This window comes from Triturus cristatus, chromosome 2_1, assembly GCF_964204655.1.
Source record: "Triturus cristatus chromosome 2_1, aTriCri1.1, whole genome shotgun sequence".
Classification (NCBI taxonomy): Eukaryota; Metazoa; Chordata; class Amphibia; order Caudata; family Salamandridae; genus Triturus; species Triturus cristatus.
Window position 1 is genome coordinate 536,379,251 of NC_140581.1, and position 72,089 is coordinate 536,451,339.

Consider the following 72,089-nt stretch of genomic DNA (forward strand, 5'->3'; position numbering starts at 1 on the left):
TATGTTTGAATTTCCGGTGCTAACTTTGCTCAAAAATACTACCTTTTTGACTGTGCCACTTTCTCTGTCGCAGCTGTATATGTATAGAAAGCATCAAGGGTTAGTTTAAGTAGGTGTATTTTTAGTTTTTTTAAGTGCCAGTGTCTATGGTTAGCATTTGGGGACAAATGTACACCTGTTTTTAGCGGTCGCAAACAGGAAATCGGGCTGTTTGAGACTGCTAAAAAGGTTTGTAGCATGTACCATATCTATTTTGCGAATTGGTAATCTGTTGCTGGCTCACAAAATACATTTTGGGAGTCGGTATTAGAAAGTGCCAAGGGATTTAAGATTGTTTCGCGACCGGAAATGGGGTTGTAAATCAATTGCAGTTTCAGCCAATTTCAAATTAATGGTAAGTCAGTTGCAAATGGGAAGGGATCCCAGGGTACCCCTTCCCCTTAGTGATTGCCAGCAAAATTGTGGGACCACTGCCTGCTCTTAAAAAATGAAACTGAAACATTTCACTTTATTTTTTAAATGAATCCCATTTTCCTTATTTAAAAAGCAGTCACAGACACAGGGGCAGATTTATGAGCTCCTTGCGCCTCATTTACGCCGCTGTTGCGTCACTTTTGTGACGCAGCGGCTGCGCAAATCCTGCGCCATGCTGCGGGGTATTTACAACGTGACGCATCTGGGAGATGCATCACGTTGTAAAGCCCTGCGCCAGCAGTAGGCGTACCTGTGCAGGGGGGGGGGGGGGCGTTCCGTCGCAGGAACGCCTCCTAAAAGTGGCTGAGTGAAATCTACAAGATTTCACTCAGTCACTTTTGAGCCCATGCTGCGTCAAAACCCTGCGCCTGCATGAAGCAGGCGTAAGGATTGACGCAGCATTGTAATGATAGGGCACCCCCGAGCCTTGCTGAAGCTGCGTCGCGCTTGCGACGCAACTCCATCAATGCGCCGCCCTTCCGCCATCAGATGCGTCACGCATCTGTTTATCCTTGCGCCACGATGCGCTGCATTGTAAATGCGGCGCATCTATTTTGGCGCAAGGGTAAACTTTCGTGAAGCATCTTTCTTGGCGCATCCCTGCTGATTTGCAGGGATGCGCCAGGAAACATAAATCTGCCCCACAGTGTTCTGCTGACCCTAGCAGGCCACCATCCCTGTGAGTGCTGGTAGTTCCCAATGGGTAGAAAAATGTGACCTGCATCAAGATAATTGTTGCAGCAGGTCCTTTGCAAGCCATTTGGAAATCGCAAACTGTGTCTCAGATACTTTTGTACATCATTGTTTGCTACTTTCTCTTTGCGAGTCACAAAAAAATGCAAATTGTCAGTGGCAAACAATGAGGGTTGTACACCTGGACCTTACTTGCAGCTAAAAGTATATTTTAGGTCTGTTGTCTATTTTCTTGATTTCTGTTAAGTTGTGAATTCAATGTTTTCCAACAATTCTTATGGTGGATGGTCTCGGATTTATTTTAGTGTAGATAGTGTATTCAGCAGTTCCTGGGCTGCCTGCACAACGTGTCCTTTGATTTCTAGACGGAAAGACTAAAGGGGCAATTTATACCTATGTAAATAAAAAATATGAGAAATCAGGATGTGCACCCTTTTTTGAGAAGTACTCATTATTGTTAAATGCACTTACTTCAGATTTTCGAACAAACATTTGCCACGAGCAAAGAGCTGGTGGCAATTGTCCATGCAACATCACGTGCTCCCCAGTACTTAACACGTGTCATAAGCAGGGGCATAAACATAACAGATACTGAGGGCTAAGTTATTAAACATTTGTTGTTTTCACTCATTTCTAGTTCATATTCAGAACTGTAAACATTTAGGGGTTTATTATAAGGCTGTTTGCAACGCTCTTGCACCACACAATGTGGTGCAAGAGCGACACAAACCTTAAGACAGATTTTTGAAGCCACGCAAAGCCACTTTGAGTGTCTCTGAGTGACTCCAAAAATCAAAAGTAATGCAACTCAATGCAAATTGCTGCATTGCATTACTCTGCCCTGGGAAAGCATTCCGTGGGTGTTGTGTGGGTATTCCTATGCAATTCCAATGGATTTTGCGGCATCCCCAGATTTACAAGAATTTTAAATCTGTGGATGTGCCAACATCTTACACTTTCCAGGAAAGACGTAACGAGGAAAAATATCTCTATTTCACCTTGTTACTTCTTTTTTCTATGTGTGCTGCGTTCTGCAGCGCACAAAGAAAGAGGAAAATGCCTCTCAGGATTGTTTTTGTGCATGAAGGTGTCCTTTCCTGCACACAAACAATCTGTTATTCAATGCAGGCACAATGGCACAAGGGGCCTGCATTGGCCCTAGGATGCCAAAAGGGTGCCAGCACAGTGAAAAGGTCAAGAATGCACCATATTGCTTTAAATGCAGTGCATTCCTACCCTTTCTGTCACGAAGTACAGCCAAGCAAGGTGACTTGCTGCACTGCACTGTGTGACTTTCCCATAAATGAGCCCCTTAGTGACGGATTTTTGTGACTATGCTCAATACGTCACCTCCATCTTTTTTATTATTGTGATTTAACAATTGATATATTTGAAATCTAGAAGCCTATTTTCAAACACTCTGCTGCTTATGTTCCCATAATAAGACATCTTTTAATGCACTCTCATGTGTGCACTGCGAGTAGAGTTACCCTTTGCTCGTTCAGGACCAACGTGTTTGAAGCCCATATGAAAAGAGATATGAAACAATTTAAACAAAATGTAACTGACAATTTCAAGGTTAATATACGCCACATAGGTGTGTTATTGGTGTTACATATATTCAAGTACTTTTATTTCTGAGAACACTGATTGTTTTTTCTGCCTCTTCTGGCTCTATAATGAACACCTTGGCACTGTACATAGTGTGTGAGGGATCTCGTTAATCACAAAAACATGTAAATAAATCCTATGGAGGTGATACATGGAATAATTATCAAAGGCGTTATATAAACTGAAGAGTCGTATTCAGGTGTGGCTTAGGTGAAAATTATCACTTAGTGAAAGAAGGTGTTTGTGTAGCATGCTCGGATAAGCTGTACTACCATTACACTTAACCATTCTGTTTAAGGGAAAATATCTTCGACAGGAGAAAAAATTACAAACAGTGCACGACTTTTTATGGGGTACAGATATACAAGTCTGTATACCAGCAAAGAATCAGATGCTGGTTGGAGTTTTGCTTAGCCTAAGAAAATATCCAACAGTCATCTCTGGTCTTGCAGGGAAACACACACGTGTGTCACCATCATATGTATTTACAGCATGTGTTTTTTCTGAATTTCAAAAAATCTAGATACAACAATTGTTTTGAAATTTTGTTTCACTGGGTACTGATAATGCATAACTTGATAATCAAAACTCTAAATAATACAACTTGGGGGTGGAAAAAAGCTATGTATTTTTTTAGTTGTCCTGGGGAATCTGAGTTTGAGTATAAGATGTCATTTGAACCTTACCAAATTCTTGATTACCCATAATGCTAGGTAATTCCGAGAATCGTTTTTGGAAAAGTGTTTTAGCAGACACTAGCTTATAAAAGAAAGCCAGAAACATAAGGAGATTCAATTGGTAATACCAAATTATAAACCATCTTGCATTTCTACACATTTCCTGATTACAATGACAATCTACACATGTGGGTAAGCCTATTGTCTGGCACAGGAAAAGTTCAAAAATGCCACCATGAGAAGTACATTTAATTAAATTGACTTTTGCCGTATAGGTAGCTGTGGTATTTGATCCTGGGGTTGACTGTTATCTAGGGAAACCTCAAACCTGTAACAATGAATGTAGACAAGAGACATGGCCTACTCATGTAAATGCACGTCTCAGCAGAAAGACGTGTAGAAATGTACATGGTAAAAAAAACATAGGCCCAAGCTCTTTACAATAGTAGAATAGAGGGCAGGAATAGTAAACACAGCATAAATAGAAAGTCACATGCACACATTGCAAGGACACGTCTCTGAGAAAATATGCAGATAAGGTGGACATAGAGGAGTGAGATCAGAGGAAGGTTGGGCCGTGAATGCAGTAGATGCGTAGGGAGGAAAGGTGCTGGTAGACTTCAAAGCATGAGACAGACAAGAACAACCGGTAGTGCCATGAGCACGACAATGTATCAGTAACACTTTGCCATGAGTTGCAGTCCATAAATGTGTTTTTAGACGTTTTTGCAGAAACTGTTACTTTTCAGAAATGTTAAAAGGTAATAATGTGATTGAAGCAAGTGCTTTTTTGATACGCTAATGTATGACATATTTGTGGTTTTATAAATTAACAACAGGAGAGGTAGGGAGTTTTTTGGAGCCACTCTTAGTCCCCCAGGGCTGGTATAGATCAACAACAGAAGAGTGTGTCCATCAGGTATGAACAAGTTCAGAAGGATGTAAAAACGTGAATCACTATGTTTTTAAAAGAACCCTCACTCACCAACCTAGTTGGTGACATGCTTCATCATTGGGTTCCCACCGAAGAGACCGAATGTCTCCCCGGTGTGCTGCGACGCCTTAATTACAGCGGAGCTGGTTTTTTGTGTGTGGATGCAGTGCAAAGGGTGATAGTGTAAGTTAAAATATGTCACAGTTTCAACCAATAAGGAATTTTAATAGTGGTAAACCGGACACAATTAAAAACAACGTGGTGGACATTAAAAAACTGGTGATAATTGGGCCAGCTACGTCCTAAATCTGGTGCAAAGTGATTAAAGTGGTCGACATGTTTCTGCTTCTGGCGTTAATACATGAAGCATTCTTCAGGACCTAGTGTGAGACCACCACGGCGGTATACGCGCGCTAAGGCGTACCCTAACCTGTGGGGTCTAGTACCGCTTTAGACTTACGGTCAAGATAACCCTTCAGGAATTTCTGAGAGCTTTAGTTCTGTTGAGGCAAAATAGAAAAACGACACAGAACAAACAAACAGTGATTCACACAATACATATATAATTTCACAGGAAACAGGCTTTGGCTAATAACACAAATATTGTGAATGTATTTCATGCACACACATGGTGGAACTTTCCCATTACTCTGAACCTACGGGAAAAATCACTCGTATCAACCCGTGTTCATAAAGGAAAAATCATGTGGTGCTCGTTAGCGCTATAACTAATCGTGCCGGAAAAGTGCTACGGCAAAGCAGCCTGAGTATATCGCCTTCACACTGATGGTCAGCACTACACTCTGGCTGACTTCTGGGAGGCGGAAAAAGATTAAATAATGCTTGGTTTGTGATGGAGATTCGAGGGATTATCGTATGGGTTGGTGAACATCAAGAAAACCGTTAACGGTGCTTACGTGATGTTCAAATCAGTTTCACTACATGAGTCCGGGTGGGAGGCGGGACTTATAGTCACACTCTGGACAGGGAGTGAAGAGAATAAAAAGAGATCAAAAACTTACATGGTTGGAGTAAAGGTATGGAAATCCGTACGGCAGAACCTCTACTTACTACTCCAAAGTCACCAGCCCTCTGCAAACCTACTTGGCCCTCCTGCGGACTCGGATGTTAACGTCCGGGCCAGCCGAGAAGTAAAAGTAGTATGCGTCTTCCAATTGGGAGGCGTAACGTCATCACGTCTGTCACGTGAGACGCTAACGCGGAAGGGAACAACTAGACTGCTGACTGTTAGAGGCCTGGGTAAACTTTCCAAGGCTTCCGGGAGAATCGTCAGACTCCGAGAGGTTTGGATTGGTGCCAAAGGAATCTCAATGTCACGGAGGAAAAAAGGCTTTGCACATAATGCTGGTTATGCGTACTTGAGAGGACGCATAGAATTATAAGCAGGTGCGCGAGATTGTTTTAGCGGAAAAAGCCCCTTCCTAATGGGTTTTATTAGGTTGTGTTTAGACTATTGGATGGTATTTACAACGCTACAATGTTTGTGAACGAGGCATTGATAAAAGTGAATGCCACTGCCTAATGGGTGTTCAGGACAGATGAAAAAAATTGAAGACCTGTTGTTAACATTGAAAGGCATCTGCAGCAAACTCACTTAAACAGCAGTGTAGTGATGTCTTAAAAAGTAGGTAGTATACCACAGAGTGACTGATTAGATGTTTTCCTTTTCAACATTTATCTTTTTAACACTGTGCCCCATGGGATATTATCGTTGAAACCCATAGTATGACTAGACAGGCGATAGATCCAACGCTGTTCTTTTTCGAACAGAATGTTGGTTGCCCTAATCCCTGGACTGATTTGTTCAATTATAGTCCAGGTCAGATCGTCAGGGGTGTGTTTAAGGGCTACATAGTGTTCTGTCATTTTGGTGATACTTCTCCCACAACGGATTGTGTTTCTATGTTCGACAATACGTTGTTTGATTTTGCGTGTGGTCATTCCAACGTATCTGATCCCACACGGGCATGTCAGTAGATAGATGACGTTGGATGAGTTACAGTTCGTGTGTGTACGTTGACTCCACACTTTGTCTTGTTCGAGATTCAGTGTCTTGCTTGCTTTCGTGAGGTGGCACACACTGCACTGCCCACATGGAAAATGCCCTGTCACTTTGGGAAGTCCCCAGGATTGTAGAACAGACGAGATATTGTCAGGTGATGATGTTCGTGGTCTCGTGTGTACAAGGGCATCTTTTATGCTTCTAGCCTTCCTGAAAGAAAACAGGGGTTTTTCCCATTTTAAGTTGTTACTCACAAGGATTCCCCAATGTTTCTGAATAGATTTAGTAACAGCATTAGAAGCCATGCTGTAAGTCGTCACACATGTCAGAGGGATATCTTCCACTGCTTTTACTGAATCCTCCAGTAAAGCTTCTCTGTGTTGATTTTTAGCCCTCTTGTAGCTGCGTTTTAGAATTTTCTCTGGGTAACCCCTTCTTTTCAGTTTGGTGGATAGGCTATCGGATTGAATGCGATAGTCTTCCATGCGACTACAGTTGCGTCTGATGCGCAGAAATTGACCAAAAGGGAGGTTTTCTCTAAGCGGTCGTGGATGGAAGCTAGAGAAGGCTAAGAGATTATTTTTTGAGGTCGGTTTGTAGTAGGTTTTAGTAAGTAGCTTGCCTTCCCGTTTGGTAATAGTCAGATCCAGAAAGATTATTTCATTCTGGTCATACGTGTTGGTGAATTTCAGGCTGGGGTCGCAGGTGTTAATCCATTCAAAAAACTTTACAAGTTGGATTTCAGGTCCTTTCCAGATCACCAAGATGTCGTCTATATATCTTTTCCAAAAAGATATATAGGGCGAGAAAGGATTGTTGGAGGTCAATATGTACTTTCGCTCGAAATCATACACGTAAAGGCCTGCCACACTGGGAGCAAAGGTACTCCCCATGGAAGTACCGGTGGATTGGAGAAAGAGGGTCCCTTTATATTCAAAGAAATTCTTTTCTAGGGCTAGAGTGGCGCAATCAACAATGAACTGTTTCGAGGTCTGGAAGTCCCAGGGGTTCACCTCCAAAGTCTCACTGATGACCCTGATGGTATCTTCCTGAGGTATGCTGGTATATAGACTTTCTATGTCTAGAGATACCAGGAAGGTTGGATCATCTGTCAAGGTTACATCTTGTAAAAGAACCAGCAGGCTCTTGGTGTCTTTCAAGTAGGTTGATGTGCTCTGGATCAAAGGTTTTAAGAAAAAGTCGCAGTATATGGAAAGAGGCTCCAGGAGAGAACCAATGCCGGAAACAATTGGACGGCCAGGTGGTGGAGACTTATTCTTATGAGTTTTTGGTAACGTATAAAAGTAGGGAATAGTCCCCTCACTTTTAGTTAAGAAATCAGCCTCATGTCTGCTTATATGTCCATTGGACTCAGCCTCTTCCACTAGGTTGATAATCATTGTTTTCAGCTCAGGGGAAGGGTCAATGGTTAGTGGGGTGTAACTGACCCTATCCGCGAGAAGGCGTCTGCATTCAGTGTCATAGGCTGTTGAGTCTTGGATTACAACAAGACCCCCACCCTTGTCAGCTGGTTTAATGACAATGGAAGAATTTGACTGGAGGGTTTTCAATGCCAGAAACTCGGCGGCATTCATGTTCTTGAAGGTGCCGGTGTCTTCATATGCCTCAATGTCATTGAATACTGCCTGCTCAAAAGCAATAAGTTCTGCCGGGACAGTATGAGGCGGTGGTGTGAAGGTGGATTTTGGCCGTAATCCTGTGTCACTCTCTGGCGAGGAGGGACTGCTAGCTTGGTGTTTTTCGAAAAAATGTTTGAGTTTAAGCTTTCTAAAGAAGTCAGCCAGTTCACAGTGTAGGCGAAAACGGTCAAAGCGAGCAGTTGGAACAAAACCTAACCCCTTCTCTAAGACTTGTTTTTCAGTGTCTGTGAGTACAAGGGAAGACAGGTTGGTGACTAGGGTCTCTGGTTGCTCGGTCCTGCTTGTTGAGCCCCCGACTTGCTCCTCGTGTTGATCCCTGTCTCTTCGTCTGGTCCCCAGTATACCTGATTTCTTCTCCTTCCCCTGCCTCTTCGGCCTCTCCCTAAAAAAGGGGGGCGGTACATATTGGGTGGGTAAGGGGGAATCGGCATGAAAGCTGGGTTCCAACCCATCATAGGGAATTGTGGGGGTTGATGGTATTGGTTGGGGAGGTTGGTGCCTTGATTCGGAAAAACAGGCCAATGTTGTTGATAATGTTGGTACCTACCCTTACCCCGACCCCTCTGTCTGCTCTTGAAACTACCACTACTTGAACCACTGGTGGTGGATGTGTCATCCTCAGATGTATTGTCTGAGTAGTTGGGATTCCGTTGGGGTGGTGTATAGTTTGGTTCAGCATAAGGGTATACCTTGGTGAATGCAAAGCGTTTAAGGTCTTTCTGGAATTTTTGTGCCTTGGATTGTGTCAGGTTATCCTTATACTCATTGATTTCTTTATTTAGTTCCTCAAGCTTTTTCTTATACCCTGTCAGGGTCGTTCTGAAATGGGTTTCAGTAAGTTGGATCTCGACCATTAATGCTTCGGACAGCCTAAGGGCCGTCTTAATGATCAGGACCAACCAATCGCGGGTACAGTGCCATGCTATTTGTGCCCACTCCTTCCTGAAGACAGAGTCTTCCAGAAAGATGCGCGGGCATTGGTCACCAATAAACCTCTAGGAGCTATGTTGTTACGTAAGTATTCAGTCAGAATAGTGCCGTGTAAGATGGTACGAATGCGGTCACGTTTTTGCTCAGATAACTTATCCCATTCGGTGGTTTGTGAGATAGTCTGGGCAATGGAAGGGTCTGAGAAGAGGGAAGGGTCAGCCAGTAGGGCGTCGACCTCCTCATCAGTGTAAGATAAACCAGGATTCTCCATGTTGAAAACCAAGCATAAGGACAGAAAATTTTTATTTTAAACACCAAACTATGGGTAAAAATTTTTTTTGTCCAAGAGAGAAATATTCAAAGAAAAACTCTTGCAGCTGTGCGCTGCCGAAATATAAATTAACAACAGGAGAGGGAGGGAGTTTTTTGGAGCCACTCTTAGTCCCCCAGGGCTGGTATAGATCAACAACAGAAGAGTGTGTCCATCAGGTATGAACAAGTGCAGAAGGATGTAAAAACGGGAATCACTATGTTTTTAAAAGAACCCTGACTCACCAACCTAGGTGCCAATTCCGATCCGGTAAAAAAATTCCCCGTCCGACTCGTATCCGGATTTTTTTCCGTCCGAATCGTCAAAGTAGCGTACAAACTGCCAAGTACGATTCGAACGGAAAAAAGTCCATACGAATCGCATTGGGAAGATTTCCCCACACGTCCTCGGGTCGGGAAAAGTCACCGACACGTCCCCGGGCGAGAAACCCACCGTGCGGAAAAATAAAGTCCGACTGCGCAAGTACGATCCCTCCCGTCCTCCCCATTTCACAACCGTACGCAAAAAACACCGTCCGAACCGAACTCCCATAGCAACCATGGAGACATGTGCCCGCATACGCGCCGAACACCCCACCACCCCCCGCCCGCGTATGTACGCCCCGAACCCCCACCCGTGTATGTACGCACCGAACCACCAGCCGTGTATGTACGCACCAAACCCCCCCCCCAGCCCTGTATGTACGCACCGAACCACCAGCCGTGTATGTACGCCCCCGAACCCCCCCCAGCCGTGTATGTACGGACCGAACCACCAGCCGTGTATGTACGCACCAAACACCCACCCGTGTATGTACGCCCCCGAACCCCCCCCAGCCGTGTATGTACGCACCGAACCACCAGCCGTGTATGTACGCACCAAACACCCACCCGTGTATGTACGCCCCCGAACCCCCCCCCAGCCGTGTATGTACGCACCGAACCACCAGCCGTGTATGTACGCCCCCGAACCCCCCCCCAGCCGTGTATGTACGCACCGAACCACCAGCCGTGTATGTACGCACCAAACCCCCACCCCAGCCGTGTATGTACGCACCGAACCACCAGCCGTGTATGTACGCACCAAACACCCACCCATGTATGTACGCCCCCGAACCCCCCCCCCAGCCGTGTATGTACGCACCGAACCACCAGCCGTGTATGTACGCCCCCGAACCCCCCCCCAGCCGTGTATGTACGCACCGAACCACCAGCCGTGTATGTACGCACCAAACACCCACCCGTGTATGTACGCCCCCGAACCCCCCCCCAGCCGTGTATGTACGCACCGAACCACCAGCCGTGTATGTACGCACCAAACACCCACCCGTGTATGTACGCCCCCGAACCCCCCCCCAGCCGTGTATGTACGCACCGAACCACCAGCCGTGTATGTACGCACCGAACCACCAGCCGTGTATGTACGCCCCCGAACCCCCCCCAGCCGTGTATGTACGCACCGAACCACCAGCCGTGTATGTACGCACCAAACCCCCACCCCAGCCGTGTATGTACGCACCGAACCACCAGCCGTGTATGTACGCACCAAACACCCACCCATGTATGTACGCCCCCGAACCCCCCCCCCAGCCGTGTATGTACGCACCGAACCACCAGCCGTGTATGTACGCCCCCGAACCCCCCCCCAGCCGTGTATGTACGCACCGAACCACCAGCCGTGTATGTACGCACCAAACACCCACCCGTGTATGTACGCCCCCGAACCCCCCCCCAGCCGTGTATGTACGCACCGAACCACCAGCCGTGTATGTACGCCCCCGAACCCCCCCCAGCCGTGTATGTACGCACCGAACCACCAGCCGTGTATGTACGCACCAAACCCCCACCCCAGCCGTGTATGTACGCACCGAACCACCAGCCGTGTATGTACGCACCAAACACCCACCCGTGTATGTACGCCCCCGAACCCCCCCCAGCCGTGTATGTACGCACCGAACCACCAGCCGTGTATGTACGCCCCCGAACCCCCCCCCAGCCGTGTATGTACGCACCAAACACCCACCCATGTATGTACGCCCCCGAACCCCCCCCCCAGCCGTGTATGTACGCACCGAACCACCAGCCGTGTATGTACGCCCCCGAACCCCCCCCCAGCCGTGTATGTACGCACCGAACCACCAGCCGTGTATGTACGCACCAAACACCCACCCGTGTATGTACGCCCCCGAACCCCCCCCCAGCCGTGTATGTACGCACCGAACCACCAGCCGTGTATGTACGCACCAAACACCCACCCGTGTATGTACGCCCCCGAACCCCCCCCCAGCCGTGTATGTACGCACCGAACCACCAGCCGTGTATGTACGCACCGAACCACCAGCCGTGTATGTACGCCCCCGAACCCCCCCCAGCCGTGTATGTACGCACCGAACCACCAGCCGTGTATGTACGCACCAAACCCCCACCCCAGCCGTGTATGTACGCACCGAACCACCAGCCGTGTATGTACGCACCAAACCCCCACCCCAGCCGTGTATGTACGCACCGAACCACCAGCCGTGTATGTACGCACCGAACCACCAGCCGTGTATGTACGCCCCCGAACCCCCCCCAGCCGTGTATGTACGCACCGAACCACCAGCCGTGTATGTACGCACCAAACCCCCACCCCAGCCGTGTATGTACGCACCGAACCACCAGCCGTGTATGTACGCACCAAACACCCACCCATGTATGTACGCCCCCGAACCCCCCCCCCAGCCGTGTATGTACGCACCGAACCACCAGCCGTGTATGTACGCCCCCGAACCCCCCCCCAGCCGTGTATGTACGCACCGAACCACCAGCCGTGTATGTACGCACCAAACACCCACCCGTGTATGTACGCCCCCGAACCCCCCCCCAGCCGTGTATGTACGCACCGAACCACCAGCCGTGTATGTACGCCCCCGAACCCCCCCCAGCCGTGTATGTACGCACCGAACCACCAGCCGTGTATGTACGCCCCCGAACCCCCCCAGCCGTGTATGTACGCACCGAACCACCAGCCGTGTATGTACGCACCAAACCCCCACCCCAGCCGTGTATGTACGCACCGAACCACCACCCCACCAGGGAATGTACGGACCGCACCCCCACCAGTGCATGTACGGACCGTACTGACGCCAAAAAAACACGTACTGAACCCGGACAAACCATATTTACACAAGGAGAGTCAAGTAGAGTTTCCCCACACCACCAAACAGGCCCAACAACCCCACAAACATCACATACACTCACCTGCAACTGCCAAACTGCCAAACAGAGGCCCAAAACTCAATCACTCCTCATAACACACCCACACAAATTTCAAACACAGCCACACCCACAAATGGACCAATAAAAATGGACCACACACACAAACCATGAGCCTTTGCAACAGACCCACTGCTGCCAGAGCCCACAGACGACCCACACCACCATACTTGAACCTCACACTTGCATACCTTCACACAACCACCTACACAAACACCCCCTCATCACATTCACACACACACCTCCACTACCACACCCACACACCCACAGCCATCCACACCCACACCCCCACAACCACACCCCACGCCATGTCCACCACCAAGAATCCAAAGTTCACAAAGGAGGAGCTGGAGATCCTTGTCGACGAAATCCTCAGAGTCGAGCCACAGCTCTTTGGGACATTGGTCAGACAGACCAGCATATCCGAAAAAACCGCCATGTGGCAGAGGATCGTCGATTCTGTGAATGCTGTTGGGACAACCAGAAGGACCAGGCACGAGTGCCAATCCAGGTGGTACGATCTGCGGAGGACGGTCAAGAGGAAGATGACTGACAATCACAACCAGGGGAACATCACTGGAGGAGGGCCGCCCCCCAGACCGGTACAATACCATCCCTGGGAGGAGAAGGTGATGTCCACGCTGGCGGTGGAGGGACTACACGGACTGCCAGGACTCCCAGACCCTGGTGAGTACACAAACAACTCACCTCACATGGGGGGGATGCCATACACAATCAATCATGCATGCCACCCCCCCCAAGCCACCACCGGACACAACAACACTCCACAAACACACACATGCCACTGGCACCTCCATGCCCCATGCATCAATCAGGGCCATGCCAAGTCACAGGCCACACAATACACCAACACAACACAGGATGTGGTCGATGCTGGGAGTGGGGGCAGCAAAACTAACATTGAGCAACTCACAAGCACACAACAATGCCCTCAGCCCATATGGCCCAGGGCACAGCCATACAAACTGTGTGTACCCACACAGTACTGTCTTGCCTGCAAATGATGGCTGCCATGCAGGATGCCATGGGTCTGAAGGCACAATTTGCACATAACAGCAGACAATGAAGATGCATCGCTCTGATAGAGTCTCAGCACACACCGCCACAGCAGCAGCCTACACTCAGACACACTGCCCAATGGGTGCCCGGAGAACAGGGACTAACTCACATGAACAAGCCAATGGCCATTCAAAGACCGGCTAACTGTGTGTGCCCAGGAAGCTGGCCTGAGGTGACAGAGAGTGACAAAGAGAGGGAGGGAGAGGGGGAATGAGAGGGAAGGAGACAGAGGGGGGACACAGGGAGACAGACAGAGGGAGGGAGTAGGGTGACAGAGGGAGACCGACAGAGGGAGGGAGGAGGGTGACAGAGGGAGGGAGGAAGGGAGACACAGGGAGACTAAATCACCCTTGGGTGGTGTGGCCATGTCCACTCGTCAGCCGGTGGACTGTGTGCATGCAGACCAGGTCTGGCAGTGCCTCAACCCCCCCTTCCGTAGATGAAGACCGGTCCATGTGTCAATCTGTGCACGAGTCCATCCGTGCTGCAGGCACAGACCTAACCACACACCCAGTATACCCACCCACCGTGTCGGTAAGAACCCTGTCACAAATGCTTCAGTCCCCTACCTGCAACATCAAATTGCCTTGCCAAAACACCATTTGGCCAGGTACAGTGCAACACGTAAGGCGCCTCTGCATGGCTCGCTACGCCCGCACACCACACTGCTGACTGTGTACCCAAATAGATGCATCAACTAAGATTGTGTCTCACACATGCGTAAAGCCCTGACAGCTGTGGCCAAGGGACATAGCCATGCACAAGTGCACTGTGAGAGGAATGCAGGACAGATCCAACTACCCAGAGGAAGAGTGCCAAATCAGAAATGCATGCAACATGGATGCCACATGTGACACTGTCAACATTGTCTCTCTCACACACAGGTCAACGTCGACGAACACCCCCCAACACTGGGGGGGAAGTCACACAGGACCAGGCTCCGCGGGATGATGACCCCACCGCCAGCGATGACTCTCACCACTCCGTGGATGACCCAGACCAACCTGGCCCCTCTGGTGTCCAACCACCTGCAGCACCTGCGTCAGGTACAACTGTGCCAACCACCACCCCCATTCCTGCCACATCCCAGGAGACGTCCAGGAGCCCTGCCCGCACACGACCACCCAGCCAGTCTGCCCAGGAGGGACACGGTCCTCCGGGCACCCAGGAGGAGGCAGGCGGCAACGCAGATGCCATCCCTCAGGGGTCCCGGAGACCCGATGCACCCACAACGGCAGGCCAGGTGCACGTGGGCAGGGGTGGCGGGAGTGGAGGACGGCGGAGGCGCGAACCTGACCAGGCAGCTCAGGACCCGGTAGTGTCCCAGGTCAGCAACATCCTGGATACATACCGGCGTGACACCAGGGGCATGGACCAGATTGCGTCCACCCTCAATGACATCAAGGGGACCCTCCAGGAGATGAAGACCCTGCAGTCCCAGCAACATGCCTGTCAACTGCAACACCAAGGAAGGATGGAGGATAGACAGGCTGAGCTCGTGGCGGTGCAAACCCAAATGACCGGTGTACTCCGTCGGATTGCCGACAACATGGGCAACCCTCCCTGTGGCACCAGGCGAAGGCCATTACCAGACACAGGGAGGGATCAGGAGGAGGAGGATTCATCCGACGGAGCGTCACAGACATCGTCACGGACTGCTTCCGAGGGTCCCCGCAGGAAGGTGGGTCGTCCACGAAAAAGACTGTGAGAGTCAGCAGAACATCACCATCTCCCAGGTCACCTGGCCTGGCACCTGGCCCTCTGGCCCAATAGCAGCACATGACATTGTCTGCCACATGGACTTGCTGGTCACTGTCTGACCTATGTTGACGAAGACTGTGGCATGGACTCTGACATTTTGCTACGACAAGGATACCAACTCCCCCAGTGAACTTTGGATTCTACACTCCCGCTGTGCACCTCTTGTCATCCCCACAAACCCGTACCCCACCACAAATAAATTAATCACACTTACAAGATGATGCCGTGATTCTACATTATTACAATACATGTGTGTGTCGTACAGTCAAAGCATGCCTGATCTCAGAATTAACTCCAACCATCCAAACCGTGGGGTCGCAGTCTTGCCCAGGACACACATGGGTCCCAATGTCTCATCTGATACAGACATGGAGTACCAAACTCACCTGTGCTGGGCCCAACCAGCTGAGTGGTTCCCGCACAACTGTGGCTACAGACACATTCAGGGGAGCAACAGTCATGCGCAGAGGTCAGGGATCATGTGGAGTGACCTGGCTTGCCGCTCCCAGGTATGTCTAGACATGTGTCCCTACAATGTGCAGCATGCTTGCGTCAGGCGGATGTTGAGAATGGTGGCTAGGCCAAGGTTGGATGCATGGAGATGCCAGAATGCAGTTTAGGATCACTGTGCCACATGGTTGTGTTGGGGTTGTGGGCTGCATCATGAGTGTGGGCGTGGATCTAGAAGGTCATCCTGCAGCTGGCTGTGAAACATTCCCCCCATCCCGTTAGGACGTTGATGTGGCCTGGTTGCCCGACGCAGTAGCAGAGCTGTGCAGATGCACTCCGGATATGGACAAGTACCATGGGAGTCGTGAGGCACATGTCCGTAGACTGCAGGGTAGGATTCTACACAGATGTTGTAGTTTCCCTGGGGGATGGTCTCTCTTGCCTTGAGGTGGATGGAACTGTGCATCTTGTGCATAATACAGTTCCCACTCCCTGACAAACCCCTAGCATCTTGTCACTCTACACATAGACACATATGCACCACCTATGAAAACTATGCCAGACCTGCGGCACGCACAGTGGCAACAGGGCACCATTGACAGGGAAGAGGCACCTTGGAGACAGAGGGACAAATTTATTAGTCATGTGTGTTGGAATGACAATGATACTCTGTCAACACATACACAGGTCATGTGGATGTACATGTGGGAGCAACACTGGCACCCCCCATTGCAACACAGATGCTGGCATCCCATTGACCTGGCACACAAGTGACGGATAACAGCTAAACACCCCCTGCTGCCACGGAGAGGCCGCTATACACCATTGAGGCCCTGATGGGGCAATCACACACCATGTCAACCCGGTGCAACCTGTATGTTTCCGAGGCCAGTGTTACACACAATGATGGCCTCATCACAATCCCCAATCCCCTGCCACATGACAGTCACCAAGTCTGAGCATGGCTCCAGGTGAAGCCTGCCCCATGTCATGTTCCCCATGTAGGATCACCATGTATGCAAATGGAACACACATGAACCGGAGAAGTGCACACAGACTACAAACAATTCACACACCCAAAACGACGTGAGGCATCCCTTACCCTGAGGAGATTTCAACACTTGCCCGTGCATGTGACGCTGAATCAGCACATGTCGCTGTGTTCATGAGGAGTAGCAGGAGCACAACAATGCCACCAGCAGACAGCATGCACATGGACCTGTGGAAGAGAGACACACAAGGATTCAGCACAAAGGAGCACATCCGCAAGCATGTACTTAACACGTATCATGTTGTTAACATGACAGGTGACAATGATGACCCTCAGACAACATCCTTCCATTGCGCCATCACTTGAGTGACACTTCAATACACACCACTGACTCACTTGGCAGACATGCAGATGGACACACACATTGCAACACATGCCACACACGGCCCAATGCGTGCACACTCAGACACTGGAACTCACCACTAAGCAAAGAAGTTGCGTATGAGCCGACTCCGCATGTCCTCCACAGCCTCCTCCTCCTCCACATCACTTGCCCCGTCACCAAGCCCTTCATCCTCCACGGGTGGATGGTCCTGGTCATCTTGATCCAGTATGAGTGGAACAGCTTCCTCCACTGCCATGTTGTGCAGCATGCAGCAGACGATGATGATCTTGCACACCTTCACCGGGGCATATGGGAGTGCTCCGCCGGTCTTGTGGAGGCACCGGAATCGGCTCTTCAGAAGTCCAAACGTCCTCTCAATGACTCTCCTGGTCCGCCCATGTGCGTTGTTGTAGAGGTGCTCGGCAGCCGTGCTGGGGTTGCGGACAGGCGTCATCAGCCATGGCATGTTGGGATAGCCAGCGTCCCCTACAAGGAAACATCATGGACAGAAGTGTGTCAGCACAGGCAGTGAGATTGGAAGATGACGCCAAACACAGAACTGCCAGAGTCTACCCACCAACAATACATGCTCGCTCGTTCCGCAGCTGCAGCATCATTTCTGGCACCCTGCTACGCCTCATGATGAAGGCATCGTGTGCTGATCCTGGAAAGCGAACACAGACATGTGAAATCACCATGTTGGACAGACACACCACAAGGGCATTAATGGAGTGATAATGTTTGCGATTCCTATACACCACCTCCTGTGCCTGTGGTGGTACCAACGCAACATGTGTCCCATCTATGGACCCAATGACATGGGGCATCCCTCCCAGGGCATAGAACTCACGCTTGACATCTGTCAACTGCTCACGATTTGGGAATTTAATGTACTCATCCAGGTGAACCAACATGGCCTCTAAGAAATCATGCAGAACACGGCTGAACATCGTCTGGGACATGCCCCCGACATCAGCAATGGTATGTTGGAACGTACCCGTGGCAAGGAAATGTAGGGCTGCCATCACCTTCAACTTGGGTGTCAGTGCACTTGGATACCTGTGGCGCGGGAGGAGTTGTGCTTCCAGCCGGCCAGTCAACTCATCAATCAACCGTTGGCTGAATCTGTAGCGGCGTATACAGTCCCGTTCATGCAGGGCAGCAATGTCTGGCATACGTCGAGGGAGAGGCGGAGCCCTGCAGTGAAATGGAAGGAACACCTAAGAGTGAGCACTGTACAACAACATCGTCAATGCACTGAGCACATGTTACACAGCCAATACACATATGCCACGTTGTGAGTCAGGTCTGTGCCACAGTTCCTGGACACGAACGCCAGTCAGGTTACACTCCTACCAAGGGACAGCCACTAACGGAGGGGGGCAAGATCACGATGACATGGCATGAGACTAGCTGTGGGCCAGTGTAAGTGAACATGCACACGCATCACAGGATTCACAGACATCCACACATGTGCAGAGGTAGTATGCGTATGGTACAGACAGGTAGTTGGATGCGATATGCACTGGTCACATGTCATAGGAATAGGACAGGCCACACACATTGCCTTTGAGGAGTACATGTCGAGACAGAACATACATAGGGAGCATGTGGATATGTACTTGTGTTGATACTCCGTGTAGTTGGATACATACACACCTCATGGCAAATCACATATGTGGGCTGGTGTGCGGAACAGTGTGCCATGCCCATCGACACACAGACACATGTTGGCAGCAGCAACTGCTGACACATTGAATCACACACCTACAGCAAAATCATGGAAAGACATGCCACACACATGACATGGTTGCAGCATGCAACGCAGCCATACACGTGTCATATGTAATATTCCGTGTACCTGGCATCAGGGGACAGGTGCGGGTGTCCGTGACTGGGACATGCAAGTGACTCATGGCTCCACTAGTGTGTACGACATGCACACATGTCAAAGGAGTGCAGGGGATGTGTGGTACAATGCGCACCATCACACACGACATGTGTACACAGCTCATCGTACATGTGCTTTGCCCACACCTCAGGGGTAAAGTGCCACATCACATCCTGACACACCTGTGTCACACACAGGTGGTATTGCACAGACAATGCATTGGTGTCCACCCTTGGCAATACCTGTCCGCTCCATTCCTGTCTGTGTGCCGCCTGTCACCACTGACAGTTGTTATACGCACCGTACATACGCTCGGAGCGCGTGTATAGGGTCCCTGGGCCAATATTGCCGCTGGCGTATGCGTACGCCACAGTAGTACGGACTGTACACGCGCTTGTACGGTCCGGATCACAATATGGGCGCTGGCGTATGCGTACGCCACAGTAGTACGGACTGTACACGCGCTTGTACGGTCCGGATCACAATATGGGCGCTGGCGTATGCGTACGCCACAGTAGTACGGACTGTACACGCGCTTGTACGGTCCGGATCACAATATGGGCGCTGGCGTATGCGTACGCCACAGTAGTACGGACTGTACACGCGCTTGTACGGTCCGGATCACAATATGGGCGCTGGCGTATGCGTACGCCACAGTAGTACGGACTGTACACGCGCTTGTACGGTCCGGATCACAATATGGGCGCTGGCGTATGCGTACGCCACAGTAGTACGGACTGTACACGCGCTTGTACGGTCCGGATCACAATATGGGCGCTGGCGTATGCGTACGCCACAGTAGTACGGACTGTACACGCGCTTGTACGGTCCGTACTACTGTGGCGTACGCATACGCCAGCGCCCATATTGTGATCCGGACCGCACAAGCGCGTGTACAGTCCGTACTACTGTGGCGTACGCATACGCCAGCGCCCTTATTGTGATCCGGACCGCACAAGCGCGTGTACAGTCCGTACTACTGTGGCGTACGCATACGCCAGCGCCCTTATTGTGATCCGGACCGCACAAGCGCATGTACGGTCGGTATCACTGCTTGTGGGGTGCCCTAGGGCGTGGAACGCACCGTACCTGTGTGTAAATGTATGAAAACACATAGGGGACACATGAGGGACAAGTATAAGGGCCTAAATGCCTGATGGTTGCCATGGAGACTGAGTTAAATTTTTGAATTTGAGCACCAGGTGCACAGCAGAAGTCAGTTTGAAAGAATCTACATTGTTGCAATGTGGATGTTGACTTGACATCATTATCAAAACTGAAACCATGCAAAGCCACACACTGGGGTAGGTTTGAAGGGATTGGATGAAACGTAGGATGCTAATGTGACTGACCAATCAATCTGTACTCCTATACATGAACAGGCCAGCCAGGCATATATAAGGCAGCCAGGTCCCATGAGAGAGCACTTGCCTGCACATCCATTCATCCATGACCACTGCTGCTGATAGTGATTCCTCTGGCACCATGTCCAGGACTGTGGAGAGGTCACAGCCATTCACCCAGGAGGAGAACCTTGCCCTGATAGATGTGATCCTCCCACAGTTCCAGAGCCTGTATGGTCGACCAGGGGTTCAGGTGAGTGCAGACTCCACTAGCTTAGACTGTGCCCCTTTTGTGTGACAGTGACTTCTGGCATTGTGTCCATGTGTGACAGACATGCACTGTTGTTTGGAGTGGGTCCCAGGGTGTGGAAGGCCTCATGTCACCCATGCAGAGCATGCTGTGTTTCCTGTGTGCACTCCTCACTTGCATAGTGCCTACTGTGACAATGAATGCAAGGTGCATGCCACATTCTGCCTGCATACTCCTCCTGGGGATGTTGTTTCCACAGTCCTGATGTGATCCTGTGTTCCCCCCAGTGTGACAGGTGTCAGTACCCATGGATGTGTGTTTGTTCAGTGTACCTGTGCTGTGAGTGTCCAAAGGCCGTGTTCGTCCCCTGCACATTGGTGTGTGTGTTAGTCCCCTGTCATGTGGGTGAGTGCATATGGGGAGTGTTGCACACAAGCAGCATGAGGGATGGATATGGCCTGGCCATCGGATGTGAGCAGGGAGCAGTGCTGTGTGCATGCCGTGCTGAGCCAGCCCCACACCTGTGACACCCCCGTCTACTGGCACATGGGCAGAGTGAGGTGTGTACCCGCAGTTGGCAATGCCATGTGATTGTCCTGTACCTGTGTGTGTCTGTGTACTCTGCTGAGGTAGCATCAGTGTGCTGGGGCAGGTGACTGCTGTGAGGTGCTGTACATAATCCTGGTGTAGCCTGTGAGGCACAGTGTGATCCCTGGTCAGTGAGTGTGTGGTACCCCTCATGCCACCCGTGTGCTTCCACTGGCACGTAGTGCATTTGGCCTTCCACAGTGGATAATGTCCCTATGACAAAGGTGCAATTAGTTGCATGCATACCATGGCCTGTTCATAATGAGGATTGTTCTATATGTGTGTCTCTGTGTCTTTGCTCATGTGGATTAATGTATTCTCTCTTTTGCATCCTCACAGGTAGGCGCCATTGCCAAGGGGGAGATCTGGAGGGAAGCCGTCAGTGCCGTGAGGGGTACAGAGGGTCGGAGGCGGAGCCTGTCTCAGGTGAGGAAACGCTGGCAGGACATCCGGTGCTGGACGAGGAGGATTGCACGGCTCCTGCTGGGGGACTCACCTGAGAGCCGTAAGAACCGTGGCCGCCGTCGTCTGACCCACATCCAGAAGCGTGTGCTGGCGGTGGTCTTCCCCGATATGGACAGGCGCCTACAGGAGAGGCAGCAGCAGGAAGGGGGTAGGTACATGTGTGTCAGTTGTGTGTCCCCAGCCAATGTAAGTGTGCAGTTGCATGGATACACTGCCAGGGTTTGATTGTGCAGTGCGTCAACTTCTCCACAAAGTAGCACAGTGCTGTTCTCACTCCCTCCCTTCCCCTCCTTGCAATGTGTTCCCTGGTCTGTCGCCACTCTTGCACAAGGTTATTTATGCAGGCAGTTCATGCAGGTGCCCTATGCTATCAGCATCATGTGTGGGGGTGATGTGCCACAGGTATGGGGACCTTGCGTGTGCCATGGCCAATTTCAGTCATTGTGGTGTCCATGTCACTTGGCACTGATTGTGAATCACGACATAGGGGTGTGTCTCCAAAATGTACAGCCTTCCAGCATGCATGTCCAATTGTGTGCCCTCTGACATGATGTGCCTGAGTGGGAGGCCTGCTAAGTGCAGGGACGGTTGCTTAATTTGCAGTCATGTCCATCCTGGACCATGGAGGAGTGTGGGCACTACTGTGCCCTGGGGCACCTCTTCCTAGGTATCATGTGCGTCATCCAACAATATGGCCATTCACTGTGTCTTTGCCATGGGTTGCGTAGGGTGGCATTGTACCCTGGGCTCAACTGTTAGGACCTACAGGTTGCTACATGTGTCCACTGTACAGGGGGACCCATTTTGCTTGTGCATACTCACAGTGGGCATTACCTGTGTGTGTTGTTGAGACAATCTGATGATGTTTGCCTGTCAATGATGTGTGGACATGGCCACCAGGGGCTGTGTGTTTACAGTCATGAATTAGTGGAGGCCATGTGTTTCCATCCCAGAGTAAGAGGTGTACATACTTTCTCCGTCTCAATGAGATTGTCTCAGGTGTGGGTGGTTTGTGCGTACAAGGCCTACATGTCAGAAGCTTCATCCTCCTTGCTGGGTTTAGCCTGTGTGTGATGTTTGACTGGACATACGCTCAAGGTGCAGTGACCCTGTCATGTGTGGCCTGGTTTCATGTATTGCCTTTGCAGCATGCGGCAAGAGTAAATGGATATGATTCATGCTCATCCCTTTTTGACGACGCAGTGTGGTGCAGGTGCTGTGCACATTTGTCCCCAGAGGCTGACTCCTCTCTAAAATTTCAGGTGCAGTGATTTGCTGTTGTGTCATGATCTCCATTGTGTCTCAGTGGCATGGTGGGTAGAAAAACTGTGTGTTCCATGGCCTACATGTGTACATTGTTTTGTAGGTGTTACTCCTGTTGCTTTTCAGGCTATGCAATGTGACCTATGTATATTTGACTCATGTGACATAAGTGTACAGGTGTCTGATTTTCTCCTGTCTCTTCACCTTGCCCACAGCATCGCCGGGGGACACGGAAGGAGACACTAGCACGGACCGGGAGGAGAGATTGAGCACCAGTACCAGCAGTGCTGTCCTGTCTGGCACATGGAGTGGCACGGAGGCCGAAGGGAGTGAGGCGGAGGACCTGTTGACTGCCAACACAGACTATGACGCAGACGGGTCCGAGGCTGAGCTCCCAGAGGTGGCGGAGTCTGCCCCCCCAGCTGATGGCAGCCCTCCACATCCCCCCGCCACCTCAGGTTCCATCACCGGCCTCCCACATGCTCGTGGCCCTTCCCTCCGTGCTCGGTCCCCACATGTCTCCTTCCTGCCAGGCACCGCACCCCCTGCCCCTGTCACCACTGCTGCGGTGAGTGCGGAGTCTGTGGACATCCTGAGGCAGTTGCAGGTTGGTCAGACTGCGATGCTAAATGTCCTCCATGCCCACACCCAGGTGCTGACCCAGATGGAGGCATACATGGAGGGCATGTCGGCTGCGCAGTCTGACCAACGGCAGTTGCTGAGGTCCATAGACTCCACACTGACTGCAGCACTGGATCTCCTGCAGCGCTGCGTAACACCCCCTACCCCTGCCCCATCCACAATTCCCACTCCCGTGCCTGTCCCACGCACATCCAGACGTCAGCGTGCACGCACCCCAACAGACACAGGCACCACACCACCAGGGAAGTCGAAGCGCACACCTCCTGTCACGCACACACAGGGTGAGGAAGGCACACCCACTGGGTCGGGGGGGAAACGTAGAACACGCAGCCACAGTGGGAGTCCGCATTCCACACAACCCACTCCCTCCAAATCCACTCCCCTTAGCTCTCCTGGACAACAGTCAGTGACAGCATCATCCACTGCGAGTGTGCCCCCCAGCCCCAGGATGACACCACCCCGCAAGCGGTGGAGGCGGGACCCGGCCAGGGGAGTTGAGTCCCCCACCCTGTCCACACCCTCCCCCAGTGGCGCTGCGACCCATCCCTTTGCCCCCCCCCCCTCCTTGGGGCCTGTGGTTGGATTGGGTACGGGGGAGTCGCTGGGGGAACTTGCCGACGTGTGCAGCGCCATTCTGTCCTCCACCTTTGGCGCTGGCACCCCCCCTGTGGCAGATTCATCCCTCCCTGCACCCACAACACCTACCCTTTCCCCTCCTGTCCCTGCGGTGCCTGTTTCCACCCTCCCCCCTGATGCCCCCTCTTCTGTGGATGAAATGGACTTGTGAACTGTGCAGGCAAGCTAGGGGACACACGTCCCGATGTGTACCCCCCCCCCGGACATTGCTGCTGGGCTGGCCCATGGCCCTTGTACATAGTGGACATTTTCTCTGATATATTTTCCTGCTGAATAAAGCCTTTTCTTTTTGTTTTGCACACTGATGCTTTCCTGGACTTGCTGTTGGTGCTGGTGCTCCCTGCGTTGGGGTGGTGATAATGTGTTAGGGGTCTGTGAAATGTTGGAGTGTGCTGCTCATGGGGTGTACCCTGCCATCTGCGTGCCATCACAAAGGTCTCTGCAAATGGTATTTGGTCATGTTTGCTCTCACTGTATGGTGACATTGTCCCAAGGTGTGTTCCGTCCTCTGTGGCCCAGGCCATTTTTCCTGCAGGGTGTCTCCCAAATGCTGTGCTGTGCTGTGTCTACATTTCCTGGATGTGTGAGGGTTGCCTTTCAATATAGCCATGCTGGCTCAGCGATGGCTCCGCCTGCATCTGGGGTATCACCCTTGTAGGTCACTGAACTTGTTGATGGGGTATATTGTCCGATGTCTGGGCACTGCTGGGAGTGATAGGTACACACCCCTCCTGTGTCTGGGCACTGCTGGGAGTGATAGGCACACACCCCTCCTGTGTCTGGGCACTGCTGGGAGGACCCTGCACCCACCCCTCCTGTGTCTGGGCACTGCTGGGAGGACCCTGCACCCACCCCTCCTGTGTCTGGGCACTGCTGGGAGTGATAGGTACACACCCCTCCTGTGTCTGGGCACTGCTGGGAGGACCCTGCACCCACCCCTCCTGTGTCTGGGCACTGCTGGGAGGACCCTGCACCCACCCCTCCTGTGTCTGGGCACTGCTGGGGGTGTTTTGCACACCCCATTCTTATAGCAGGTTCGGTGCGTACATGCACGGGTGGGGGTTTGGTGCGTACATACACGGGTGGGGGTTCGGTCCGTACATACACGGGTGGGGGTTCGGGGCGTACATACTCTGCTGGGGTGGGGGTTCGGTGCGTACATACACGGGTGGTGGTTCGGTGCGTACATACACGGCTGGGGTGGGGGTTTGGTGCGTACATACACGGCTGGTGTGGTGGTTTGGTGCGTACATACACGGGTGGGCGTTTGGTGCGTACATACACGGGTGGTGGTTTGGTGCGTACATACACGGCTGGGGTGGTGGTTTGGTGCGTACATACACGGGTGGTGGTTTGGTGCGTACATACACGGCTGGGGTGGGGGTTCGGTCCGTACATACACGGGTGGGGGTTCGGGGCGTACATACTCTGCTGGGGTGGGGGTTCGGTCCGTACATACACGGGTGGTGGTTCGGTGCGTACATACACGGCTGGGGGGGGGTTCGGTGCGTACATACACGGGTGGTGGTTCGGTGCGTACATACACGGCTGGGGTGGGGGTTTGGTGCGTACATACACGGCTGGTGTGGTGGTTTGGTGCGTACATACACGGGTGGGCGTTTGGTGCGTACATACACGGGTGGTGGTTTGGTGCGTACATACACGGCTGGGGTGGTGGTTTGGTGCGTACATACACGGGTGGTGGTTTGGTGCGTACATACACGGCTGGGGTGGGGGTTCGGTCCGTACATACACGGGTGGGGGTTCGGGGCGTACATACTCTGCTGGGGTGGGGGTTCGGTCCGTACATACACGGGTGGTGGTTCGGTGCGTACATACACGGCTGGGGGGGGGTTCGGTGCGTACATACACGGGTGGTGGTTCGGTGCGTACATACACGGCTGGGGTGGGGGTTTGGTGCGTACATACACGGCTGGTGTGGTGGTTTGGTGCGTACATACACGGGTGGGCGTTTGGTGCGTACATACACGGGTGGTGGTTTGGTGCGTACATACACGGCTGGGGTGGTGGTTTGGTGCGTACATACACGGGTGGTGGTTTGGTGCGTACATACACGGCTGGGGTGGGGTTTCGGTCCGTACATACACGGGTGGGGGTTTGGTGCGTACATACACGGCTGGTGGTTCGGTGCGTACATACACGGCTGGGGGGGGTTAGGGGGCGTACATACACGGGTGGTGGTTTGGTGCGTACATACACGGCTGGGGTGGGGGTTCGGTCCGTACATACACGGGTGGGGGTTCGGGGCGTACATACTCTGCTGGGGTGGGGGTTCGGGGGCGTACATACACGGGTGGTGGTTCGGTGCGTACATACACGGGTGGTGGTTCGGTGCGTACATACACGGCTGGGGTGGGGGTTTGGTGCGTACATACACGGCTGGTGTGGTGGTTTGGTGCGTACATACACGGGTGGGGGTTTGGTGCGTACATACACGGCTGGGGGTTCGGGGCGTACATACCAGGGTGGGGTGGGGGTTCGGGGCGTACATGCACGGGTGGCGCTTGGGTGCGTACATACACGGGTGGGGGTTCGGGGCGTACATACCAGGGTGGGGTGGGGGTTCGGGGCGTACATACACGGGTGGCGCTTGGGTGCGTACATACACGGGTGGCGGTTCGGGGCGTACATACACGGGTGGGGGTTCGGGGCGTACATACCAGGGTGGGGTGGGGGTTCGGGGCGTACATACACGGGTGGCGCTTGGGTGCGTACATACACGGGTGGGGGTTCGGGGCGTACATACCAGGGTGGGGTGGGGGTTCGGGGCGTACATGCACGGGTGGCGCTTGGGTGCGTACATACACGGGTGGGGGTTCGGGGCGTACATACCAGGGTGGGGTGGGGGTTCGGGGCGTACATACACGGGTGGCGCTTGGGTGCGTACATACACGGGTGGCGGTTCGGGGCGTACATACACGGGTGGGGGTTCGGGGCGTACATACCAGGGTGGGGTGGGGGTTCGGGGCGTACATACACGGGTGGCGCTTGGGTGCGTACATACACGGGTGGCGGTTCGGGGCGTACATACACGGGTGGGGGTTCGGGGCGTACATACACGAGTGGGGTGGGGTTTCGGTCCGTACATACACGGGTGGGGGTTCGGGGCGTACATACTCTGCTGGGGTGGGGGTTCGGTCCGTACATACACGGGTGGTGGTTCGGTGCGTACATACACGGCTGGGGTGGGGGTTTGGTGCGTACATACACGGCTGGTGGTTCGGTGCGTACATACACGGCTGGGGTGGGGGTTTGGTGCGTACATACACGGCTGGTGGTTCGGTGCGTACATACACGGCTGGGGGGGGGTTCGGGGGCGTACATACACGGGTGGTGGTTTGGTGCGTACATACACGGCTGGGGTGGGGGTTCGGTCCGTACATACACGGGTGGGGGTTCGGGGCGTACATACTCTGCTGGGGTGGGGGTTCGGTCCGTACATACACGGGTGGGGGTTCGGGGCGTACATACTCTGCTGGGGTGTGTGTTAGGTGCGTACATACACGGGTGGGGGTTTGGTGCGTACATACACGGCTGGTGGTTCGGTGCGTACATACACGGCTGGGGGGGGTTAGGGGGCGTACATACACGGGTGGTGGTTTGGTGCGTACATACACGGCTGGGGTGGGGGTTCGGTCCGTACATACACGGGTGGGGGTTCGGGGCGTACATACTCTGCTGGGGTGGGGGTTCGGGGGCGTACATACACGGGTGGTGGTTCGGTGCGTACATACACGGGTGGTGGTTCGGTGCGTACATACACGGCTGGGGTGGGGGTTTGGTGCGTACATACACGGCTGGTGTGGTGGTTTGGTGCGTACATACACGGGTGGGGGTTTGGTGCGTACATACACGGCTGGGGGTTCGGGGCGTACATACCAGGGTGGGGTGGGGGTTCGGGGCGTACATGCACGGGTGGCGCTTGGGTGCGTACATACACGGGTGGGGGTTCGGGGCGTACATACCAGGGTGGGGTGGGGGTTCGGGGCGTACATACACGGGTGGCGCTTGGGTGCGTACATACACGGGTGGCGGTTCGGGGCGTACATACACGGGTGGGGGTTCGGGGCGTACATACACGAGTGGGGGTTCGGGGCGTACATGCACGGGTGGGGGTACGGGCCGTACTTCCACGGGTGGGGGTACGGTCCGTACATACCCCTGCCCACGCTCTGCGTGCCTGGGTACGGGCCGTACCCATGCCTTTGGTGTGTGGGTACGGTGCGTCCCACCATTGTTGCGGGCCGTGGGGTCCGCACCGTACACAGGCCTTGGGGGCGTGGCTACGGGTCGTACCACGCGTACCCCTACATGACCCCAGCAATGCTGGTACGAGCTGTACCAAGGCCTTTCTGACGTGGGTACGGGCCGTACCGCTATTGTTGGAGTGACGTAGGGGGACGCGTGGTACGTTCCGTACCCACGCTCTTGCGGCCTGGGTAGGGTACGTACCGGTTCGCGTGACCATCCACTTCCGTTGTGGCGGACGCTTGCGTTGCTGGCCTTGCCCCCACCCCCTGGAAGTGACCAGGCCCTGATGGTCAGGTATGTCCAGGCCATGTGTGATTTGGTACCATGTGTTGGTGTTGTGTGTCCTGCCCCTGCCCCCCCCTTTGCCCCTGGTTGTTGTGCTGACCTTCTGCGGCGTCTGCGTCGGTTCCTGTACGCCAGGTGGACTGCTAGGAGGGCAGGGATGGCACGTAGGTTCGGGTCCATGTCTGTTCGTCGCGTCCAGCTGCTCCTTGCGTGTGTCGTCCTGATTTCCCGGCAGTTTTTGGCAGCCGGTAAATATTTTCCGTGCGGGATGACGTCGGTTCGAATCGTACTTCCTGGTTCGTGAAACGTAGGCTGGATGCGTACCGACGTCACGTCGGCTCCTTTCAGGATCGGAATTGTGTTTAGTTTCTGTTCGGTCGGTGTTTTGTTCGAATCGTACGGAAATGGTGTTTCCGTATGAATCGTACTTGCATTTTCGGATGGATTTCGCACCAGGTACGAGTCGGACGGAGAAAAGGCTCCGTCCGACGGTTCGTACCCGGTTTTTACCGGATCGGAATTGGCACCCTAGTTGGTGACATGCTTCATCATTGGGTTCCCACCGGAGAGAGCGAATGTCTCCCCGGTGTGCTGCGACGCCTGAATTACAGCGGAGCTGGTTTTTTGTGTGTGGATGCAGTGCAAAGGGTGATAGTGTAAGTTAAAATATGTCACAGTTTCAACCAATAAGGAATTTTAATAGTGGTAAACCGGACACAATTAAAAACAATGTGGTGGACGTTAAAAAACTGGTGATAATTGGGCCAGCTACGTCCTAAATCTGGTGCAAAGTGATTAAAGTGGTCGACATGTTTCTGCTTCTGGCGTTAATACATGAAGCATTCTTCAGGACCTAGTGTGAGACCACCATGGCGGTATACGCGCGCTAAGGCGTACCCTAACTGTGGGGTCTAGTACCGCTTTAGACTTACGGTCAAGATAACCCTTCAGGAATTTCTGAGAGCTTTAGTTCTGTTGAGGCAAATTAGAAAAACGACACAGAACAAACAAACAGTGATTCACACAATACATATATAATTTCACAGGAAACAGGCTTTGGCTAATAACACAAATATTGTGAATGTATTTCATGCACACACATGGTGGAACTTTCCCATTACTCTGAACCTACGGGAAAAATCACTCGTATCAACCCGTGTTCATAAAGGAAAAATCATGTGGTGCTCGTTAGCGCTATAACTAATCGTGCCGGAAAAGTGCTACGGCAAAGCAGCCTGAGTATATCGCCTTCACACTGATGGTCAGCACTACACTCTGGCTGACTTCTGGGAGGCGGAAAAAGATTAAATAATGCTTGGTTTGTGATGGAGATTCGAGGGATTATCGTATGGGTTGGTGAACATCAAGAAAACCGTTAACGGTGCTTACGTGATGTTCAAATCAGTTTCACTACATGAGTCCGGGTGGGAGGCGGGACTTATAGTCACACTCTGGACAGGGAGTGAAGAGAATAAAAAGAGATCAAAAACTTACATGGTTGGAGTAAAGGTATGGAAATCCATACGGCAGAACCTCTACTTACTACTCCAAAGTCACCAGCCCTCTGCAAACCTACTTGGCCCTCCTGCGGACTCGGATGTTAATGTCCGGGCCAGCCGAGAAGTAAAAGTAGTATGCGTCTCCCAATTGGGAGGCGTAACGTCATCACGTCTGTACACCAATTTGAAGAGGATTTCATTTTCAACCAGAATAACCCATATGCAACACAACTAAAGACCTGGAAGCGCTACATAGATGACATTCTGATCATCTGGCGAGGCACAATGGAAGAAGCTATACTGTTCACACAGTGGATAAATTCCAAAGATGAACATCTGAAATTTACATATTCGATTGACAGCAATCAAGCCATCTTTCTGGACCTGGTGATCTCTATGAGCCCAGATGGGATTCACACCAAAGTACATAATAAGCCAACTGACAAAAACAGCTTACTGCTCTACGAGAGTTTCCACCCAAAAGCACTACGACAGAACTTACCAGTCGGACAATTCCTCCGGATTCGTAGGAACTGCTCTGATATGAGTACCTACAACGAACAAGCCAATCAACTAGAGAGGAAACTGCTGGATCGAAACTATCCTAAAACCCTGGTTAAGAAAGCTAAAAAGAGGGCCAGGAATAACCATCGAGAAAGTCTCTTGGAAACCACCAATAGAGAGAAAAGTAACAGGATAGTCTGTGTAACCACCTTTACTCCTGTATCAAATCGGATCCAAAACATCATCAGGAAGAAATGGTCCATCTTGAACAGCTCTGATCAAAAGTGGGAAACCCCGCTTTTTGCATTTAAACGCAGCAGGAGCCTACGGGACGACTTGGTTCAGGCACAAATACATCAGAAAGAAACTATAGCTCAAAGTACACTCTGGGGCCAGTCGAAACCCTATGGACATTTCCCGTGTGGGAATTGCGTAGCATGCCCCCAGACATATACAACGAAAGAAGTGGACATTGGGACTGGGAACCCCTGGAGGTTAAAGAACTTTAGCAACTGCAACACCGAGGGGGTGGTTTACCTACTGACATGCCCATGTAACCTTAGATATGTGGGTATGACTACTAGAAGGATAAAAACCAGAATCAACGAACACCGTAGCACTATCCGATGCGGTAGATCTAATACCAAACTGACAAAACACTTCCTCGAGTCAAACCACAAAGACACTGATATCAGATGGGTGGTTCTGGAAGTTATGCAAAAAAGAAAGACTGACATAACCCAAGCCCTTTTTCAGAGGGAACAACGCTGGGTGTTCCGCTTACGCACATGGGATACTGGATTGAATGACGAAATCCCTTGGCTTCAAGTGGGAAGGTAATAACCATACATAGCAAGATGGGCACATAGATTAGGACATCTGTACCCCACCCCCTGCCCAACATGAAGTAGATACACCACAAGAATCTTCCCGGCTGTTAAATGGGCTGCATCCCCTTATTAACAGGGTGGGATCATTGTACCGTGGTTGTGAGAGCCCCACTCGGACATATATTGTCAGCACAGTTAACGTGAGTGATTTATACATAGTACCCTTTTTTAAAAAATATTTTATAATAAATATATTTTTGTATATACTTCACTCTATGTGTATTACAGAATATGGTATGTACAGTTTCCACATCCTTGCTCTCCTTAGAGTACTACCAAGTGTTTACAGCATAGTTCTCCCCCCGTTGTTTGAGCCTATGCTCATTACAAAGCTCACATCGAGCTTTTGCCTGACTTCCGTTCCCTCCGTCGTCTGGGACGGAGACTTCCGGTTCTGGCCCCTCCCTGTTGATTACGATAGTGCTTCCAACACACACGGAGCGATGGTGCCGTTTACTACTGAAACGCGCGTCTAGCGATCTCCGAGTCCTGAGATTAGGCACCACATGGTTGTGGGACTGAGGCCATAACCTGTACACCGAGCCTTCAGTAAATTTTGTTTATCTGTTGACACCTGTCATGACGCTTGTTCCGGTAGACAGGCCGAACCAGGCAGCATTTAAGCTGGGAGCGTCCGGGACACCGGATTACATGACTGGGTCCCGTAGTAACGTCACGTCCTGGCGGCCCCTCCCACCAATTTTCCAATTAAGACTACTATTTAACTAAAGGTTCTACCCCCACTTACGTGTCACCAGGGAGGAGTGCAGTATACAGTAGGTGATCCTGTGGAGAACGCACCTTGATGAAGTAAGATGCTACGGACTGGATGAATGATAGTGGGATGCGTGTGTACTTGGATGTGACTTAAACTTTCATGCCCCCACCTCAGCTATACGTTTTTTGGCTAAAAATATACTGCCTAAAGTAGTTTTTCTCTTTATCTGCTTGCCTCTTCAGAGTTTGACTACAGGGGTTCTCCTTTACTCCCCCTCCCATGGAGTATATGGAGTTTAGGCTGTAGGTAAGAAATGGGGAGTAATTTTCCCCGCGTTTTCACTCACTTGTGTATTCACGTATGCCAGTCACGTGTTATACACTTGCACTATGCGCACATGAGATTGTATATAGTTGCGCCTGTTTGATTCTTCATGAATGACCCCCTAACCCATTGGGTGCTGAGTATGTGTTATTTTACATTTTTCTTTCTTTTCCTACAGGGTACTTTTCTGACCCATTTATATACAGCAGAGAGTGACCACGGTCCCTCCACAGCTGATTCCATTTAACCATAATTTTGGTAAGAGTGGAGCCCGTTTCTTGGTATAAAACTAAGGTCCTGACGAATGCCGAGTACCTCTGTTGACGTTAGGCAGAAACATGTCGACCCATTTCCAGACCAATGACTATACGGCGAGGGGATAATAATTTTTCCCAATTGCGCCGCACATTTGTTTTTATAAACCATATAGTCTCCTAAATCATTAAATAGAGAATGAGGTTACTATAATGGCTTTTAATCTCACTTATTCACTTTGGGCCCCACTTAGTTAGAAGTGCATCCCTGTCGTCAGGTGCATGCCCGCCCTCTATCAAACCAAGTTTTTAGAGGGCGAGGACTGGCCGATGATGAAGCATGACACCAGGTGGTGTGTGAGGCCAGTCCGTAACTTTTAGTGAGATGTCCACACTCACTTAACACTACTCAGTTATCTCCGGGTCATTCTAATAGGAGCGGCCCCTTTTGTGTGTACTAACCCAATGATGAAGCATGTCACCAACTAGGTTGGTGAGTGAGGGTTCTTTTAAAAACATAGTGATTCACGTTTTTACATCCTTCTGCACTTGTTAATACCTGATGGACACACTCTTCTGTTGTTGATCTATATTTGTGGTTTTAACATTGTATATGAAACTGCCTATTACATGATAAGTCTGAGTACAGTTTCCACTTACACAGAGCTGACTGACCTTCCGCACGTATGTTATAAACTTTATACTATATTGCCAGCAGATGTTGGGTTGTCTTTCTTTCTCTGGAAACATTTGGCATCACCAGCCAGTAGCCTATCTCAAGTCTCCCAGACTGCAGCAGAGAAAGATGCTGACTGCCCAGAATTGAATAGATTACTGCGCAGTTATATCAGGGGAGCAGACATTGAGATTTATTATTGTGTTATTGATTCTAAAAGTCTGAGTATTTAAAGAAGTGTGGTAAGGATCCCAGGTAGCTGTCAAAAAGGGGGAGGAAAGATTAGACTTCGTACCTTAAAATTCTAATTGCATGACTCTTTGACATTCATAGTATGGAGGGATGAGGAAATGCATAAATGGGATTTTTTCTTTTTTCAGGATGCAATGATATGTTTATGGAAATGAAATGTGATGATTCCCAGTATACACCGAAAGACTATATAGTGTTAATTACCTTTTTGGAAGAGAAGGGAGACTAACAGTCATTACCCAGGGGTAAACTCCTGGAAGAGACATTTCTTCGGCAAGTGGTCTAATAGGCAGTAGTGCTTTACCCAAGGGAAAGCTCCTAGAAGGGGCATATCTTTGGGGAGTGCCCACAGATATCCTGGTTAGATCAGGAGGGCTAGTGTAGAATTAGTGAGATGGGGCTGGGTAACTAGTGTGTGAAGACTGATGTGATCAAGAGATGGTCATTTAATCTGGCAGGCCTTTCTCTGAACAAGTCAAATGCCTGGCTCCCAAATTTCCAGATTTAAGATATCTGGAAGGTGTCTTTAAGGAAGATCAACCGAGGCTGAGGCATCAGTTGAAGAGTCTGACGGTTAGGTAACAGGACAGCATACTGCTGGTGTCATTTGACTTTGCCCTGAGCACGGCCAAACCATTGGTTGCAAACACAAAAAGCCCATTAGTTCCACGTAGATACCCCGTAATGAAAGAGGACATAGAGAATACAGTATTTCATAAGCACAAGGGCCAAATCTTAGAGTTGTGACAGGGTTCCCCGCTGGTTGTCATACAGTCTATTATAATTAAGGAAGAAAGGTATCAATATCTTTGCAATATTTTTGGTATTCCAATACAAACCTCTAAAGTGTCCTGAAAGTGGGGAAACATTACCTCAGATAAAAACACAGGGAACCAAAATAAAACATCTCAAGACAAGTCTAAAGATTATTAATAAATCTCCATGAGTGAGACTGATGAGTCACTGTGGAAGTTAACAGATGAGACTGAATTAAAATCAATATTTCTATGGGCCCATGGGCCATGTAACACCACTGGAATTCATGCAATAACAGAGTCACCCATCATTTTAAAGGCCATGTATTAGACAGACTAGCAATAAGTATGGTTGATGTTCACCAATTTGGTCTCAAGATAATGGATGTGAAGTCAGGGAACACTGCATAAGAACAATAAGTGTTCAACACTACTATAGGTTACAGATATTCATAAAATACAAATAAATCAGTAAAGGAGACAAGTCCAAAAGGGGCATAAGATAGTGGACAAACAAACAAAGGAATAAATGTGGCACTTCCATTACTCATAGGAAACATGCACACATCCTCAGGGGCCACGGAGACCCCTATGGAACACATGATAAAAATGTTCCCTTCAGATAAGATTAATATGCAAAAGTACTGTAAACAATGGTACGAAGGTACCAGGGGCCGTGGCCAGCCATGGCCAAGGAAGAGGCATTTGACGAAGACATAACTTAACACAAATTGATGTACATTTGCTCTATGGAAAAAAGAAAGACAAGACAGAAAAGGGAAGCCACCCTGACATCATGGCGGGTATTCTGTGATACAAAAACAAGAATGGAACCAACAACACCCAAAGAGACAATAACACAGTGCCCAGATTTTGCCAGCAGTAGGGTAGCAAGATCCCGTTTGAGTTGAACCTAAATAGGAGAGACAAAAATCAAAGGGAAATGAGGCAACTTTGGACCCCACCCCTGCAGCTCCTCAGGCCAGTGCAGAACAGGACCAAAGAGACTGACTCATATAGGAATTGCAGCACACTGTGCAATACAACCAACACTCTAGAGGCCATGCTCCTCTTGAAGGACAATCAACTATGGGACATGTTGTTTTTAGCCTGGGAGACACTTCGGCAGAGACTCTGAGAAAAGCAAAAAGAACAAAGTATTGACGGAATGCTGAACAAATCAAACATTCACCCCCAGTCATAGAGCTCGGTTAAATCCATCTTTTGTGCTTACCACACCATCCCAGTTTGGAGCTAGATATTTGTAAATCAGTCTTGACCCTGCTCCTCATGAGAACAGCCCAGCTGAAAACGCCAGGCCAGGTCCTCCATGAACTGGAAACAAGCATCCTGTGACTGGTTTCAGGGTATCCACCCCTCACCAGCCAGACTAGCTTGAATCCAGTGGCTCAATGAGCACAGGACCCACGTCTAGGCATATCCTTCCCATTTAGTTTGACAAAAGCAAAAAAAACAAATGATGGACGGAATGTGGAACAAATCAAACATTCATCCCCAGTCACAGATCTGGGTTTCATCCATTGTTTTTTTGACCACCACAACACCCCAGTTTGGGCTTAACCATACAGAAATCCGTCTTGATCCTGCTCCCCATGGGAACAGTTCAGCCCAAATTGCCAGGCCAGGTCCTCTCTAGACCATAAACAAGCATCCTAGGATGCACAAATTGAAGGACCATTGATATATTGACTAGAGGCACCTAACAATCTTCCCAGAAGAGACCTGACGAGTAAGCTGAATATGAACATCTCTTTTTTGGAAGATGAATCAATGGTATATTCACACACCTGGTATCACGCCAGGTAGGTTGTTATCACTCATAGCTCAGGGGGATTTGGGACAACAGATCAGAGCACTTCCTATGGTGACAGAGGCTATTCTGCATGGCAAATATTTTTTGACAGCACATACACTAGCACTACTGGGAAAGGCAGGGCACATACCAAAAGAACTATTGTTCAGGCCGGAGATGCCTGTGAATCCCATCAAATAATTTGAGATGTTGTATGAAATTATAGCCCTTGAAATAAGTCCAAGTTATGCATTGTTAATAGCATTTGACAAGAGACAGAGAAAGTGAACATCAGAAGTCTTTACTGATCAAGGGGTCAAACTGAGGAATATATCAGATGAAGAAATGTTTGATGATAGTCCGTCAATTGAGACGGTGGTATTTCAACTGGATATTCCCATTAGAGTACAGTTGCATTGCAAGACGATGCCAAACCATGCACAGGACAGTACGAGAGAAAAGGATTTGGCAATGGTACCAGAGAGTCTGTGGACAAAGAGGCAACATGATGTGGGATTGATTAAATGATCTGAGCCTTTGAAAATAACACTTAAACCTGGGGCAATACTTCCCGCGGTACATCCATATTGTTTGTCCAAAGAAGCAGAAGAACGCATCTTCCCAAAATACAGGTGAGCTTGAGTAGGGAGTAATATATGCGAGACCCTCACCCTGCAAAACCCCAATTTTTCTGATAAAGAAGGTTAAGGAAGGAATTCGGAGGATGATTCAAGATTTCCAGCCCCTGAATGATATAGTGATACCAGAATTTCTGGTTTTACTAGACCCATCAATCATACTGACAAACATTCCTACGAATGTCACCCACATTTTGGTGATTAATTAAAAAAATGTTTTTCCAGCATTCCATTGCACTTAGATAGTCAGTATCTAACAGGGTATATGTACATACAAACTGAGCACTGCTATTGAAGGCTTTCAAAAGTCTATTGTTAGTCCCCAAGTATCTTTAACAGGGAAGTGAATTTTTTTTTAGCAAATGTAAAATGCCAAAGTACCCATTTTGGAGAATGTGGATAACATTCTGGTAAATAGTCCCACTGAAAACATGCACAGAGATAATACTATTGGTCTCCTCTACATGCTTGCAGAGAAAGGATACAAAGTCGACAAAGACACATTACAATATGTACAGACAGAAGTTCACTGTTCAGGACAGATAATAGCCAAAGATGGGAGGAGGGTGACACCTGACAGAGCAAAGAGCATTAAAAACATGCCCAAGACCACCACTACAATTCAAATGCCGATGTTTCAAGGACTCTTCAATTATGTGAGACAGTGGGTATTTCATTATGCCACCCTGACTGCACCACTTCTGACTGCACGAAAAGAGCGACATGCCAATAGAAACAAAATAAACTGGACTGATGAATGTGAGACAGCATTTTGAGAGCTGAAGAAAGCAATCACAAATACTCCAGCATTAGATACAACTGGATATAGCAAACAATTCTACCTCTTCTGTCATTGTCATGCAATGACACTGACAGCCGTACTGACTCAAAAGACACAAACCAATTGCCTACTACTCTGGGCTGCTAGATCCTGTCATGAAAGGTCACTCCTCATGTGAGCATGCGCTGGCTACAGCAGCATTTGTGGTCCAAAATGCACAACCATAGTGCTATCTTATAAATTTACAATGAGGCAAGAGCACCCTCAGAACTCAGAGGGCATCTAGGTACGAGGTAATACTTTTAGTACCATCATTGCAATTGGTTTGCTGTCGCACAGTAAATCCAGCAACATGCTTTGCACACTCAGTAACTGACAATGAACAAGTACATGCCTGTGCTAGCTAAGTACATACAAGATGAAGGATGTAAGATGGGAGAAGGCCCCATCCCAGGAAGCATGCTGCTCTTTTTTATTGGGTCCTCTTTCATAGATCAAGAAATTGGGTTTAGACATTTAACAGTTGTAAGAGCTGAAAAGCAGAGATCATCCGATAGATTACAAATGAATAGTCAGAGGTCACTACTTTCTCATATTTCAGCACAAGCAGCAGAGTTAGTGGTCATTATTGAAGCAATACAGTGAGCTGAGGGATTAAAGGTTACCATTTATTCAGATTCAGCAAATGTCACCACTTCTGTACATCCTAGCATTCACAGATGGGAAAGGATGGAATTTCTTAAATCTGATAGCTCCTCCGTGATGTACAAAGATGTATTAGCACAATTAATAAAAGCTCTAACACTTCCAAATAAACTAACAGTGATAAAGTGTACTGTGCACACCAATCAGCAAAACCAAGGGTAATGCTCTGGTAGATTGAGCAGCAAAAGAAGCAGCTAAACCATTGCCAACTTATAATGAATATGATGAACACGTATTAGGTATGATGACAAGCAGGCAACAGGATGCTATGGAATTACAACCTCCATACACAGAGACAGCAAAGTTACATTTGCGTGAATTGCAAGAACAAGCACTACCTCATGAAAGGGAGAGGTAAAAATGACATATACCTAATAGTAATTGTTGTCCATTTTCATGATGGATTGAGGCAGGACCCTCTGTACATAGTGAGGCTAAAGCAGAAGTGAATTTTCTGATAAAAGAAGTAGAAGCTAGGTGGAGCGTGTCAGAAGTGATCCGCTCTGAAAATGGGGCACATTTCTTTAATTAAGTATTTCAACAAATTTTCACCATCCTAAGACTAAAACATAAACTGTAATCTTTTTATCACCCCCATAGTAATGGTACTTTGAGGCACCCTAATTTCCTTGTATATAAAATAAGTAAAGTATGTGCTACTCTGCAAAATAAATGGCTGCCTTGCCTACCACTGGCTTTGTATGCCCTGAGAAATCATCCAGGAAGCAATTTGATACCACAACAAATAGTGGTGGAACTTCCCATGCCCACCCCTTTAATGATAGCGTGTCAAAAGACAGATGCCCAGAAGACAACTGAGGCTTTAGGGGATGAAAGGAGTTGTTACTTGTCTAAGGTAATAAAGTTTGCCAAGTTTTTCTCTAAACAGGTATTTTGAAAGGAGAAACGCACCATCACAGTCCAGCAGATCAGTCCAATACACATTAGCCAACGAGTCTACATCCGTACGTTTGTAGGCAAATGGCATGACAAGAAGGTTGAAGGCCCCTTCTCAGTTACATTGATGACCCCAACAGCCAAAAAAGTTGATAGCAGGAAGCCATGGATACAATTGTCAGATGTTTGACTGAACTCCGCTTTGCCTCAGACACTTCAACAGACAGAAGAGGAACAAGAGTAACTGACTCGCTACTTGCTGATCGCTGATCGCTATTGAGGATATTTTAAAAAGGTTTTAGTAATTGTTGCACTTGTTTCATGCCCTCACACCCGCATCTTAAAATAATAAACATTAGGAACCCTTTGTTCCTTTATTTTCATGTTCGTGGTACTATTTTAATTGTGTGTAGTATTAGTATTGCTTCTTTGCACTTCCAATATGGCGCTGCTATAAATTGTCCTTAGCCTCCTACCGGAGTCACGTGGGGTCTGCTCTATCCCTACTGCCTATTGGGTTGCACCGGCTTCTTTTTAAAACGACCCGATGCAAGCCCGCAGCTGTAAGTAACTGACTCGCTACTTGCTGATCGCTGATCGCTATCGAGTATATTTTAAAAACGTTTTAGTAATTGTTGCACTTGTTTCATGCCCTCACACCCGCATCTTAAAATAATAAACATTAGGAACCCTTTGTCCCTTTATTTTCATGTTCGTGGTACTATTTTAATTGTGTGTAGTATTAGTATTGCTTCTTTGCACTTCCAATATGGTGCTGCTATAAATCGTCCTTATCCTCCTACCGGAGTCACGTTTGGTCTGCTCTATCCCTACTGCCTATCGGGTTGCACCGGCTTCTTTTTAAAACGACCCGATGCAAGCGCGCAGCGGGCGTGCCGATGGCGCACCGGCACGCCAGAGGCATGCCCGTCTGCGCCCGTCCGCGCCCTGACGCACCCAGCAGCCAGCGGCGATTCTTCATCTGCCTCACCCATCTCAAATTAATTAATATACACTGCCGACTATCTGTGGTCATTGAGAGGCAATGTTTCCCCGCTGTGCACTATATACAACCACCAGTCACAGAGATATGTATGTCCCAACTGCAGCTTTGCACTGGGCCGCTGTCACACTAAGCGGCCAACTGTTGCCTCAAGGGCCACAGATTCTTCTACATTTAAGAAAAATTCCTTTCCAAAGGTAGGCGAGCAATTACACTTTTGGAGCTTCAATTGCCGTTCCCTTCCTAAAAACAAAGCACATATATTCGATTCCCTATACACAGAGAAGCCTGATGCTCTGTTTCTTACGGAAATCTGGCTTCACGCCAGTTCCGGTCCGGATATTGCATGCGCTCTTCCCCCTGGCTATGTTATTACCAGGAGTGATAGAGGCACAGCGAGGGGAGGTGGGATAGCGATAATCTTTCAATCGAAGTACTCTTGTAAGCTGGAACCTCAATCCTTTCCGGATTGCGAAGCCGTCCCCCTGGTAATTCTAAGAAATGGTTATCTTCTTTTCCTGACCTAATTGCCCCTTTTATTTTACAAGCTGCCAATTTCACTATTCTGGGTGACCTGAATCTCCATCTAGAAGATCCCCAGAATTCTGAGAGCACTACTCTCTTGGCTGATCTTGAAGCTCTTAATCTGATACTACGAAATAAAGGGCCCACACACCAGGCGGGGCATTTATTGGATCCTATTCTGTCCAACCTTTCTCTGAATTGTAGTCTACCTGCTTTTCCTTTAGGATGGTCAGACCATTTTGCTATTTACTTCCAACTTACCCTCTCAGAAGATTTCACGCCTATCCCTACACGCAATTCTGGGAGTAGAAGACCATGGCACAAATTAAATCTAGGCTCATTAAATAGCCTTCTAGTGGCGAATCCTCCAGATTTGAACCTCCCTCTTCGATCTTTAAATGTGGCAGTATCCAATTGGCTATCCACATCTATTAATCTTTGTTTGCCTGTGATACCGAAACCTAGTTTCTCCCATCATCCCCCTGCCCCCTGGTTTAATAATGACCTGAAGATTATGAAATACAAATGTAAGCATTTGGAAAGAAAATGGCACAAATTATACGCTCCCAGCTGCAAATCCGACTATAAAGCTGCTCTTCATACCTATCACTCTGCCTGTAAGGCTGCAAGAGTCATCTTTGTCTCCAATACTATTAATAATTCATTGAATCGTCCCCAAGCCCGATTTTCAATGGTTAAGAAGCTGGCAGGCGCTAACACCCTTCCTTCACCCCCTGCCCTGGACGCCACCAAATGTAATAATATTGCCAATTTCTTTATCACCAAGGTGGAGACTATATACAGTAAATTAACAACTTCTGCTCCCGCTAACTCTGATAGGCTTTGGTCAAGAACCATTTGTACGAGCCCTCCCCCCTCGACATTCAAAATCTCTAACTGGCCCCTCCTTGAAGATGGATCCTTCTTTGATTGTTTAGCTAGGGTAAAATCGGGCTCTCCCCTTGACCTGTTACCGGTTAATATCTTAAAACAATTATCTCCTGTTGTTCTGGGAATTCTTAAGGCGCTCCTAAATTCCTCTTTACGGGAGTCCTTTGTTCCTTTAGATTTTAAAAAGCCCAACGCTGATCCATCCATCCTGTCTAATTTCCGTCCAATCTCACTTTTACCCGTGCTTTCTAAGATTTTAGAGAGACATGTACATTTTCAGCTTACAACTTACATAGAAAACTCAGGCTTTTTACACCCGTCTCAATCAGGATTTAGGACCCATTTTTCAACAGAGACCACCTTACTGGGGGTAACTGAGAAACTGCGCTCCTGTCTTGACCGAGGTGAGACTATGGCACTCATTTTATTAGATCTGAGTGCGGCATTCGATACTGTGTCTCATCCCATCTTGTTAAAATCTCTGCAGTCGGCAGGAGTTGAAGGTTCTGCCCTATTGTGGCTGACCTCCTTTCTCAGTAATCGTACTTTCCAGGTTTTCTCCTCCGACTCCTCATCCACTATTCGATCATCTGCATATGGAGTTCCCCACGGGTCCACTTTGAGCCCACTGCTCTTCAACATCTATGTGAGACCCCTTACGACCATCGTAGAGGACGCTGGCCTCTCCCTTTACTCCTACGCCGATGATACGCAAATTATTTTTTCTCTATCTTCTACTAAAGAAGCGCCCGTATCTTCTTTGCAGAGTGGTTTACGTCAAGTATAAGAGTGGATGAGTGCCAATTTTTTTTTATTAAACAGTGACAAAACTGAGGTTATCATCTTGGGCAAACATAAACATCTTTGGAGTCCTCATCACTGGCCCCAGGAAATGGGTCCGTTCCCCCAGCCTGTTGCCCAGGTCCGCAACCTTGGGTTTGTTATTGACAATGAACTGTCTATGCGTCAACAGGCGGTTAGCACCGCTGCCATCTGTTTTACCATTCTTAGATGGCTGCGGAAAATCATCTGGATGCTTCCTGTCTCCACACAAAAAACTGTGGTCCAGGCACTTGTTATCTCTCGCCTGGACTACGGCAATGTACTTTATTTGGGAGGCAGTAAGGAACTTTTGAACAAGCTCCAGGTGGTTCAAAATTCTGCGGCTCGCCTTCTCTGCCACGCTCCTAGGAAAACGTCCATCTCTCCTTACTTTCGGATTCTGCACTGGCTTCGTATTGAAAGCCGTATCAAGTTTAAGACCTTGTGTCTTATTTTCAAAATTATGCAAGGTTCTTCCCCTGCATATTTACAGGAACTGATTCATCCTTATGTCCCCTCCCGAGTCTTACGTTCTTCCACCCTAGGTAATCTAGTACTTCCTAGATTCAAACTGACCAGAATGGGTGGGCGATCTTTTGCCTATCTTGGACCCAAACTTTGGAACTCTCTCCCTAATTTCATGAAACATGAATCTTCTTATCTCAAGTTTCGCCGAGATCTTAAAACTTGGCTCTTATTTATTTATTTTATGATTTTATATAGCGCTGAATCACCCCGAGAGGTATCTCTGCGCTTGAAACAGATGACTATCCTAGCCCTAGTTTTAGAAAAGATACGTTTTCATCAGCTTTCTAAACTGAAAAAGGGACATTTCAGCGCGAAGGTGTTGGGGAAGACTATTCCAAAAACTCGGGGCCAAATAGGAGAAGGCTTTGCCTCCAGTTCGGGCCTTGTTAATTCTCGGAATCGGGAGAAACCTTTTAGCACCCGATCTGAGTGAGCATCCAGGAGTGTAGATATTCAGTTTCCTAACAAGATAGGAGGGACTAAGCTTGTTCAGAGCCTTAAATATCATACAGCCCATTTTGAATTCCACTCTTTTTTTAACTTGTAACCAGTGCAGTTTAGATAACAAAGGCAAAGAAAGGGTCCTAGATGGTGACCCAGTTACCAAGCGGGCTGCCGTGTTTTGTATGACCTGTAATTTACCCAGTGAGGCTACATGCGCAGAAAGTAGCAGGGCATTACAATAATCAATCCTGCTCATGATCAGTGCCTGAATCAGAGTCTTCCTGGTGGAAATGGGGAGCAGTGGGAAAATTCTCCTAAGCAGACTCAGAATATGGTAGCAGATGCCGACAGTAGTATTGATGTGGGTATCAAGAGTGAGTTTAAGATCGAGTTTGACACCCAGATTTTTAACCTCGTCCTTAGGGGTAGGAGCTTTACCCAACTCCTCAGGCCACCAGCTAGGCGACCAGCTGATAGCAGCACCCCCAAACAACATAATCTCAGATTTTTCAGAGTTTAACTGGAGATAGTTTGTTTTCATCCAGGAGGCAATTGCCCTCATACCCTGGGAGAAGATATGTTGTATGTCAGATCTTTTTTTATCGAAGGTGAGGAGGGGTTGGGTATCATCTGCATAAGAAATAGGGTTAAACCCCAGATCCCTCATAAATTTAGCCAGGGGGGTCACGTAGATGTTAAACAAAGTAGGGCTCAAACATGAGCCCTGGGGGACACCCCTGGTGACTTGTGAGGGAGCAGAAGAGAAAGAACCTAATGTCACAGCCTGAGTTCTGTTAGTCAGAAAATCTGACAACCACTTCAGTGCAAGTCCTTTAATCCCAAACCCCTGTAATCTAGACAGCAGAACTCAATGAGAAATAGTGTTGAATGCTGCTGAAAGGTCAAGTAGCACCAAAAGTGCCGCTTGACCTTGATCCAGAGCCATCCTGATGTTGTCCGTTACTTCCACTAAAGCAGTCTCTGTGCTATGTTTAGCACAAAAACCAGATTGGGAGATATTGAGTGCGCAAGTGGACTCAATAAATGCAGAAATATGCTTATTAATATGCTTTTCAGTAATCTTACTCTGTAGGGGAAGCAAAGAAATCGGACGATAGTTGGTCAGTTCATCAGGGGAAATTTTTAGATTTTTACGGATGGGAATAATTTGAGCATGTTTCCAACTTTGTGGTAGACTGCCAGATTTCAAAGAGCTATTAATGATAGAACATATGGGAGAAGCAAGCTGAACCGCAAGTTAAGAAGCGATTTTGGCTGGAATGATATCAAGGGGGGATTCAGATCTGGTGCATTCCAGAAGTAATTGTACTTCAGTGATGGTAATATTGGGGAAAGTAAGTAATTGGGAATTTACACTGGCAAGATCAGGTGGAGCTGCAACAGAGACAGGGATGGAGGTATTGGAAAGAGTGATTTTTTGATAAATATTTTCAACCTTTTGTATGAAAAAGGAAGAGATACTATCACATAACAATTGAGAAGAGATATCCCTGGTTTCGCAGGATTTAGGATTAGTAAAATCACGTACAATTTGGAAAAGCATTCTGGAATTATTACCTGCATGTTCCAGTATAGATGCAATATGCATTTTACGAGCCATTTTAACGTTATTGTGATAGATAGCTAATGCCGCCTTATAGATAGATTTAGCTTGCTCATTATGCGAACGTCGCCAAATACGCTCTAGCTTCTTGCAAGAGCTTTTCTCTTCACGAAGGACAGACGAGTACCAGCCAGTGGCGGTATTTTTAGGTGGGTGTGTGAGAGGTTTCAAAGGAACCACTTTGTCAAGTAATTTGATCACACTAGAATCGAAAAGATCAAGTAGCTGATTGACATCACAATGCATACTATCCCAGTCCCACATCGAGAAGAGCGAGGAAAGATGATTAGCCGTCAGGTTATGCCAAGGTCTATACTGTCGTGTGGCTGGGTTATTAGTTGCAACAGGGAAATGGTCAGTGGGACCAGAGAGTTGAAAATTTATTAAAGAGTGATCAGACCATATAAGTGGATAAGTCTCACCACATTTAATGTCCTGTGAATTGGAGAAGATAAGATCCAAGGTTTGACCTGCGATATGGGTGGGAGCAGAGTTAATTTTAACCAAACCACAAGCCGCTAGGTCTTGCAGGCATAGTCTTGCATCTTGATTAAAAACATCTTCGCTATGGATATTAAAATCCCCAAGCAGAAGAAATTGACGTGAGGTAATTATATAAGGAGAAATAAAATCAAGCAGCTGACTGGTGAAGTCTAATACAGAACCAGGCGGTCTATAGACCAAGGCGCCTTTCCAGCTACAATGTGCAGAGAGATCCAGTCTAAAGACAAGGCATTCAAATGCTTCTGTCCCTGTCTTATCCAGTATGGTAACTGTTAACTCCTCTTTATATATTACGGCTTTACCCCTTCCCATTTTGCCTAATCTGTCTCGTCTCAGTATCCGATAACCCTCCGGGATAGCTAAGGCGATGGCAGGGGTGGAGGCAGGTTTAAGCCAGGTCTCAGTGATGAAACCTATATCGGGCTTTAAATCAGTCAAAACATCCCATATGTCTGTGGCATGTTTTGAAAGCGATCTAACATTAGCCAGAAAGCAGCTCCACTCACAATTATTCCCTATGGGAGATGAAAGATTTGGAGGCTTATACGTTAGAGAGTCAGGTAAAGTTGTACAATCAAACTGTGGTGCAGTAAGCACGGAGGGGCAAGGGCAAATCATACTCTGAAATTTACAAACCCGACAAGAGAAAGGACCCTCTAGTATTCGATAGAAAAGAGGCAAAGCTTTACAGCAAGCAGGTTTGAGGTCCATCAAGTACTTACGCGAGTATCTGCGCAATGAGTTATTGATAGGTGTTATAGGTAGTAATAAACTACCAAAATTACTGGCTGCTGGCGACAGACTGGCGCGGACGAGTTCAGACGGGCGCAGACGGGCTTGCTTCTGGCACGCCTCCGGCGCGCCATCGGTGCGCCCGCTGCGCGCTTGCATGAGCTTGCCTAAGAAGCCCCGACTGTCAGAGCGCTAGAGCGCTAACCAAGATGGCGGCCAAAAGTGGCACAATCCCCAGAGCCAGCCCCGGAAACTCGCTAAATAGCGAGGTGTGTAGCCAGTTTTATGTGCAGGTAAGCGGAAGATAGGTTTATTTCATTTTTAAAAGCAGTTTAAGAGCAGTTGCAGAACATAAAAAATACAATGGTGCACAATCAGATACTGCCAGCAAATACCTTTCCTCGTATTAGGAGAGGGGAGGGGGCCGGAGTATTGCAAAGGGCACACAAATGAGCAGCTACACTGCACAGCCTTCAACAAGCATCAATCGCGCCAAAGGTGTCATCTGTTGCGCTGCGCGCTTGCATTAGCCTGCCTAAGAAGCCCCGACTGTCAGAGCGCTAGAGCGCTAACCAAGATGGCGGCCAAAAGTGGCACAATCCCCAGAGCGAGCCCCGGAAACTCGCTAAATAGCGAGGTGTGTAGCCAGTTTTATGTGCAGGTAAGCAGAAGATAGGTTTATTTTATTTTTAAAAGCAGTTTAAGAGCAGTTGCAGAACATAAAAAATACAATGGTGCACAATCAGATACTGCCAGCAAATACCTTTCCTCGTATTAGGGGAGTGGAGGGGGCCGGAGAATTGCAAAGGGCACACAAACGAGCAGCTACAGTGTACAGCCTTCAACAAGCATCAATCGCGCCAAAGGTGTCATCTGTTGTGCTGCGCGCTTGCATGAGCCTGCCTAAGAAGCCCCGACTGTCAGAGCGCTAGAGCGCTAACCAAGATGGCGGCCAAAAGTGGCACAATCCCCAGAGCCAGCCCCGGAAACTCGCTAAATAGCGAGGTGTGTAGCCAGTTTTATGTGCAGGTAAGCGGAAGATAGGTTTATTTCATTTTTAAAAGCAGTTAAAGAGCAGTTGCAGAACATAAAAAATACAATGGTGCACAATCAGATACTGCCAGCAAATACCTTTCCTCGTACTAGGAGAGGGGAGAGGGCCGGAGTATTGCAAAGGGCACACAAACGAGCAGCTACAGTGTACAGCCTTCAACAAGCATCAATCGCGCCAAAGGTGTCATCTGTCTTCTCTCAGTAATTAGTTCAGTTTACTTAGTCTACAGTTGTGGGCACATATGCGCCGGGAAACCCTGCCAAGGGTAGCTGCGCGCAATATAAATTGAATTTAATAATAATAATAATAAAGAGGGGGAAAGAGAAACACAGGAGTAACCATGTCTCCTTTCAAAGTGCAAGAGGAGTATTTTGTTAACTCTGCTAGCGGGACAGTTATGTATGCCTTTTTATTTTGGGGGCTACATTGCAATTTTATTTTACCTCATGTATGGCAGTGTGTCAAAATATTGTGCACTTGCAGAGAGCATTACCAGAGCAGAGAAATTCATCCCAATGTATTCATACTGGCTTATTAGCTGACATGTGGAATCAGCATATTGCGGAGATCCAAGATTTGTAGAAATGTGTGTGGTAAAGGAAACATAGGCCCGAACTCTTTACAATAGTAGACTAGAGTGAAAGAATAGATTGGGGGCCTGGGAGGGAAGTACACATGAGTTTTAGTAGAACAGAGGAATTTAATTAGTAAACAGCACAAATGGAATGTCATAAGCACACATTGAAAGGACAGGTCTCTGGGAAAATACATGGATAAAGTGGACACAGAGGAACAAGATAAATGGGTGGTTAAGGACAGACAAGGACATACGGTACTGTAGGGGGCACGACAATGTATCAGCAACACATGCACATGAGTCGCATTCCATAACCGTGTGGTTAGATGTTTTTGCAGAAACAATTACTTCGCTGAAATATTAAAAGATAACGATGTGCTTGAGGAGGCGCTTAATTTGATATGCTAATGTATGACATATTTGTGGCTTTAGCAGTGTATAAGAAACTGGATGCCATTTTAAGTCTCAGTTCAGTTTCCAGTTCAACAGAGCTGACTGACCTCCAGTGCGTATGTTATAAACTCTATACTATATTGCCAACAGAAGTTGTGTCGCCTTTCTTTCTCTGGTAACAAACCCCTGACATTTCTAACAACTATACAGCCCTGGGGAGTCTTAGGTGTGCGACTTGTGGAGATTTCACCTCATTTTATCACCCAGAATTGCTTTTACATGTCAAACTTTGGTTTAAGAAACATAATTAATTCACATTTCTGTGACAGAAAGTTCTGAAATTTGTTCAGAACATCAGATGCCTCATAACTCAGTGTTCCACCCTACTACTGATAAAACAGTATTTCACATGTGGACGGGGTTATCATAATTGAAAGTCACAATCCAAAAACTTTTCACCATGTGAAGTCATTGTGATGTCAATGTGGTTTTCACAGGGTAACAGTTATGACTTATTCCTATGCAGTGCTACAGGTCCGCTTGAACATGTGAAATACCATTTGTATCAAGAGGTGTGTTGGGAAGTGGAGGGCGAGGCCTTTGATTTTGGCCAAACATACAGAATTATCAACAATGAAGAGTTAAGAACTTCTGATTTTGTATCAATGCTTTGACAATTACACTGCACTGTAGATAATCAAACTTGCTGAGATGCATACAAGCCACCTCACCCTGGAGTCCACTGGCTCTCCACTTTTAAGAACTATGGGCCACATGCATCAACGAGAAAACTGCTCGAAAACGGGCAGATCAGCAGAATCTGCCCCTTTGCGACCGGTATTTTTGCATTTGGGATGCATCATCCCAAATGCAAAAACTCGCTATTTAAGGAATCTCTAAACAGCGATTCCTTAAATTGCGATTGCATTTAAGGAATCCCAAATTGAGATTCCTTAAATGCAATGCATGAAAGTTTAAAAATTAGCGATTTTGCTAATAGGGGGAGCAAATTACCATGAAGTTGAACTTCATGGTAATTTGCAAAAACTTTGAAAAATGCACTAAAGTGCATTTTTCTAAGTTCCATTTTACACACACACATGCCCTTGGGGCATGTGTGTGTGCAAGATGTATTCATATGCAGATTTCAGGGGTGCAACAGGGTGTCTTTTTGACGCCCTGGCACCCTTGAAATAGCATGAGCAATTTGCGATTCTCTAATTGAGATTAGCAAATTGAGAAAGTCCTCCCATTCATTCCTATGGGCCTCTAGGCTACCTGGTTGATCAAAACAGGGACAAAGTCAAAAGTTCAGGCTGACCAAATATAGGAACATGTTGAGGCCTGCTGAAAAAAAGTTCCTTGATCCTGGCTATGATGACATCAAGTATGTGGGCTACTGCCACAGTGATGTATCGTGTCAATCCATGCAGTGGGGGCAATGCGCCGGTCCTGATCTGTGCAGCAGGGACAATGTGTCGGCTGTGATGAGCAAAGAGCTGTGATGCGGACATTCGGCCTTGTCATTGAGGATGCTGTTGACGGAGATGTGGAGACCTTGTGAAGTGGTGGTTCCAATGGCAATGCATTGGAACAGATCCACGCAGCAGAGGCAATGCACCAATTATGGTCACACAACAGGAGCAATGCGCCGGTTCTTATCCACACAAGAGGAGCGATGTGCCGGATCTGATCCATGCAACAGCACCAATGCGCCGATTTAACAGAGGATGTGTGGGTTTTGGTGAAGCAAGCACTTTAGGCCTCACTTCCAAGGGTCCAGGACCGGGGTGACACCACTTGGCAGGGCAAACTCACAGATGGCAGAGTTAAGCTGCAGAAGCAGGTAAGTTGGAGGTCTTTTATGTCCCAGAGGCTGCAGATCAGGTGGCCATCCAGCTAGCCCTTGGAGTCACTTTGGGTTCAAATGATACAGGTCCATTCCTTCTAATCAAGGCAGGGGAACAGCAGGAGGCAGGGCAGCACAGTGATGAAGAAGTCCAGCAAAACAGCAGTCCAGCAGAGTGGCATCCTTTAATAGCATAGCAGTCCTTCTTCCTGGCAGGGTCTTTATAGGTCCAGAAGTGTACTGAGGTGGTGGTGACAAAGCTCCAGTACTTAAGCCCGGTTGTGCCTTTGAAGTAGGGGAGACTTCAAAGACAGTCATTTCAAGTGCACAGCAGTCCTCCCTACCTGCCCTGGCTCCAGACTCACAACAGGGGGTATGCAGCCCTTTGTGTGGGACAGGACACAGCCTATTCAGGTATACATGAGGCTCGGTCCAGCCCCTCCCTCTCATACTGCCAGGATGGCCCACCAAGACACACCTAAGCTCCCATTGGGTGTGGTTGTCTAGGGGGAATACACAAAGCCCAGCTGTCTCCCTCCACAGACGTGTATCAGAGAGAGGCAACAGGTGGCAAATGACTATAGTAAGAAAATGGCATTTTTCTAAACGTGCCATTTTCAGAACTACAATTCAAAATTTGACTTCACTATACATTTTGATTTAAAATTGTGCTTACCGGGACACCAAACTTTAAAAACTATCTCTTCACAATTGGGAATTACACTTAAAACATGTAATACGGTAATCCCAATGTTAGCATAGGGGAGATATATGCCTTGCAGTAGTGAAAAGCGACTTTGAGAGTTTTAAAATACCAAGACATGTAAAACTTAAAATTAAATATCCTGCCTTTTAAATACATTGCACCTTGCCCTCTGGTTTGTCTAGGGCCTACCTTTGGAGTGACTTCAATGTATAGAAAGTAAAAGTTTGGACCTGGCAAGAACTTTATCTTGCCAGGTCAAAATGGTAGCGTGAACTTCACACACAGGCTCTGCATCGGCAGGTCTGAGCCATGGTTATAGGGCTACTTAAGTGTGTCGCACAATAAGTGCTGCAGGCCCACCAGTAGCTTTTAATTGACAGGCCCTGGGCACATGTAGACTAGAGTACTTTACACTGGACTAATAAGTAAGTTAAAGATGCCAATTGGGGATGAGCAAATATTATCATGTTTAGGGGATAGAGCACAAGCACATTAGCACTGGACAGCAGTGGTAAAGTGCACACAGTTCAAGCAAAAACAAAGTCAGAAAAAGGGAGGAGGTTGGCACATAGTTGGGGAGAAGATTACCCTAAAGCTGTCTGGTCCAGCAAATACATATATGTTACCCCTAGAGTTGTCCCTGGTCAGCCCAGAGGGCATGGTGCAATCTATTAAAAAAGTAGGGCATGTACTTTTAAGTTTTACATGTCCTGGTTGTAAAAAGATCCTAAATCATGTTTTACTACTGCAACACCTATCTCTTCAATAGGATAACAGTGGAATTGCCTTATTACATTTTATAGGTGTAATTCCCAAATGGGAGTAAATGACAAGTTCATGTTTAGTGCCTTTGAAATCAAAATTTTAAATCCAAACTTACAGTAAAGTCGGATTTTTAATTGTAATTTTGTAAATGCTACTTTTAGAAAGTTTGAATTTTCTTGCCTTAGCCATTGAGAGCATGTTGCCTGTCTCTGGTCACATGACTTGGTGTAGCTCATAGTTGGCCATTGTATATTCCTCCTAAACAGCCACACACTGAATAGGGAGCTTAGGTGTGCCTGGATGAGCCATCAATGCCAGGATGGGAGGGAGGACCTGGGCTCAGCTCCACTTGCTCCTGAATGGGTTGTGTCCTGTCACCACACAAAGGGCTTTATACTCCCTTTAGTTAGACTGGAGCCAAGACAGGAAACTTAGGATCCCTGTGGAATTCAATGGGAGACCTGCAAAAGCTTCTCCCCTGTCCTCCCCTGCTTCAAAGGCACAACTGTGTGTAAATACTAGAGCTCAGACACAAGCTCTTTAATACACTTCTGGACCTGTGGATACTCTGCCAAGAAGAAGGAATACTGTGCTGCTGAAGAACTGCCACTCTCAGGACTGCACTCTGCTAGCCTTCTGCCTGATACTCTCCTACCTGGATGAGAAGGACTGGACCTGCATTTCTTAAACCCAGAACCCCAGAGTAACTCCAATGGCTAGTTGGCTGGCCTCCTGACTTGGGTCTGAGGGACAAAAGGTTCCAACAACCTTGGACTATATCAGCTGTGAGGCTACCCAGCCATGTGGTGCCACCCCAGTCCTGGATCCTTGAAAGTGGGCTTAAGGTTCTCTGCCAGCCTTTGTGCATCCAGCAGAACCGACACAACTCTTCTGCACCGCTTAACCCTGAACAGGACCAATGCATTTCCTTTGCTGTGTGTATTGGACCCATAACAAAGATCTGCATTGCATTTCAGCTCTTTGTAACCGCTGCCTTGTCCCGACTGTGTGATGTATCCTTGGTTCAGGCCCCATATCAACAGCAGCCTCGATAACAACACCAGAATCCTCATCACAGCTCTTTGAAACTGACGTATCACCCCAAGTGTGCTCCACATCCTCAACGCCAGGCTTTGCATCAGAAGCCCTGTTAATGGGATTCTCGACGATGACACAGGCCCTCACATCGCAGCATCAACGCACCACAGAACTGAGACATTTCTTTGGCTGTGTAATGCATCTTCAATCCAGATCAATGCAATGCCCAGCAAACTAGGATTTAATATACTTTGTTCAATGGCCATATCTGGGTCCCTGCATCCATCGCGGTCAGCCTGAACTTGTGACTTTGTCCTGGTCCGACATGACCAGATATCCACATTTAGCTCTTGGTACTTCTTTAGCATTGTATTTACTTAAATCTCTTAAATTGAATTTCCCTGGTTCTACTGATTGGAATTTTTTCATGTTTGTCTTATTTATTTATCAAATTTTGCTCTATTGTCCTAACCTGGTCTGGGATGTTTTATGTTGTCTTCTCACTGTACTACTGTTATAAGCGTTGCACAAATTCTTCCCACACTGCCTCTAAATTAAGTCAACTTCTTTGTTCCAAGCTACCAGGAGGTTGAGCAGAAGATAATTTGGGGTTTGTTTGTGCCTTACCCTCAGTTTTACTCCAAACTCGTCTAACTCGTAGAACATAAAAAAAATAGCTGTTTTTGTATGGACAATCCAGAAACCCTAATGCAATTTTTTATTGTTTTGTCATCTGTACAACAGGATTAGCAGACAAGGATATTACCAGTCTTCCAGAACCTGGTAATCTGGAGTTAGTTACCAGGCTATAGACTAGAAAGAACTTCAACATTCCTAACAATGGCATTTGCTCTATCCAGATTTTTCATGAATGCATGGAACTAACAATAGTATATATTTTTTTCACAATAGTCAAAGTTGCTGCTTCTGACTAATATTGATTAGATTTGAATTCTGTATTTAATAAATTGGGTACCTTATGTGGAAACATTTTAACCTATGTATTGTAAATTTGTTATATTTACCCTTATTGGCTTTGCAATGTTTAATTGTGTTTGTGTTTTATGGGTATTTTACCTCAAATAAACAATAAATGATGATGATGGCATTTTTCCATATGGCAGAGGGGGTCATACCTTCATGCAAATGAGAAGCACCCTATAACATAATTTTGTTTTCAAGAGCTTTCTAAATTCTCCAAATGCACTGTGCCCAGTTTATGACATGTGGGCACCCACATCCATAAAAAATCGATGTTCCTGCCAGAGGGCTAAAAATCTGACAAACATCATGTTTAGCGTGTTGTATTGGCTAGCCAATCAGGGTAAGGAAAGCCTGACACCCAGCGATCAAAACATTAGGAACTCCGGATGTTCACAATATATTATTGTAGTATTTTCCAATACTTCATAGGTAGATATGTTAATGTTAATGTTAAACCATTTATAAAGCGCACAGCTGCCCCGGCGGAGGGGCGTCCCGGCGCTGACAGCAGTTTCCAAGTGAAGTCCGGTTAGGCCATGGGAAAGAGAAAAGTCTTGAGGATATCAGAGAATCTAAGCTGCGGATTTTCAAGGGGAGGGAGTTCCACAGCTTAGCGGCAAGAAGACGGAAGGACCTGCCCCCAGCTCTGGTTCGCTTAACTCGGGGGACAGAAGCCAAGATCAATTCGGATGATCGCAGTATGCGGGCAGGTACGTAAGGAGTAATCAGGCCCGACAGGATCTGAGGTGTAGAAAACTTTAGAATTTTTAAGGTTTTAAATTCGACCCTTTTTGAGATAGGGAGCCAATGGAGGCGGCGAACAGCATCCGTTCCAGAGCACGTTCTTGAGAGTCCAAGTAAAACTCGAGCAGCTGTATTCTGAACGCGCTGCAGACGGTTCAATTCCGCTTTATTGACGCCTAGCATCAAAGAGTTCGCATAATCAAGTCTAGCTAAAATGGTAGCCTGGACTATAAGTTGACGTATAGTCACGTTAAAGAACCCCAAAATAGGTCTTAAACCACGTAAAAGATCAAAACAGGTGCCTGCGATTTTTTTGGTTGTGATCTTGGAAACCCAGGGTAGAATCAAGCCAAAGCCCAAGGTTCTTTACCACCTGCTTAGGGGTAGGGGCAGGGCCCAAAGAAGGAGGCCACCACTGAGTGTTCCAAAGTCCCTTATCCTTCCCCACCAGTAACACCTCGGATTTACTGGCGTTGAGCTGAAGACAATTCTCCGTCAGCCAGCCAGCAACCGCCTCGAGTCCCTTCCGAAACTGGGTGGCACCGTTAGCATGATCATCCGAGAGAGCCACCACCATCTGGGTGTCATCCGCATAAGAGACCAAGGTGAGGCCATGGTCGCGTGCGACTGCTGCCAGATGCTGAACATAAAGGTTAAACAGAACCGGACTTAAGGCTGAGCCCTGCAGGACCCCCTGCTCAATGGGCTGGATGGAAGAAGCAAAAGGGGGGGCATAAACCTGGAATGATCTATCTGACAGGAAAGAGTGGAACCATTCCAGAGCAAGATTTTTTACTCCAGCTTCCTCTAGCCGGCGCAGTAAGATCCTATGAGAGACCGTGTCAAACGCGGCACTCAAATCAAGCAATATGAGTGCCGCTGTTTGACCTTCATCTAGGATGGAACGCAAATGCTCACTACCCGCAAGGAGAGCTGTTTCGGTACTGTGGCCGGCGCAGAAACCATTCTGAGACCGGTCTAAGATCTTATTGTTATTTAAAAAGTCAGAAAGAACTTTATTGACATGGGCCTCTGCCACTTTAGCAACGCAGGGCAAGAGAGAGATCGGTCGAAAGTTTTCAGGCTTAGTGGGGTCCAGTAGCGGTTTCTTTAGCAATGGAAGCACCTTGGCTTGTTTCCAGGACACGGGGACCAGTGCCTTGCTGAAGGAGGAGTTAATGGTCAGTAATAGAGGTGTAAGAAGTACGGGTAAGCAGTCCCTGAAATGAGCCGGTCTCATGGGGTCAAGAGGAGAGCCTGGTTTAACTTTGGTGCTCAAAGCAAGAAACCCCTCCTGAGAGATGGAGGGAGTAGCCTCTAGTGTAGCGTTAGATATTGGTATTAAAGGGCTCTCTAAAACCCTAGAGCAGTTGGGGAAGGTTTTATAGATGGTTTCTACTTTTTTCACAAAGTAGGAGGCCAGATCCTCACAGTGTTGAGCCGAAGTGAGTGAGAGAGGTAGGCGGATCCTTCCTCTTTTTGAGGTCACTGAGAATCTTAAAAATGCATTTCGTAGGATTGTTGCTAGATGCTATCTTGTTGGTGATAAAGGCAGCTCGCGCTGACTGTATGGCTTTGTGATAACATTTGATAGCATCCAGGTACTGTTTTTTATCTGAAGGGCAGTAATTCCTCCTCCATGCTCGTTCGCGCTGTTTGCAGACAGTCCGCATGGCCGCCAGGGAATCCGAGTACCAAGGGTTAGAACCAGAATCGCGGCCCTTAGACCATTTAGCGGGAATAAGAGAGGCTAATGTCGCATAAATCCATTCACAAATAGTATTATAGGCTTGTTCTGGGTTGGTATCAAGGATAGGGGGACGGGAAGCCAGAAGGGCCAACAAATCATCAAGCCTAAGTTTGTGCCAACAGCGTTTGAGAGTAGCCCTGGAGGGAGCTCTAGGCATGGCCCCCACCTGGGGGAGGGAGATGGCAATGAGGTACTGGTCGGACCAACAAACCGGGCTGGGAGGTTGAACCTGGAGGGAGGGGATGTTGGAAAAAACTGGATCCAGTAGATGTCCAGCCATGTGAGTGGGTCCCAGTACCAGTTGTCTTAATTGACAGGCTTCAAAATCTGCAATCAAGGTGCTGACTTCCGAGTCTGACAAAACATCAAAATGAATGTTTAGGTCGCCAATTAAGCTAAAATTAGCTGTTCTCATAGCCAATGCGTGAACAGCTTCCATAATCGCTACTTTGAATTCTGCTGAGGGGCCAGGAGGGCGGTAGACCAAGAGGTCCGAGAAGGAAAAATTAGCATTGAGTGAGAAGGTAAAGCGGGCGCACTCGCACCCTACCACGTCCTCCCTGACAAAAATACAGTGCAGGGGGGGTTTAAAAATCACCGCCAAACCCCCACCTCTGGTTTCTCTATTAATGGTTCGAATGGTATATCCCAAAGGAAGAGCGAGGCCAGGTTCGATTACTTTGTCCTCATTGAGCCAAGTTTCGGTGACAAAAAACGCCTCCGGGGATTCGTGCTCAATGAGGTCATAGATCTCGTTATAGTGCTTAACGAGAGAGCGCACATTCAAATATAGAATTTTAAAAGGGGTCTTGATCGCGTTGGAGGGTGAAGGGGGCGGTGCGGAGTAAGAATTATACCTACACCTATAGCAACAGAAGGGCCCCTCCGTCGCTAATCTAGGATGAGGATTACATGGGTATACTTTGGCCAATAGATATCAGCGATTCCCTGGTGTAGCTGAGCGTCACGGAAGTGGAACTGACAGCATGCCTGGCGTCTGGCGACGTCCAGGCGCTGACGGGCGCAGACGGGCTTGCCTTAGGCACGCTTTCGGCGCGCCAGCGGCGCCTCCGCTGCGCGCCCGTGTTAGCATCAGCTTAAGTGCTGCCAGGAAAGAAAAGACTGGTGCGGGCACAGAGTTCTACCAAGATGGCATTCCCCCGGCTTCCGTTACTGAGGCTGGGGTGCCGATCCGGTTTAACCGCCTGGCCCAAGCACCCTGAACAACTGGCAAACGTAAGCAGAATGTGGTGTTTATTTTTTTTTTTAAAAGCACAGCAGGTTAGAGCTAACTAAACACAACTGAACAGAACAGAGCAAGCGCGCATAGGTAATTAAAATTTCAGTAATAATAGGGAGCGCAAACACTACCTCCTGGCTCAAGCCTCAGGAGACAACTGTGTCGCGCCCGGGTTAGCATCAGCTTAAGTGCTGCCAGGAAAGAAAAGACTGGTGCGGGCACAGAGTTCTCCCAAGATGGCGTCCCCCCGGCTTCCGTTACTGAGGCTGGGGTGCCGATCTGGTTTAACCGCCTGGCCCAAGCACCCTGAACAACTGGCAAACGTAAGCAGAATGTGGTGTTTATTTATTTTTTTAAAAGCACAGCAGGTTAGAGCTAACTAAACACAACTGAACAGAACAGAGCAAGCGCGCATAGGTAATTAAAATTTCAGTAATAATAGGGAGCGCAAACACTACCTCCCGGCTCAAGCCTCAGGAGACAACTGCAAACCAACAATTTGCTTTAAGTTGCTTATCAAATCTCCCAAATACACTACACTCGGTTTATTGCTTTTGGGTGCCCTGAGTCCTAAGACAAACAATTGTTGTCTGGTCCCCCTATGCTTAAAAGACCCTGAGGATCAAGGTGGAAGTCAAACATTGGCAGGTATATGTTACATTTTGAGGGGGACAAGAGGAAATTATTGCGTTTTGGAAAACAGTGCACATCAGCACATCAGGATAGGGGAGACAGAGCACCTAGTGATAGAAACCTTATGATTTGTTGATACATGGTTGTGGTATATTTATAAGTGAGTATATGTGAGAGTGAGAGATTGAAAGAGTTCCTGTATGAATAAGTATGTGTTTCTATAAGTGATTGTTTAAAAGACTAAGTATGTGTAAGTTTCCCTAGAAGTAAGTGTGGTGGTGTGTGTATAACTGTATATGCAAGTAAATGTATGTTTGATTCTTTATTAGCATGAGTGACTATGTGTGTGAGTAACTCTATGGATGAGTGGCATTGTGTAACAGGATGTATAGGTGTATGAGTACATATGATGAGTGAGTACATGTATGAGTGACTGTATAGGACTGTTGGTGAATGAGTGGATGTGTATGTGGATCTTAGAATTACTGAAGAGGTTGTTGTAACTGGTATTGGTATGTCCATTGTTTTGAAAATTTTAGTCTCTATTTTTGAATGTGTGTATCAAAGGTTATATTAGGGTGAGAGGAAGTCTGCCACTCTATCACAAGGATGATGTCATCAGTGATGTCATCAGTGATGTCATTTGAGATGTCATCAGTGATGTCATGAGTGATGTCACTGACCATGTCATGAGTGATGTAATATGTGACGTCATCAGCAGTGCATTGCGGGCGCGTGAGTTATAGTTAGCTGAACTAACTATAACGGGGGAATTTCAATGGTTTTGTACAAGTGAAAAGTCCAGCTAACTAGAACACCCCTGAAACCTATGATTTTTTCAGTGAATTTCTGAGGTTTTTTAAATGCTAATTCCTAACTATAACGTGCCTGAAACCTTTGGTTTTTTCTGTGAATTTCAAAGGTTTTTTAAATGCTAATTTCTAACTATGCCTACAGAGATAGGACATGTGAAGAAAGAAGAAAAAATGTACAGAAAGAAAAAACAGAAATGCAGAAAGAAGCAACAGAAGTCCTCAAAGACGAAGAAAAGTGCAGGAAGAAGGATAACGTGCAGAAAGAACAAAACGAAGAGCAGAAAGAATCCTTGTTGCAAAATCATCCTGTACCCTCAACTTTTTCAGACGGATACTGGTGGTAACTGAGTCTGACTAACCAGTCCTAGAGCCAGTGCTATGTTAAAAGACACTTAGAATACAGTGAAAACACCTACATACACTAGGGAACAATATGCGTTGGGGTCCCCCTGTGATTAGCATGACCACCTCTGTAAGCCCCTAGTATATAATAGGACAGGGGGATTAAAACTACCTCTTAAAACAGGCCACAGAGCGTTTTTGCACACGTTAACTCAGGCCCCGTCCCCTCCCTTCACCACTGTGTAAACACGCCCTGTGTCCGTTTTTAGTTGGGAGATTAAGTTCATTTGAATCCTGAGGGTCCCTAGGGTCCAACTAGCCCACTAGATACCTCCAGTAAGTGCCACAGAGTTGCATTGCAGAGAGGTGTAAAAAGTGGCACGGCCTGGACAACCTCTCTGCAATGCAGCTCAGTGGCGCTTACTGGAAGCACTTGGTGGGCTAGTTAGCCCCCAGGGGCCCTCAGTATTGAAGGGAAATTATATCCCCAATTTAAAACGTGCCATAGTGCGTGTTTGCACACGTCACCTCAGGCCCCGTCCCCTCCCTTCACCACTGTGTAAACGCGCCCTGTGGCTGTTCTAAATTGAGAGATTAAGTCCCCTTGAATCCTAAAGGTCCCTAGGGTCAAACTAGACCACTAGGTACCTCCAGTAAGCGCCACAGAGCTGCGTTGCAGAGAGGTGTAAAAAGGGGCTTGTCCTCAGAACACCCGTCTGCAGCGCAGCTCCCTGGCGCATACTGGAGATGCCTGTTGGGCTAGTTGGCCCTCAGGGACCCTCAGTATTGAAGAGGAATTAATTCCCCAACTTATAACTCGCCAGGGGGCGCGTTTGCAGAGTGCTGCAAGGAGGGGGCGTGGCCTCCGGCACGATGCCAGTCTTTTATTTATTTTAATTTTTTAAGAAGGGGGGCTGTGTGGTTCCCCTTCTTATTCTAATTTATTGACCCTGATAACCCCATCCCCCAGGGCCTGTCTCCTAATTATATTTTTTTGACCCCAATCCCCAGGGCCGGCCACTGTTTTTTATTATTTTTAAAAAATATATATTTATAGACACACCTAGGACATGCTGGACAAACCGTACGTACCTATCACCATGACGATTTGCGTGATATTCATTAAAAGGCTACTATGCATACAATGAATCCACGTGGAATGTATTTACACCACTAGTGAAGCTCTGACATATCTGATGCCCTACCGTGCCTAATCCCGGTGCTCAAAGCAAGAAACCCCTCCTGAGAGATGGAGGGAGTAGCCTCTAGTGTAGCGTTAGATATTGGTATTAAAGGGCTCTCTAAAACCCTAGAGCAGTTGGGGAAGGTTTTATAGATGGTTTCTACTTATTTCACAAAGTAGGAGGCCAGATCCTCACAGTGTTGACCCGAAGTTTGTGAGAGAGGTAGGCGGATCCTTCCTCTTTTTGAGGTCACTGAGAATCTTAAAAATGCATTTTGTAGGATTGTTGCTAGATGCTATCTTGTTGGTGATAAAGGCAGCTCGCGCTAACTGTATGGCTTTGTGATAACATTTGATAGCATCCAGGTACTGTTTTTTATCTGAAGGGCAGTAATTCCTCCTCCATGCTCATTCGCGCTGTTTGCAGACAGTCCGCATGGCCGCCAGGGAATCCGAGTACCAAGGGTTAGAGCCAGAATCGCGGCCCTTAGACCATTTAGCGGGAATAAGAGAGTCTAATGTCGCAGAAATCCATTCACAAATAGTATTATAGGCTTGTTCTGGGTTGGTATCAAGGATAGGGGGACGGGAAGCCAGAAGGGCCATCAAATCATCAAGCCTAAGTTTGTGCCAACAGCGTTTGAGAGTAGCCCTGCAGGGAGCTCTAGGCATGGCCCCCACCTGGGGGAGGGAGAAAGCAATGAGGTACTGGTCGGACCAACAAACCGGGCTGGGAGGTTGAACCTGGAGGGAGGGGATGTTGGAAAAAACTGGATCCAGTAGATGTCCAGCCATGTGAGTGGGTCCCAGTACCAGTTGTCTTAATTGACAGGCTTAAAAATCTGCAATCAAGGTGCTGACTTCCGAGTCTGACAAAACATCAAAATGAATGTTTAGGTCGCCAATTAAGCTAAAATTAGCTGTTCTCATAGCCAATGCGTGACCAGCTTCCATAATCGCTACTTTGAATTCTGCTGAGGGGCCAGGAGGGCGATAGACCAAGAGGTCCGAGAAGGAAAAATTTGCGTTGAGTGAGAAGGTAAAGCGGGCGCACTCGCACCCTACCACGTCCTCCCTGACAAAAATACAGTGCAGGGGGGATTTAAAAATCACCGCCAAACCCCCACCTCTGGTTTCTCTATTAATGGTTCGAATGGTATATCCCAAAGGAAGAGCGAGGCCAGGTTCGATTACTTTGTCCTCATTGAGCCAAGTTTCGGTGACAAAAAACGCATCCGGGGATTCGTGCTCAATGAGGTCATAGATCTCGTTATAGTGCTTAACGAGAGAGCGCACATTCAAATATAGAATTTTAAAAGAGGTCTTGATCGCGTTGGAGGGTGAAGGGGGCGGTGCGGTGTAAGAATTATACCTACACCTATAGCAACAGAAGGGCCCCTCCGTCGCTAATCTAGGATGAGGATTACATGGGTATATACTTTGGCCAATAGATATCAGCGATTCCCTGGTGTAGCTGAGCGTCACGAAAGTGGAACTGGCAGCATGCCTGGCGTCTGGCGACGTCCAGACGCTGACGGGCGCAGACGGGCTTGCCTTAGGCACGCTTTCGGCACGCCAGCGGCGCGTCCGCTGCGCGCCTCGTGTTAGCATCAGCTTAAGTGCTGCCAGGAAAGAAAAGACTGGTGCGGGCACAGAGTTCTCCCAAGATGGCATTCCCCCGGCTTCCGTTACTGAGGCTGGGGTGCCGATCCGGTTTAACCGCCTGGCCCAAGCACCCTGAACAACTGGCAAAGGTAAGCAGAATGTGGTGTTTATTATTTTTTTTAAAAGCACAGCAGGTTAGAGCTAACTAAACACAACTGAACAGAACAGAGCAAGCGCGCATAGGTAATTACAATTTCAGTAATTATAGGGAGCGCAAACACTACCTCCCGGCTCAAGCCTCAGGAGACAACTGCAAACCAACAATTTGCTTTAAGTTGCTTATCAAATCTCCCAAATACACTACACTCGGTTTATTGCTTTTGGGTGCCCTGAGTCCTAAGACAAACAATTGTTGTCTGGTCCCCCTATGCTTAAAAGACCCTGAGGATCAAGGTGGAAGTCAAACATTGGCAGGTATATGTTACATTTTTACATTTTGAGGGGGACAAGAGGAAATTATTGCGTTTTGGAAAACAGCGCACATCAGCACATCAGGATAGGGGAGACAGAGCACCTAGTGATAGAAACATTATGATTTGTTGATACATGGTTGTGGTATATTTATAAGTGAGTATATGTGAGAGTGAGAGATTGAAAGAGTTCCTGTATGAATAAGTATGTGTTTCTACAAGTGATTGTTTAAAAGACTAAGTATGTGTAAGTTTCCCTAGAAGTAATTGTGGTGGTGTGTGTATAACTGTATATGCAAGTAAATGTATGTTTGATTCTTTATTAGCATGAGTGACTATGTGTGTGAGTAACTCTATGGATGAGTGGCATTGTGTAACAGGATGTAAAGGTGTATGAGTACATATGATGAGTGAGTACATGTATGAGTGACTGTATAGGACTGTTGGTGAATGAGTGGATGTGTATGTGGATCTTAGAATTACTGAAGAGGTTGTTGTAACTGGTATTGGTATGTCCATTGTTTTGAAAATTGTAGTCTCTATTTTTGAATGTGTGTATCAAAGGTTATATTAGGGTGAGAGGAAGTCTGCCACTCTATCACAAGGATGATGTCATCAGTGATGTCATCAGTGATGTCATTTGAGATGTCATCAGTGATGTCATGAGTGATGTCACTGACCATGTCATGAGTGATGTAATATGTGACGTCATCAGCAGTGCATTGCGGGCGCGTGAGTTATAGTTAGCTGAACTAACTATAACGGGGGAATTTCAATGGTTTTGTACAAGTGAAAAGTCCAGCTAACTAGAACACCCCTGAAACCTATGATTTTTTCAGTGAATTTCTGAGGTTTTTTAAATGCTAATTCCTAACTATAACGTGCCTGAAACCTTTGGTTTTTTCTGTGAATTTCAAAGGTTTTTTAAATGCTAATTTCTAACTATGCCTACAGAGATAGGACATGTGAAGAAAGAAGAAAAAATGTACAGAAAGAAAAAACAGAAATGCAGAAAGAAGCAACAGAAGTCCTCAAAGACGAAGAAAAGTGCAGGAAGAAGGATAACGTGCAGAAAGAACAAAACGAAGAGCAGAAAGAATCCTTGTTGCAAAATCATCCTGTACCCTCAACTTTTTCAGACGGATACTGGTGGTAACTGAGTCTGACTAACCAGTCCTAGAGCCAGTGCTATGTTAAAAGACACTTAGAATACAGTGAAAACACCTACATACACTAGGGAACAATATGCGTTGGGGTCCCCCTGTGATTAGCATGACCACCTCTGTAAGCCCCTAGTATATAATAGGACAGGGGGATTAAAACTACCTCTTAAAACAGGCCACAGAGCGTTTTTGCACACGTTAACTCAGGCCCCGTCCCCTCCCTTCACCACTGTGTAAACACGCCCTGTGTCCGTTTTTAGTTGGGAGATTAAGTTCATTTGAATCCTGAGGGTCCCTAGGGTCCAACTAGACCACTAGATACCTCCAGTAAGTGCCACAGAGTTGCATTGCAGAGAGGTGTAAAAAGTGGCACGGCCTGGACAACCTCTCTGCAATGCAGCTCAGTGGCGCTTACTGGAAGCACTTGGTGGGCTAGTTAGCCCCCAGGGGCCCTCAGTATTGAAGGGAAATTATATCCCCAATTTAAAACGTGCCATAGTGCGTGTTTGCACACGTCACCTCAGGCCCCGTCCCCTCCCTTCACCACTGTGTAAACGCGCCCTGTGGCTGTTCTAAATTGAGAGATTAAGTCCCCTTGAATCCTAAAGGTCCCTAGGGTCAAACTAGACCACTAGGTACCTCCAGTAAGCGCCACAGAGCTGCGTTGCAGAGAGGTGTGAAAAGGGGCTTGTCCTCAGAACACCCGTCTGCAGCGCAGCTCCCTGGCGCATACTGGAGATGCCTGTTGGGCTAGTTGGCCCTCAGGGACCCTCAGTATTGAAGAGGAATTAATTCCCCAACTTATAACTTGCCAGGGGGCGCGTTTGCAGAGTGCTGCAAGGAGGGGGCGTGGCCTCCGGCACGATGCCAGTCTTTTATTTATTTTAATTTTTTAAGAAGGGGGGCTGTGTGGTTCCCCTTCTTATTCTAATTTATTGACCCTGATAACCCCATCCCCCAGGGCCTGTCTCCTAATTATATTTTTTTGACCCCAATCCCCAGGGCCGGCCACTGTTTTTTATTATTTTTAAAAAATATATATTTATAGACACACCTAGGACATGCTGGACAAACCGTACGTACCTATCACCATGACGATTTGCGTGATATTCATTAAAAGGCTACTATGCATACAATGAATCCACGTGGAATGTATTTACACCACTAGTGAAGCTCTGACATATCTGATGCCCTACCGTGCCTAATCCCGGTGCTCAAAGCAAGAAACCCCTCCTGAGAGATGGAGGGAGTAGCCTCTAGTGTAGCGTTAGATATTGGTATTAAAGGGCTCTCTAAAACCCTAGAGCAGTTGGGGAAGGTTTTATAGATGGTTTCTACTTTTTTCACAAAGTAGGAGGCCAGATCCTCACAGTGTTGACCCGAAGTTTGTGAGAGAGGTAGGCGGATCCTTCCTCTTTTTGAGGTCACTGAGAATCTTAAAAATGCATTTCGTAGGATTGTTGCTAGATGCTATCTTGTTGGTGATAAAGGCAGCTCGCGCTAACTGTATGGCTTTGTGATAACATTTGATAGCATCCAGGTACTGTTTTTTATCTGAAGGGCAGTAATTCCTCCTCCATGCTCGTTCGCGCTGTTTGCAGACAGTCCGCATGGCCGCCAGGGAATCCGAGTACCAAGGGTTAGAGCCAGAATCGCGGCCCTTAGACCATTTAGCGGGAATAAGAGAGTCTAATGTCGCAGAAATCCATTCACAAATAGTATTATAGGCTTGTTCTGGGTTGGTATCAAGGATAGGGGGACGGGAAGCCAGAAGGGCCATCAAATCATCAAGCCTAAGTTTGTGCCAACAGCGTTTGAGAGTAGCCCTGCAGGGAGCTCTAGGCATGGCCCCCACCTGGGGGAGGGAGATAGCAATGAGGTACTGGTCAGACCAACAAACCGGGCTGGGAGGTTGAACCTGGAGGGAGGGGATGTTGGAAAAAACTGGATCCAGTAGATGTCCAGCCATGTGAGTGGGTCCCAGTACCAGTTGTCTTAATTGACAGGCTTAAAAATCTGCAATCAAGGTGCTGACTTCCGAGTCTGACAAAACATCAAAATGAATGTTTAGGTCGCCAATTAAGCTAAAATTAGCTGTTCTCATAGCCAATGCGTGACCAGCTTCCATAATCGCTACTTTGAATTCTGCTGAGGGGCCAGGAGGGCGATAGACCAAGAGGTCCGAGAAGGAAAAATTTGCGTTGAGTGAGAAGGTAAAGCGGGCGCACTCGCACCCTACCACGTCCTCCCTGACAAAAATACAGTGCAGGGGGGATTTAAAAATCACCGCCAAACCCCCACCTCTGGTTTCTCTATTAATGGTTCGAATGGTATATCCCAAAGGAAGAGCGAGGCCAGGTTCGATTACTTTGTCCTCATTGAGCCAAGTTTCGGTGACAAAAAACGCATCCGGGGATTCGTGCTCAATGAGGTCATAGATCTCGTTATAGTGCTTAACGAGAGAGCGCACATTCAAATATAGAATTTTAAAAGGGGTCTTGATCGCGTTGGAGGGTGAAGGGGGCGGTGCGGTGTAAGAATTATACCTACACCTATAGCAACAGAAGGGCCCCTCCGTCGCTAATCTAGGATGAGGATTACATGGGTATATACTTTGGCCAATAGATATCAGCGATTCCCTGGTGTAGCTGAGCGTCACGAAAGTGGAACTGGCAGCATGCCTGGCGTCTGGCGACGTCCAGACGCTGACGGGCGCAGACGGGCTTGCCTTAGGCACGCTTTCGGCACGCCAGCGGCGCGTCCGCTGCGCGCCTCGTGTTAGCATCAGCTTAAGTGCTGCCAGGAAAGAAAAGACTGGTGCGGGCACAGAGTTCTCCCAAGATGGCATTCCCCCGGCTTCCGTTACTGAGGCTGGGGTGCCGATCCGGTTTAACCGCCTGGCCCAAGCACCCTGAACAACTGGCAAAGGTAAGCAGAATGTGGTGTTTATTATTTTTTTTAAAAGCAGAGCAGGTTAGAGCTAACTAAACACAACTGAACAGAACAGAGCAAGCGCGCATAGGTAATTACAATTTCTGTAATAATAGGGAGCGCAAACACTACCTCCTGGCTCAAGCCTCAGGAGACAACTGTGTCGCGCCCGTGTTAGCATCAGCTTAAGTGCTGCCAGGAAAGAAAAGACTGGTGCGGGCACAGAGTTCTCCCAAGATGGCGTCCCCCCGGCTTCCGTTACTGAGGCTGGGGTGCCGATCTGGTTTAACCGCCTGGCTCAAGCACCCTGAACAACTGGCAAAGGTAAGCAGAATGTGGCGTTTATTTATTTTTTTAAAAGCACAGCAGGTTAGAGCTAACTAAACACAACTGAACAGAACAGAGCAAGCGCGCATAGGTAATTAAAATTTCAGTAATTATAGGGAGCGCAAACACTACCTCCCGGCTCAAGCCTCAGGAGACAACTGCAAACCAACAATTTGCTTTAAGTTGCTTATCAAATCTCCCAAATACACTACACTCGGTTTATTGCTTTTGGGTGCCCTGAGTCCTAAGACAAACAATTGTTGTCTGGTCCCCCTATGCTTAAAAGACCCTGAGGATCAAGGTGGAAGTCAAACATTGGCAGGTATATGTTACATTTTTACATTTTGAGGGGGACAAGAGGAAATGATTGCGTTTTGGAAAACAGCGCACATCAGCACATCAGGATAGGGGAGACAGAGCACCTAGTGATAGAAACATTATGATTTGTTGATACATGGTTGTGGTATATTTATAAGTGAGTATATGTGAGAGTGAGAGATTGAAAGAGTTCCTGTATGAATAAGTATGTGTTTCTACAAGTGATTGTTTAAAAGACTAAGTATGTGTAAGTTTCCCTAGAAGTAAGTGTGGTGGTGTGTGTATAACTGTATATGCAAGTAAATGTATGTTTGATTCTTTATTAGCATGAGTGACTATGTGTGTGAGTAACTCTATGGATGAGTGGCATTGTGTAACAGGATGTAAAGGTGTATGAGTACATATGATGAGTGAGTACATGTATGAGTGACTGTATAGGACTGTTGGTGAATGAGTGGATGTGTATGTGGATCTTAGAATTACTGAAGAGGTTGTTGTAACTGGTATTGGTATGTCCATTGTTTTGAAAATTTTAGTCTCTATTTTTGAATGTGTGTATCAAAGGTTATATTAGGGTGAGAGGAAGTCTGCCACTCTATCACAAGGATGATGTCATCAGTGATGTCATCAGTGATGTCATTTGAGATGTCATCAGTGATGTCATGAGTGATGTCACTGACCATGTCATGAGTGATGTAATATGTGACGTCATCAGCAGTGCATTGCGGGTGCGTGAGTTATAGTTAGCTGAACTAACTATAACGGGGGAATTTCAATGGTTTTGTACAAGTGAAAAGTCCAGCTAACTAGAACACCCCTGAAACCTATGATTTTTTCAGTGAATTTCTGAGGTTTTTTAAATGCTAATTCCTAACTATAACGTGCCTGAAACCTTTGGTTTTTTCTGTGAATTTCAAAGGTTTTTTAAATGCTAATTTCTAACTATGCCTACAGAGATAGGACATGTGAAGAAAGAAGAAAAAATGCACAGAAAGAAAAAAACAGAAATGCAGAAAGAAGCAACAGAAGTCCTCAAAGACGAAGAAAAGTGCAGGAAGAAGGATAACGTGCAGAAAGAACAAAACGAAGAGCAGAAAGAATCCTTGTTGCAAAATCATCCTGTACCCTCAACTTTTTCAGACGGATACTGGTGGTAACTGAGTCTGACTAACCAGTCCTAGAGCCAGTGCTATGTTAAAAGACACTTAGAATACAGTGAAAACACCTACATACACTAGGGAACAATATGCGTTGGGGTCCCCCTGTGATTAGCATGACCACCTCTGTAAGCCCCTAGTATATAATAGGACAGGGGGATTAAAACTACCTCTTAAAACAGGCCACAGGGCGTTTTTGCACACGTTAACTCAGGCCCCGTCCCCTCCCTTCACCACTGTGTAAACACGCCCTGTGTCCGTTTTTAGTTGGGAGATTAAGTTCATTTGAATCCTGAGGGTCCCTAGGGTCCAACTAGCCCACTAGATACCTCCAGTAAGTGCCACAGAGTTGCATTGCAGAGAGGTGTAAAAAGTGGCACGGCCTGGACAACCTCTCTGCAATGCAGCTCAGTGGCGCTTACTGGAAGCACTTGGTGGGCTAGTTAGCCCCCAGGGGCCCTCAGTATTGAAGGGAAATTATATCCCCAATTTAAAACGTGCCATAGTGCGTGTTTGCACACGTCACCTCAGGCCCCGTCCCCTCCCTTCACCACTGTGTAAACGCGCCCTGTGGCTGTTCTAAATTGAGAGATTAAGTCCCCTTGAATCCTAAGGGTCCCTAGGGTCAAACTAGACCACTAGGTACCTCCAGTAAGCGCCACAGAGCTGCGTTGCAGAGAGGTGTAAAAAGGGGCTTGTCCTCAGAACACCCGTCTGCAGCGCAGCTCCCTGGCGCATACTGGAGATGCCTGTTGGGCTAGTTGGCCCTCAGGGACCCTCAGTATTGAAGAGGAATTAATTCCCCAACTTATAACTCGCCAGGGGGCGCGTTTGCAGAGTGCTGCAAGGAGGGGGCGTGGCCTCTGGCACGATGCCAGTCTTTTATTTATTTTAATTTTTTAAGAAGGGGGGCTGTGTGGTTCCCCTTCTTATTCTAATTTATTGACCCTGATAACCCCATCCCCCAGGGCCCGTCTCCTAATTATATTTTTTGGACCCCAATCCCCAGGGCCGGCCACTGTTTTTTATTATTTTTAAAAATATATATTTATAGACACACCTAGGACATGCTGGACAAACCGTACGTACCTATCACCATGACGATTTGCGTGATATTCATTAAAAGGCGACTATGAATACAATGAATCCACGTGGAATGTATTTACACCACTAGTGAAGCTCTGACATGTCTGATGCCCTACCGTGCCTAATCCCGGTGCTCAAAGCAAGAAACCCCTCCTGAGAGATGAAGGGAGTAGCCTCTAGTGTAGCGTTAGATATTGGTATTAAAGGGCTCTCTAAAACCCTAGAGCAGTTGGGGAAGGTTTTATAGATGGTTTCTACTTTTTTCACAAAGTAGGAGGCCAGATCCTCACAGTGTTGACCCGAAGTGAGAGAGAGAGGTAGGCGGATCCTTCCTCTTTTTGAGGTCACTGAGAATCTTAAAAATGCATTTCGTAGGATTGTTGCTAGATGCTATCTTGTTGGTGATAAAGGCAGCTCGCGCTAACTGTATGGCTTTGTGATAACATTTGATAGCATCCAGGTACTGTTTTTTATCTGAAGGGCAGTAATTCCTCCTCCATGCTCGTTCGCGCTGTTTGCAGACAGTCCGCATGGCCGCCAGGGAATCCGAGTACCAAGGGTTAGAGCCAGAATCGCGGCCCTTAGACCATTTAGCAGGAATAAGAGAGTCTAATGTCGCATAAATCCATTCACAAATAGTATTATAGGCTTTTTCTGGGTTGGTATCAAGGATAGGGGGACGGGAAGCCAGAAGGGCCTACAAATCATCAAGCCTAAGTTTGTGCCAACAGCGTTTGAGAGTAGCCCTGCAGGGAGCTCTAGGCATGGCCCCCACCTGGGGGAGGGAGATGGCAATGAGGTACTGGTCGGACCAACAAACCGGGCTGGGAGGTTGAACCTGGAGGGAGGGGATGTTGGAAAAAACTGGATCCAGTAGATGTCCAGCCATGTGAGTGGGTCCCAGTACCAGTTGTCTTAATTGACAGGCTTCAAAATCTGCAATCAAGGTGCTGACTTCCGAGTCTGACAAAACATCAAAATGAATGTTTAGGTCGCCAATTAAGCTAAAATTAGCTGTTCTCATAGCCAATGCGTGAACAGCTTCCATAATCGCTACTTTGTATTCTGCTGAGGGGCCAGGAGGGCGATAGACCAAGAGGTCCGAGAAGGAAAAATTTGCGTTGAGTGAGAAGGTAAAGCGGGCGCACTCGCACCCTACCACGTCCTCCCTGACAAAAATACAGTGCAGGGGGGATTTAAAAATCACCGCCAAACCCCCACCTCTGGTTTCTCTATTAATGGTTCGAATGGTATATCCCAAAGGAAGAGCGAGGCCAGGTTCGATTACTTTGTCCTCATTGAGCCAAGTTTCGGTGACAAAAAACGCATCCGGGGATTCGTGCTCAATGAGGTCATAGATCTCGTTATAGTGCTTAACGAGAGAGCGCACATTCAAATATAGAATTTTAAAAGGGGTCTTGATCGCGTTGGAGGGTGAAGGGGGCGGTGCGGAGTAAGAATTATACCTACACCTATAGCAACAGAAGGGCCCCTCCGTCGCTAATCTAGGATGAGGATTACATGGGTATATACTTTGGCCAATAGATATCAGCGATTCCCTGGTGTAGCTGAGCGTCACGGAAGTGGAACTGGCAGCATGCCTGGCGTCTGGCAACGTCCAGGCGCTGACGGGCGCAGATGGGCTTGCCTTAGGCATGCTTTCGGCGCGCCAGCGGCGCGTCCGCTGCGCGCCCGTGTTAGCATCAGCTTAAGTGCTGCCAGGAAAGAAAAGACTGGTGCGGGCACAGAGTTCTCCCAAGATGGCATTCCCCCGGCTTCCGTTACTGAGGCTGGGGTGCCGATCCGGTTTAACCGCCTGGCCCAAGCACCCTGAACAACTGGCAAAGGTAAGCAGAATGTGGTGTTTATTTTTTTTTTTAAAAGCACAGCAGGTTAGAGCTAACTAAACACAACTGAACAGAACAGAGCAAGCGCGCATAGGTAATTAAAATTTCAATAATAATAGGGAGCGCAAACACTACCTCCTGGCTCAAGCCTCAGGAGACAACTGTGTCGCGCCCGTGTTAGCATCAGCTTAAGTGCTGCCAGGAAAGAAAAGACTGGTGCGGGCACAGAGTTCTCCCAAGATGGCGTCCCCCCGGCTTCCGTTACTGAGGCTGGGGTGCCGATCCGGTTTAACCGCCTGGCTCAAGCACCCTGAACAACTGGCAAAGGTAAGCAGAATGTGGCGTTTATTTATTTTTTTAAAAGCACAGCAGGTTAGAGCTAACTAAACACAACTGAACAGAACAGAGCAAGCGCGCATAGGTAATTACAATTTCAGTAATAATAGGGAGCGCAAACACTACCT